The following is a 72,089-nucleotide window of genomic DNA, read 5'->3' on the forward strand; positions in this document are numbered from 1 at the left end:
GCATGAGCAATGAAAATAAATAGAACAATACTTTTTTATTATGTTTTTACCATGGTCTTAGCAGTTATGCCATCATGTGTTCTGTTCAACAAAATTTATTTAGTGCAAACAATACTACGAAAAAATATTGAAAAATACCTTGTTTTACAATATTTATTTCCCTTAGTTAACTTAAATATCGTTTTTCATTTTCTAAGGCTTCCCTTTACGAAAAGAATTTAATGTTTATAATTATTTTCAGCATTCGTACGAATTCTATGCATAAAATAAACATTTTCTTTAACAAAATACTTAATCGGAAAGTATATACCCGGTATTTCCGGTGTATCTACCACATATAAAATGATCATTTTGCTTTAGTTTACATTTTTTCCATTACCAAAATCATGTAGCAGACGCGTCGGCCGATGCGTCCTGTCTCCCGGGTGACGTCACTACCAGCAACCAATGGCACGCTTTTTAAAGCACCGAATTTCTAGTATAAGAACTGTACTTCAAATGTCCTTTTCTTTCCCCCCCCCTTTTTTTTTTTTTTTTTTTTTTTCTGTAAGAGTTTTGCTTTATAATATTTACAGATGTGACATCTAAAAATGCTTGGCCTTTTTATCCAAATATCTAAATATGGAAGTCTGAAATAATGCAATATATTTGTATGTATATAGAGTAAAATATTAGTAAATTCTACATAACTACATTATTATTCTAAGATAATGTAATAAAAATATTCAGTTTAATGCAAATATGTGAATCAATTTATACATATAAATTTTAAGTGTATGACTTCTGTTGGATGTTTTAAGTAAACAATCAAAAAAATTAACCTTTTTATCAACTTATCTTGCACATATATACATTATTACTTTTTTTTTCCTATAAGAATAAACTTAATCTAATATAATAATCTAAAAATAAATGATACACAACATCTATTAAGGCAGACCATTTTTAGTACAGTAATAAATAATACAAGCAATATAATTTAATACTTTCAGTTGTCAGAGAATGAAGTGAGTTTTGTGAAGCTATTTAATGAAAAAATCTGAAAACAATTTTTGGTGGTTCTAAAATACAAGTTCTAAAAGAATTAAAATATGTACATGAGATAAATGCCGCTCTTTTTGTTTTAACCCCTTTGAATAAATTTTAACCAATTTGATACTTTTTTTACTTCTTTTCAAAACCTTGAAATAAATGAGAAACTGATTTCAGGACCAACACATTTCAAGAAATATTGCTAACTGCAATGAATCAGCACACATGTATGACTTCATCAGAACCATCAGAATGTCTTGTATTACCTTTATTTATTTATTTAAAGTTACTAATGGATTTATATGTAGAAGAGCTGAGATTTCTAATACAGTTACCACACTGGCATTTTTAATGATCTTTTCACTAATGATTTAAAATCTCTCTATATTTTTTTTATTATTTTTCAAATGAAAAGTTTTTGTTCATTTGTTTCCAAAATAACAGCTACTTCCTTAGTTCAATTATTATTTTTCTTAACTGGTTTGTCTGGTGAACTCCTGTGATTTTTTTTTTTTTTTGTGAATACATTTATTCTGTAATTTGTTGTTTTCAGTAGTTTTTTTAATTTCTCTTTTTTGAAAAGTTTTCTGCATTTTAACTTAATAGCCTTGAAACTTATGATCAACATTCAAAATCTAACTTCCATTTTAAATTTCAATATTTACCTGGATTCATAACAAGTGTATTATTTTTAAATTATTCAGACAACTTAAGAGCTCTGTGTCTTACATCTTCATAATGGTAGAAAATTTCATTGTACAGCCTATGTACATTTTAGTTTTGTCATGTCATGCCATTTGTGAAATATTCCTTCTCTCTGCTTAATTTTATTCCATATATAGAGATATTCAGTAAGTTTAAGCATAATAAATTTGTAGAAGATAAATGTCTAAAATTCCATTTTCAGTTTCCTATGTAGACTTTTACATTTGCATTTAGTACAGCAATCAATTACGCATTGAATTCCAATATAAAAATATTTTTTATCACAGCCTTCAGATCATTCCTGAACATCATTCAAATCATCATCAGACTGCAGTATGAAATATACAAATACTTCTTCTGTTTTTGAAACAAAAAAGAATGATGACAAGGTCTAGTGAACATTGTGCATAGGGTATAAGCTGAAATTATTATTCCTGGAACAGCAATCTGGCAAATTTTAGTCTTGTGTGCTGCAGCGTTTTTATGCATAGCGGAATTTTACTGCTGAGTTTGCTACACAGTTTTATAGTTAATAGGAATTGTATTGGATTATTACGTCAAAAAAATGTGAGAACTATCTGTCTAAGAGAAGATATGCCTTTTCAAAGGAACAATATAAGGAAAACTGGCTCTGATTCATTTTATACATGAGGAAAACAGCAAAATCTCCTCTGGAGCCAGCCTATTCGTCAAGATAAAACTCTGAGCGAATTACTAGCATTCAGCGGATTTACCTCTCGGCCGCTGGTGGGCCTAGTACAAGTTGAGTCAACAGGTTAGCGTAATAAACACCTTTTATCATGATATTATGTGACCTATAATCTATAAGCAATGCTCTTCATAAAAAATGTTAATTCCGTTTGCTTTCTGTATTCTGAACTTAGCTCTTGTTTATCTATTCTCTTGTTTTGAGATCTGCTCATCAAAACAGAGCAGCAGGTCAATTAAAGAAGGATATGCATGCAGTGCAATCATCTTCAGTACGATCTCAAGTCATAGTCACGTCTTTAATCCACCTAAAATCCAGTCCCAGTACTTCTCACTATTTGAGCAAAAGTATAATTCCTGTTGGAGTCTAAATTAAGATGAGCTCCGGTATTTCAATTTTCTACTGAACTATTTTCATTAATTAAATTGAATTATCTAATTTTATTTATTAATTTACATTTTATTTTTATTTTTTCTTTATTTTTATCTTTGTTGACGACCTTTCATAGTCCTTCTTCTTTTAGAAATTAAGTACTGACCACAATGCATTGAGGCATAAAATTGAACAGGCACTCGTATAATCCTATGACAAACATTCCACACTTGCTAGATAATGTGTTTCATATTGAGGACATCGAAGCACTGAGCCTACGCAGGCCAGATAGAGCTTAAGACACATTATTTTGATCACTGCAAAGCACGCAAGGGCTTTCTGCCTAAGAACAGGGATGCTTTTGCGGAGCACTTTTTAAAGGTTCGATTTGGTTTGTTTGATTTTAGAAAAGCACTTGAGGGCTATTTGTCTAAAGAAGAGCAGAGATTCTTGATGGCTTCATGATGGACTTTTCAAAGAAAACTAGCTGGCATTCACATTGCGCAAGAGAAAACATCAAAAACTCCCATGCGACCAGTCCGTTCGCTGGAATTTCAAACCAGTCGAACTAACAGTATTCACCAAATTTACTGGTAGGTTTATACTCAACAAGGGACATATTTTTGGAGCAGGTAGGTAGTGTAAGTGTCAGTAAATGACGTAGCCAGTCTTGGGCAATAAGCTATGAGTGGCGTTCTTTATCCTACTGAAATATCGTGCTTGGATTCTTTGTCATGTATTGGTGTATATTGGTTGAGACAGATAGATTTTCGCATGTTATGTCTCATGTGCAAGCAGTAATTAGAATGGTGCAAAGCATAGTATAACATCGTCAACGTATTAGACAGTGAGAAACGTGACAACACAGACTAAGAAAGGAATGCAAAAGATACAAAAGCAGATTCGAAATGCATCTGTATTCTACTCAAATCAGAAGGTGAATGCCCATATGATAAGGGTAACACAAACGCAATTATCACTAGTGGATATAATCCTACTTAATTGTGATGCAGTCTCTCTACTGTATATTCATGCTCTGTACGAGATCGTCCACGAATTTCTGAGAAATTATGTTCAATTCTTCTTGCAGGGCTGATTACAGCTATGAAAGCATTGAAAGGCACTAGCGCCGGGCTGTCAAAAGTCCCCAGACCATACATCATATATTAAGTTGGAGCATACGACAGCCTTCAGAATGCCTACGCTAAGACAGGTGCTATATCTTCACTCCTTAACAAGCTAGCGACAGTTGGTATACCCTGAAGTGTAGCATTATTGTTCGCGAAGAATCTTGGAAAAGATGCACGTGAGGAGAAGAACATTAGCACAACTGCAGTCAGTAGTGAATTAATCTTCTTCAGATGTATGGAGCTTCATATAGCGACCAAGCATTTCACTTCCACAAACGAAAATTTGAGCACTTGAAAACTGTTTCCTTTCGATGATCTCAGAGGGACGACTGCGTAATCTCTCCTTTATCTAGATATTTAGACTTCCAGAATGGCTAGATAATCTAAATATCGGAAGATTAAAGCTGTTATTTTATTCTTGAACCGGGATGATAACGCCTCATATAATATTGCAGCGGCTGATCTATTGTCCTAGAAAACTGGATGACACCCCCTTTCCCTGTTTAGTCTTGCCAGCGACTGCTGCTATCCTTAAAGCTCAACTCCATTGCTGAGCTACTCAGTGGCGTAAAGGGGGTGTATGATGCGCCGTCGCAGAGGGGCGCCAAATGGTCTCCAAACAAGATTTTCATCATATCACTGTGTTTTTTTCGGGAAGGGGGGCGCCAAAAAGGTATTTTGCCCCGGGCGCCAGTTATGCTCGCCACTCCACTGGAGCTACTCAGATCTTTTGTTTGCAACACTACAGAAGACACTGCCTCCGACGAGAAGGCATGAAAGTCCGCAAAGCGATCAAAACACCATGAGATTATTTCGTAGTGATATCAGTGTTATAGCTAGAGACGGGCGAGGGTGGACAACTGTCCCTGGGCGTAGTGTCACGGAAATGCCAAACTGACGAAGTTTTAGAATGAAATGGTTTCCATACTTAGAAAACAGAAGGGTGTATGAAATCTGCAGCTGTCTTTAGGCGCTGAAAACTATAGCCAAGTCTTTAGCCATATTGGATGTCCAGTAATAGATTGCATGCATCTTAGGATGTCACCCACTGTCACCACCACCAGATGATGGGAGTCATTAGCATAGATATCGCATCATCTAAAGACGGCTCTCCAGTGGCCGAGCGGTAAAGCCGATAAACTCGGGCCGGGCCTCGAATCCCGGCGAGCAGATTGGCTGCTAACTAAGCGTTTTCATGGTTTCCATATGTGTAACCTATATACAGTCCAAATTCCCTTAGAAAGTCTTTCACGAAGCCATCCCTTCCCTTAGACAGGTAGCCCTCGAATGTTTCACCATAACTAAATAAACTGAACCCAACTCATCATCTGTAAGAGAAGATATCAGTTCTTCATATCCTGGCGTGGTTGTTTGTGGAAAACCACTACCAGAGTTGGATTAGCCATTAAGGAAAGTAAGCACGTGCTTAGGGCATCAGGTAAAGGCGGCGTTACTAAAAGGTGCTTAAAGATTCAAACAAAGAGTGCAAAGGGTCCACAAAAATAAAATTCTCACTGCAGATTTTAGAAGATACCTAGTGCACTTAATCCAAGCCCGAGAAAGAGGGAATGATGAGAAAGAGGCGTTATACTATAGATGTATGTGGAGGCAGCAAAATCTTTGAAGTGCTACGGGCATATAAAAGTCTAATTTGGCAATGAGCATTACTAAACATTCTGATAGCTGCTCCCTTTGTTCGAAATGTAATCCAAACTACTGACATGATGTGTATAGTCGCACTTTGGCCTTCTTTCAAACTTCCAGACAAAGTCGTCTAGATATTGTCTATAGAACTGTCACGCTGAGACTACAAATCGATGTTGTTAAAACCGAGTGTACCGTACAGTAGCTTCCGTTCATGTTTTGAGCATACACCATGCTTTATACCCTCTCCTACACCCCATAGATGTCATGCTACGTATATGTGCATGCTGTACAATACCGGACCCTAAGTGATCTCCTAATTGATCTTTTTGTTGCATCTTCTTGTTTGTACTAACGTTACATTAATTTCTCCATTTCATTCTTAATTTTTATTATTTATATAATTGCAGAACTGATCAGCTATCGTGGATGACTTCTTAAATCGCAATATTTTACAGGAGCGGAAGCACGCTGTCCACTAGGAAGGTTGGGATTTATGCTACTGACCGGGAAATTCGCTTAGCTACATATAGGAACTGTGTGCAGCCAAAATAAAATAAGATACTAAGTCACTAATTTTCTCTTTCCTTACCGCTTGGCTTCGTGTTCTAATTAGAAGCACGTTCGGCTGGCAATAGGGAAGTCCAGAATGCAAATCCTGGGGCGGTCATTCGCTGATATTTTCTATTTCAAATAAATACCTAAAGGCTCAACCAACTAACCAAGTGGTTCCCAAACTAAAATGTGGTAGACGATAATTCTTCACCACCAGCAGGTGGCGATTAGGTTACCACCTCCCCAACTGCCTTTTAAATGGGGAAGAATGTACGGAATTTTCTTTTTTCTCAACGCATGCTTTCATGATGTAATTAGAAGCACTTCTGGATGGCAGTCTTTAAGCCCAGATTTCGAATCCAGGATAGGTCATTTCTGATTTTTTTTTTTTTTGGCTCCTAAATAAACCTAATATTATACATCACCGTTCTATGGTGCTCTACACTCATCTACAATAGCACAATCTCAAATAGAGCTACCAGTGCTTTAATATCGAGATTAGTGTACATAGTGACTCTGAAATTGCAGTTTCGATGGTAATGGTTCAGAGGCACATGTTCTACTGTAGTGTGGATTAGGTTAACATGTCTTTCTGGAGCTGTTTCCAAAGCAGAAGGATGCTGATCATTCTACAGATTTAAGGCGAATGATAAGGCCTTTACCGAAGCTTATAAGTTGGGTAAATCAATGTCTACATGATCTTTTTTCTGATTACATACTTTTTGTTTTGTGTCATATGGGGACAAACTGTATACTAGTTTTTATGCCTGCTTTGAATCAGACACTAATTTTTGTTTGCAGCACCACTATAGGGTTTGCAGTCATACCCTGCTACACGACACTTGAACCATTAGCATCTATGTTCACATATTGCTCAATTGATTTATTAGTTATAGCTTATGTGCATACATTTCTTTGTCATATGTGTATGTATTTTAATATGAATCTTTTGTAAAAAATAAATTAGACTTGCATATATGCATAGGCAAGCTAGTTTGCTATACGAAAATAAAATAAAATTAAAAACCCTGTTCCTTAGACCATATCAACTGGCTGTTTACCCAAGTCTCGTATATTGCTATAGCACCAGATGTTAAATTTAAATCGACCACTTCATTTGAAAGTTATAAAATGGACATTTGTATACTATGTTATCTTTTAGTACATGCTCAGCTGTTGAATTTTTATGGCAAAGGTCCTGAGGGGTATCTGCTTAAAAGAAGAGATGCCCTTCTTTGAGCACTTTTTGAATGAAACTGACTTGTATTCATATTAAACATAGGGAAAACTGTAAAAACAGAGATGTAGCTAACCCATTTGATAGAATTCAAACCTAAATTGTATCACCAGTATTCTGTGTCTTATCTATTCGAGAACCGACACCGGTGGGTATTCTTCTAAAGCAAGATTTTGGTTTATGTTTGCATATAGATATTACTTATGCAGTAGATCATTATCAGACATATAAAAAAAGTGATATCATTGAATGAAATTTAAAAAAATAATAATTCCATTTTGCTACAAACTTCATACACAGGAAACAAGAGAAATAATGCTTTGAATTTTGCTCATCAGAAGAAGCATTAAATAATACAGCACTTTTGATGAGCACAGTTAATTGGTGTGTATATGTATTTTAATCAGTGAGCTGTTCTAATAGATGTTTCATGGAATGGTCAGACTTTCTTAATTTCTCAACCAGACTAGCAGCATTGTTCATCTGACATGAGACAAACTTAAATTAAGATATACATAATTTTTAAAACAGGGCACATAAATTTCTATATAATGGCTAACATAAATTATATTTTATGTTAGCCATTATATAGAAAACTGGCTAAATAAACAGAAAATCTAAAAAATACAGCCGCCTATTCCACAAACAAAAAAAGGACAAATAATCTTAAAATGAACTCAATGATTGCAGACTATAGTAATAACAATTTATTCAAAATGAATGTAGATACAATATTTTACTTTTAAACATGTCAAGAAACTTGTAGTGATCATGCAGCTAATTCAGTTTGCTTTTAAAAAAGTGTGCATTGAAATTAAAAAAAAAAAAAAAAAAAAAAAAAAAAAAGAAAAAGAAAAAGAAAAAAAACAAGAATTTAAAGAAAAAAGAACAAGAGCTTTCCATTATTAAAAACTGTTATGACCTAGAAGAAATCTAATCATATCCTTTCACATTACCATCCATGCACACCAATCACATAATCATCCAGCTAGTTGGAGAAAAATGGTTTTAGGTAATGAATTATTTTGCTTTTTTAATTCCCCTGATATGAAACTCAGCCAGATCAGGTTCATGAATTTAATTGTAAAATACGGGTATTGAGAAGCAACTGTCATTGGCAAAGGGCTTGGGCATATTGTAGATGACAGTAGGAATCTGCCCAGAAGCTGGCCCATAGTTATCCCTATGGGATGGACGGATAGAGGACTAATGTCAATTTCAAAAATATGTCTCTGCAATAATATTATATTAAATTAATTATGTGAGGTTTGTTTGGTGCATTATGAAAAATGAGCACTATTTATGAACAACTTAAGATACTTAACAGTAAATTATCATCACATACATCACAAAAAAGAAATGTATCTCTTTGAGTGTGCATATAGTGAGCTTGGATATATATATATATAAAAGTATATTTTATTTAGTATTATAATATATTATTCTTTTTCATATTTTTATGTTAAATGATAATTCTTAAATAGATAAGAATGAATGAATTTATAAAAACAATCATCTCAACCTTTATAATAAATGACACCTAAAGGTTTTCTCAAAATTTAATACAGTTATTCCCATACATGTTGATTTGGCATCCATAGTTGTTATGGCCAAACTATTATAATGCAAATAACAGAAGAAAAAAAAAATACAAAATGCATTTTAAATGAGAACAGGCCACATCATGCCAAAATAATTTGTACTAAAATTCCAATCATAAGCAAAAATATACAAGTATAAAATAAAAAAATTAAAAAAATATTGTTCTGACATCAAATACAAAACTGCTTACTTTGCTTATAGTACTTAACATTTTATTCAGGGTTAAATTAAAACATCAAAATTCTCAACATTAGAGATACAGAAAATATATTAAAAAAATGTATATGATATAGTATACAATCTCAGCATGCACAATTTATCAATTAAATTTGACTTCCTTTATACGTATTTTTCAAATCATGAGAAACAGTTTTTGGCTGATTTTTGTGATGAAACATTAGAAGATATTTTCCAAGAAGGGATGCTTTAAGGCAAACTGGCTTGCATTCATATTACACGTGGAAAAATCATGACGACGCTTATGCAGGCAGTCCATTCACCAGGATTCAAGCTATTAGTGTTCAGCTTCTCACCAGCTTGTCCACTGGCACACAACAGCCTCTTGTAATACATTATCTGCAGACATGAAATTCTGTATTTATATGAAAAGAAAAAGTTGTACATTCAATATTAATTACAAAACCCATTTTCATACATGCCTACTGACAAATTATAAGTAATCCTCAACTCATGATGAGTATTGTTCCAATAGTTCCATCATAAGTTCATACTGATGTAACTCAGGGTCTTAATAAAATTATACCTTGGTATGTTTGATTATATTGTTATGAATAAGGCTTCTGTTTTACATGAAAATGGTTTAAGGAGGTATAAACTTATGTGACATTTATAAACAATTTATTTGCATACATTCACATGAATTTTATAAAATTAATACATATACATCCCTTTCATTAGTTGATAAGAACAAAAATATATACAAAATTCTTTTAATTAAAATAATGGATAAGTAACTGTTACTTATTTGAAAGAATTATTGTAAAATACAACTTAGTGAAAAATTATTATTCAGGTATGATCAGAATCCTATAAAAACAATGCATGTATGCATAAGCTGTTTATATTTTTCTGTAAAATAAACATTTGATCTGGACAACTGCATACTTTTATTTCAAGATGCTTTTTTAGTTAGGACTACCTAATATACACTAATGTTTGTGAAAATCACAACCATGAAGGAATTATGCACTTTGAACCAAACTTACATGAAATGTAAAGTAAGTTAAGACATACAAATGATTAGAATTACAAAGGGATTATGCATGCATGAAACGAGAACTGGCAGTTGTAAAGGACTGTAAAGTTGTGCTGAAATCTGTTTATCATCCTCCGTCTGCAGTGAACATTTAATTTGTGCTCAGTAGGCCTCGTCAACAGCAGAGGATGCCATACCAACAAGTTTGAACGAGGCCACATCGTCTGTATGCAAGAGGGTGGACTTTCATATCAAACAATCACAGCCCGCACACAGCACAATGCCACAACAGTGATGCATGTTTGGAAGAAATGGACAGCGAGAACCAAACAAGGTGAAATCCTGGCAATGGGGCACACAACAGCACAGGACGACAAACACCTCATCTGCATGGCTGTGATGGATTGTAGAGCATCCTCTCGTATGTTAGTACAATATTGGAGCACGGTTACAAGTGTTCGTCGCTGTCTTCTGCAACATGAACTGCATGTAAGGGTTCCTCTACGCAGGATTGCCCTGTCGCTGAGTAACATATGCCTCCGACTTCAGTGAGCACTGCAACTCAGAGCTTGGCGTGCTCTGTGGCAACAAGTTGCTTTCTCCAACAAATCTTGCTACAATCTGGAGTATAATGATGACAGAGTATGCATTATTTGATGCATTCCAGGCACTATATTTTAGGGGAAAAAAATGCCTGTGCACAAGCCTTCTTTAAGGTACAACAGGTTTTGCATCTTCCCCAGATATGTTGCTCAATCAGCATGCCTAGGATTTCATCGGTCAGCGACTCGCACGTACAGCTAGTGGGCCACACACTGAAACTGAACTTTCACATCAATTCAAAGCCATTCCCCAGGATTACATTCAGAACCTGTACGATTCAATGCCACGATGTGTACAGGCTCTCGCTCAGCATGACAGAAACCCAAAGTACTGATTTTCCAACTTTCGTTTTTTTTTTTTTTTGTTTGTAAATGTGATCGTTTACTTGTATCACTATTGGTAATATGCGGAATAAATTTCATTCATTTCCGACAATTCCTTCATGGTGTTGCATTTTTCACAAACATTAGTGTGTCTACAGCATCCAGTGCCTGCTCAGCATCCTCTCGTATGTTACTGAAGATAAATGACTAACTGAAGACAATTTTTAATCTCTATTGAAATGCCCGTAATGATTCATTGCTAAGCACATAATCTTAAATAACACTTGTCACTCCTAGCAATGCCTCATTCTGCCTCTAGTCCATCATCAGAAAACTCCATCAACCTGCTGTGGAGGAAGCTCCACGTTTATAAAATCATTGCCATCATCTTCAAAGGCAGAATTACAGAGGTTCTGGGAATCCCATATTATCTTTAAATTCTTTCAAAGCTTTTCTCAAGCCTTTTTTTGTACAATGCAATCATAAAATGCTTGTTAAAATTCTACTCAGTATCAACTGTAATCTCCAAATGCGGCTTTATGAATTTGTGTCCATCATCTATACAAATTACACTGACCAAAAAAAAAAAAAAAAAAAAGCATTATCTAATTTTTAAAATTACATTATCTTTCGGCTATGCCGAACTGTATGACGAAAGGGGCAATTCTCAGAACCCGCACATTTCCAGGAAACCCGTTATCGCTCAGATTGGGACCACGTGATCCTTCAGAAGCAGAACTTTCATCTGATTGGTTCATTTCTACCCCGGACAGAGTTTCAGCTGAAACATTTTTGGCAAGGTTTGAAGAAATATCACATAGCCGCTACATTGTTTCTGTAGCTAGGTGGGATTCTTTTTTTTTTCTAAGAATCCTCCCATTTAAACCAGTGATACCAAAAACTTGTTTCTCAGGAAAGTCCCGTCTAGCAGGGACTGTTGATAGAAGTAAATAACCGCTTTAATCAACACTCACTAATAATATAGTAAAATCACAATGACCAAAATTAGCCTCAATCCACTATGTCTAATCCGTTTTCAAAACACATGTTTCACTTTTGTGATAAGAGGAGAGTGGAATGTGGAAATGAACATGAGCTCAGCATAAGAGCGTATAGGTAGTGATCACTTTAGGTTTTCTACAAATGACATTCAGTGGATGAGTTGAATGTTGCCTTTTTTTCCCTCAGAGATAGCTAGATGGTGTTACTAGGTGGCTTAAAGTACAGTCAAAAGTCTTTAATCTGGAATGATCTATAATCCGGACCTCAAAGCTACAAACTTTCTGCACATGCTTAAACGCATGCGCATATGCGTTTAATGTATAATGGACAGTATAAGCTAAGCTAAAATTATCTATTTCAGTTAATGTTGCAGATCGCGTTGTTCCTTATTCTTCTAATTGGATCCGGCTTATTTTTTGCAGACTGTTAGAGCAATTTTATAAAAAGTAAGCTTGAACTTTTGATTATGTCAAAAAGAGTTTCCGATTCTGGAGATATCAAAGGTTTTACAAGCGAAAGCACGTTTTGATGTCCATGAAACAAAAAGTGGAATTGCTGCAAAAAATGGTTAAAGGCATGAAGAAAGTGACAGGTGATTTGTTTCTCTAACCATTCCGAAATCTGTTTATAATTTTCGCGCTGCTCTGCGGGAGAGGAGGGGGTACGTTGCAGCGCACAATGAACTGGAAGTTGATCTGTCAGCACTATCCTCATCTTCAGGGCAGATGTTTTCATTTTATTTGGCTTATAATTCCTCACTAAATGCAGTATTTCATCTCGATGTACTCCGTCTTTGATATGATTTAAATCAAATTCATCATTATAAATATCACGAATACACATGAAATAGTTTTCTGGTTGCAATTTTCTAATTTCAACTATGCGTAATGTATGCTTTACACATGCGCACGTTGAAAGAAAAGTTTATTAAAGTAAACAAATAAATATTAAACTTTTTTTTGTAAATTTTGATACCCTTTAGATCATAATTGCTCTTTATTTCATATTTTTAATTTTATAATTTCTGCATGCCATCTTAAAAGATTTAAACTGATGAGCTATAATACAAAAAAACCGATAATCCGAAATCGCCGAAGAGTCCAAATTAAAGACTTTTGACCGTTTATGATAACCAAATGAGCACCACAGCATTTAATGGGTTAATATATGACATAATTACACAGATTGGAATTTGCTAGCAAGTTTGCCCTTGAAACAGAAAAGAAAATTAAAAATCCTGCTCCAAAGGACATTCCAGCTGGCAACTTTATGAAATTTATATACTACTGTTACGAAATAATTTGATACAGTTTTGTGAAATTAACAAAATATATGGCATTAATGAACTATACAATCATCTGATGCATATTTTAACTATGAATGTCAAATCAGAATAGGGATTTTTTTTTTGCACTGTGGCTGATTCTTACCTTTAGTCATAAAGATGATTATTATGATGCATGTTGCTTTATCGAAGACCTGCCAATGATGGATTACTATATTTCCACCCCACTTTACAGTGCTGAAATTTATTAAAAATATTTCCCTCATTTTCCACTTTTTTCAATAAATTAATTAGAACGAGCTTTCCTATAGTTTAAAATGTATTTGTTGATGTGGTAATCATTGTCTTACTTACAAAGACAAAATCCTATAAATACATACAAAGGTTACATTGAACCTTTCTTCTTGTAATTTTTTACCTTAATGCCAAATTAACACAAGAACTGTTGAAACACAGTGAAGCAAACACAAACTGACATTCATTCTATGATTTCAGCTGCATACTCAACTTCTTGCCTACGACTCTGCAGTTGTGCAATTCTAAGATGTTTCTTCAAGTAAAAAATTTGTTGGTCGATGTGTACATGGATACCGAGGATGTGTAATTCTTAAAAACGCACCAAGCAGTCGGTGATTTTTCATTGTTTTTCTTGAAGTCCTGTTCTAGATATTTTTGCATGTTTACAGAATTAATTCAAATTTGTAACTGGCGATATGATGAGTTAGCGATTTTCTAAAACACATGAAAACAATCGATTTGGCAACTTGGCAATTTTTTTAAAACTCGCCAATCTGGACCGTAATATCTAGTTTTACCATATTGCTGTTGTGAAAAGACATGTTTGATGATGAGTACAAGTTTAACAATTTAAAAATACTGTAATCCTAAAAACAAATCATATGGACCATGGCAGACAAAAAAATAAGAAAGGCACTGCAAAAGCATATGGTTAGACATGGCCAGAATCTCATAAAAAATAGCACACATTAGCTTCTTGGCAAAACATACTTTGGCTCAACTTCGATGTTAATGTTTCTGGTTAAGCAGAAGCAACATTAAAACTGGTTTGCAGTAAATGCTGCCAAATGAACACATAACTGAAATATTTGCTGATATTAAGAAAAATATTAATTTGTTCAGCTAGACATTTAGTACCAATGCTCATCCAATAACAACAACAAAATTGTAAATTTGTTCACAGAATGTAATAAGAAATTTGTGTAAATAAGTACATAAGCAACAACAACAACAAAAGGCACATCAATATCACTGCCACACCATACAATTACGTTTGAATAAGAAAACAGAGTTATGCACACAGCATTGAAAGAATACCTTTGAAGTACACCATATTCATTTCTTATCCTGAATCGAGCAGAACCATGTACTTATTTAATCTGCAACTACATTTTGAAATTTAATAATACACACAAATTATATACATTTAATACACATTTTGTACCGAAATTAAATAATTACAAATATAGTTTTTACTAACCTATACATGCAGAAATTCAGGGAAAAAAGATCGCATTTACCAGTTTGCTTTAAAAAAATGAATTGACATAAATAATTACGGCACAGCTTTAGTATTAGTGCTTTTTGGCGAGAAATTTGTTTGGCGACATTTTGGAGCGATAAATGAAAAATTAATGTAACCTTGGTAACCCTAAATACTGAGCTTCAAACATGCCACCATTTCTGTCCACATAACTTTAACGAATTTGATAGGTATCAGAGCTTTGATGGCAGGAAAGATAAATTGTGTGTTTTTCTTAAAGTTACTTTTGTGTTAGGAAAGCACAACATTTAAATTTTTGGTTGATCTTTACATTACGGTAACTTGGCGATTTTTTGGCGAAAATTTGGCGACCAACTCCCCTACAGCAACCCTCTATTTTTTTTTCCCCGCCGCCATTTTGTCTTCACGAAGTAAAGACATGTTTCTTTTCTTCTTATCTACTGAACAACTTCTTCCAACAATCTACTAGCCGAATTACACTTATGCTAGAAATTTTATCAAACAAAACTGCTTAATCATGACAAATATTCACTGCAAAATTCGGAAAAAGTGCACAATACCATACACCTTACGCGTTTTTCAAAATAACACATACACATAAACCATGTACACGCCGACTTATTTTTACTTAAAAAAACATCCCAGAATTGCACAAAAATGGCATTGCGCACACTCTTCACTATATCCATGTACACTGCTTTTTTCTCATAAATTCGAAAAATTTCACGAAAATACATGACAATTTTCTCAATCTTTAAACCCGGTAAAAAGAACATATATGAAATTACCTGATCGCGAAAAAGTATTTACCCTTTACAAATATGAACATTTCCACATATAAAATAAATAAAATATCCAAAAACTTTTACCTCTAAATCATCTACTACATTATACACGTCACCAACGAATTCATACATGAAGCATTACAAATATTTAGTATCAAATATTTAAATTATTTCCATGCACGTTTATTTCAACTTAAACGTAAACCAAATTCCTACAAGCATAAAATTCACAAAATAACTATCATTTCATTAAAATATCACTGAACCATGTACACGTTGACTTATTTTTACTTAAAAAAAACATCCCAGAATTGCACAAAAATGGCATTCCGCACACTCTTCACCATATCCATGTACACTGCTTTTATCTCATAAATTAAAAAAATTTCACGAAAATACATGACAATTTTCTCAATCTTTAAACCCGGTAAAAAGAACATATATGAAATTACATGATCACGAAAAAATATTTACCCTTTACAAATATGAACATTTCCACATATAAAATAAATAAAATATCCAAAAACTTTTACCTCTAAATCATCCATTACATTATATATGTCACCAACGAATTCATACATGAAGCATTACAAATATTTATTATCAAATATTTAAATGATTTCCATGCACATTTATTTCAACTTAAACATACACCAAATTCCTACAAGTGTAAAATTCACAAAATAACTATCATTTCATTAAAATATAATTAAATTCAAAAACACCACTTAAAATATACATGAGCACATACATTCAATTAATAAAAATTACCTTACAATCCTAATTACTTTAAACTAAATCATTGCTAATAACAATTTTCCCAATAATACCAAATTCCTTTCCACCTTACATTTCCAACAATGCATAAAAATAATTAAAAATACTAACTTACCTAATCTCCTTCAGAATCTTCATTACGTGGCGGATACACTTTTCTTCATTCTCTTTCAGAATCTTTAAAATCATACTTATCTTTCAAAGCAAGATACCAGGTAAAATAAATAACATAATAAAACATGTTTATTTCTCTCTCACACAACCTTAAAAAACATTTCTTACTATCCTTTTCAATACCACTAAATACCCATTTCGAATTCACTTTACTTACGGCCATGGGATCCAAAAATTCACAAACACTATTTCACACAACACAGAATAAAGCCAAATACAAAATTTCCAGATTTTTTCCCGATTTCCCCCCTTTTCCGATTAAAGAACCGTAATTCGTCCATTAATATCACATGACATATCCCATGATCCCTCATTTCCCCCACACAAAATAATGTGTAATCGGAACTCAGTACTGCTCACATTATTACCGAAGTCCCAGGTAGTAACCTTTATCGCCTCCAAAATGTCGCCAAACTACCAGTTACCGTAATGTAAAGATCAACCAAATTTTTTTTTTAAAAGCCAAATTTTTGATAGTTAAAACTGGTGCTTTTAATATTACATCACATGAGTCTTGACATTTTTTCATATGTCAACTCTGCATATTCTAATAAATCCACCCCCCCCCAAGGAAAAAAAAACACATTTTCAGTAGCATGAAGTAAACTCTTGGTGTTTCCTTTGCTAAGGAGATCAAAATTACCATGGTCTAAAAATACTTATTTACCTCGTATTAGAACTAAAGGGATGTGTAATTGCATGAATTCATAGGTTCAAATCAAGACCAAAATCAGGTTTCATTATTGCTTTTATAACATTTTCATAATTTGTCTGACTATAAAAAATATGTTGCTTAGATTATGGAATATATTGCTTATAATTTAGAGTTCTCAAATTTTGTAAATCTTACAACCTAACAGCTGTATGTGATAACCTTCACTGAGTATTATTACTTTTATTAATAGTATGTTGACATAACAGTTGACTTTTTATTTTAAATTTTATGCAGATTTTCTACATTACTTAAACATTTTATCGAACAGAAATCTGAATTTTTTGTAATAAAAACTCTATAATAAAAGTAAGAGTACAATTTATATATAAAAATTTGACTACATGGGAAGCACTTAGATACTGATTTCAATGTCTTTAAATGTTATTATCATAAAGTTTAGATGTACAGAACAGAAGGCACACTTTGTGCTTACGACTCAGTCAACCATTTGTGGCATGATAACAATTAAGTTCAAATGTAAAATTTAAATTCAAATAAATTTGTAGCCCAAAGGCTGCACAAATCAATTTAATGCAAAGTTGGTTAAAAACTTAACTGGCATGGAATTCAACTATCAGCAATTATAATGCAAGGCTGAAGACTACAAATCTTTTCTTATCTAGCAACCTATTAATGTGGCCTCAAAAGGCAAAACACGGTTTGTTTTACAAAATAAAAACTTCATTTGGATTCTGGTGAGAAAACGGATAAAAGAAATTGACAGTAAAGATCCCAAGCATAAAATAACTCTGGTTACAAAATAAAGAAACGTTACATACTTTGTTCCCTGATTAATTATTCAGTACATGAAATAGTGTAATGCATTTTTGTATTTATTTAAATGCTTTCCAAAACTGACAGGATTTTGCAAACATATTGACCATATTTTTCGACCTATAGATGCAACACTTTTTCTCTTCAGAAGTAAGATTTAGAATTAAGAAATAAGAAAATAAGAGAGAATTATGAATAGAAAATAAATACATATGCTGGCTAGCAGAAGAAGGATGCCTTCATAAAGTACTTTTTAAGACAAACTGGCTCAGATTCACATTACATCTACGGAAAACTACTAAAACTCCCATATAGCCAGCCTGAACTACCACTGTTCAGTGGCTATCACTCCACCACTAGTGGATTCCAATGACTGTTCGAATTTTCACAGAAATTATCATTTACGATGATTGTTGTATTATTACCATTGGTACAAAATTTACTCATTATGATAATTAAATTTTAGCTTTTAAATTATAATCATAAATTACTTGTAATAAATTGAGGGATTAAAAAATACACACTTCTTAATATTTTTACCATTTACAAAATTTAATCATAAAAAATATTTCTAACACTAGTACAAAACTTGCCCATTATAATTGAATTTGATTTCCTTCAGTTTGAAATATTTTTTTATTTTCTTTTAATAACAGCATCTAAGAAACTAAAGTAACATATACTAGTTTGAAATGAATTTTTTAACCTTTTGTAAATTTCATTATTCATAAACATAAAAATTAACCTTTTGTAAATTAAAAATATTAGCTAAGTACTAATATAATAAAATATAAATATGAACTAACTACTTAAAATATTAATGTTTAATACATTATATTTTGTAATTAAAAATATTAACATTTTGTAAATTTCATTACTCATAACATAATAATTGTCATAAATTCATTTACAGTAGTGTTTCAAGAATTTATCATAGCAGTACTTGAAATATTGAAAATTAGAGAAAGACTGTTTATTCTGATTAAGAGCTTATTTTTTAGGATTGTTATTTATTCTAGATCGGGTTTTGTTTACAATCCGCCATTTTTTTCCGATCTTCAAAACCGGGTCTACCGTGGCGACCAAAGTTTGTCGCCAAATAAAATCGCCAAAAGGACCAATACTAAAGCTGTTCCATAATTACAATTGAAAACCTATTCATTTAAGCAAATAATGGATTATAAATTTTAATTTTACCTTACAATCAAGAATGACAATAGCCACATCACACCCACACCACGCTGCATACAGGCAAGAGAACATTAACTGGGCTGAATAACAAAACAACCATCACAGCAAAAGCTACTGCTTCTTGCTGCAATTTTTAATTTCGCTACAAATAACAGAATAATACTAGAATTGCTTACAATAAGTGTACATAGAATGTTAGGCTTTTGGTATTAATATTACACTCTCTAGCTCGGCTGAAGTTAATATGTTAATGTTTCTGGCTAAGCATGTTCAACTAGATGCATTATTAAAGCTGATTTCCAATAACGTCTGGAAAGTTGAGCGCAGATAACCAAAATATTTGCTCAGCCAGATATTTAACATTACTATTAATACGATATCAAAGAGAACATGAAAAAATGAGTATATTTGTTCAAAAGAACACAGAAATACAAGAATATATTACATTTCGCAGTATTTAAAGAAAAATGGGTGAATAAGTACATAAACGACACGAATTTTTTTTCTTCCTTTTAACTGCACACACAAACCAATAAACTATATACAATTCATAAATAATTTTGTATTCAAAGTTAATTAAATATTTACAAAATCAAAAATAATTCTTACCTATACATTCAGCAGAAAACGAATTATGCCTATAATTGCGGTCTGTGCAAGAAAAAAAATAATGATTAAAATTAATCAAAAAGACAATTAAATTTTAAAAATACTATTCATTTAAGTGGAAAAAGCATTAGAATTTTAATTTATTTGAATTTCAACTTAAAATTTGGAACAATAAATAACACTTGTATACTCACCACTACAACATCCCACCACGTTCGAGAACAAAATGGCGCTCGATTCGCATGGCACATTGGAGGCAAGGTTCTTTAATATACTTGGAGGCATGTTCATGCGCAGATGGTCTCTGCGCAACCAGTCGTACGTTTAGCATTTTTACCATGTTTGAGCTAGCCGTCCGACGTCGTACGGGTAGACACTTCCAGCAATATGCCGGCAATATCGATAATGATGATGATGATGATTCAAGATAGCGTAAAAAATTGCGCCAAGGGAAGCACTTCCGCAGAGAACCCGGTAAATGTAAACATCGCCAACTTTGGCGATAATAGTTCAAACCTGGTAACCTATCGGATTCATCCCATTCGCTTGTTCGAAGGTTTCAACCATTCTTCTTGCGTTCATTTTGTTGAATTATCACTGTTGTTGATCGCATTTGGAGATTTATATTCTTCTTCTCTAATTTATTATTATTTTTTCTGATTTTCCACGTTATTTTTTCTGAATTTTTTAACAACGAATAGATAGAAATATTTTCGTATAATTAAAGAAGTTTTCGTCGATAAATGCCGGTTCTCGACTCCAATTTTTTTGGCGTAAAATTTTAACAAGATACTATATTGTTAATGCTTTTCTAACAATAACTTTTCAAAGGATGGCAGGTGTGACATAATTAGCTGATTAAATTGAAAAAAAAAAAAAAAATATATTAATGATTATCTAAGATGACAGAGTAGTTGATGCATCCCCATGATCATCAAAATTAGCAAACCACAGCTGGTGTAAGGAATACAGTTCAAATGACTCTTGAAAAATAATAAAATGTAGTTCTAGTTTTATTAACAATGCTACTAAAGAAAATTTGATTACTGTTGAAAGTTATTTATATTGTGAAATATATTATGAAAAAGACAGGTTTATTTTTGTATATCACGTTTAATCGGTTAGTTTTACATCTACATACCTATTATATGTGAATTTTTACTACCATATGCTTAATATATTGTTTTGTCTGCTAACTTGAATTTACATGCACAAAAAATCACGTTTACGGCTCGGCTCATCGATGGCGAGTAAAAATTGCAATGGCGCCAACGGGTTCTCTGCGAATGAAAACCCACGCCAAGTGCCGCTTATCCGAGTTTTACCTTTATCTGAGTCTGAAATATTGTTATGACTACCCTGAAGAAAAAACAAAATATTGTGCTGTCGCTGCGTGATCGAGAATTACTTTGGATGCCAAAAACTCATTTTCTAAATCTGAATGTTATATCTCAGCGTATTTTAAATCCTAATTTAAGTATTACCTACTCATGTAAAACGTCCACAAGACAAATAGTATATGATGGTGGCCTGTTATTTTTTGATAATTATTCTACCTGCTACTCTGTATATAGTGATAAACGCAAATTCCCACTATTATTCAAATTCCAAGTTTCTAAAGCAAAGAAAAGAATATCAGATGTTGTATCTTACATTACTCCAGTGTCCAAAATTATTGATCAATGCACATGTGGGCTGCAAAAGTGCACTTGTCTCTCTAAATTTCTTCTTTCTATATCTGAAGACAGCTGGTTATGTCAGCATAATTTAAATTCAGGCTGTATTATGCGTGAAATTTACGTTGGCCCAAACTTTCGATTTAAATATTGTGACTGGGATATGTATGGTGAGCGAATTACTTTGACTTCAAGTTTAAACCCCTATAAAAATACATTACCTGGATCCAAGGGAGAAGATGTAGTAGCCAACCTTGCAATTTTTACAGTTTTACCTTTGGAGTTTTATGCTATTCTTCAAATAAAACGAAGTGTGTTTGGAAAGACTTGTAACCATGTGAATGTGTCTGAAGAGCTTCTTATTCTGGGCATTGGTACTACTGATGTGCATATTTACAGTTTTCCAGATGTCATAAAAGAAGGTTTGGATACTAATTTCATAACTGTTATGTTATTTTGTCTCATCAACTTTGTTCATTTGTGTTACTTTATTTAATCTTTAGAAATAGTATGATAGGCAGATGTATTGTCAAATAGAGCATGAATATAAAATTGTACAATTTTTTTTATATATATATATATATATATATATATATCATGACTGGTTTTTAAAATATTTTTTTCAGGAATTTTGGACAAAAGCAGCAAATCAAATTTGTTTTCTTGTTAAGTTACAGATTGAAGTTATCCTTAATATAAGCACATGACTGGAAAATTTAATAGGAAAAATACATTTTCTTAAACAGTGGCATTTTAAAAAGATGCCAAAAAGTTAGTCTTGTTACTGTTATTTAATACTGAATGTCTTCAAATCAAAATAGGGCAATTTTTTCTAGTTAGGCTGTGAAACCTTTCTCATGTGATGTCGCTATTAGAACCACTGACCGTGATTATTCTTAGGCATTTAACCCATAGCTGGTGGGGGCTCTAAGGCAATTGATGTTAATTTTGTAATAAGCACTAATTAGTGCCACCAGAGGGGCCTGTTGATGTTTGTTCGAGCTGGTGAGAAATGATGCAATAACAGGCAGAAATGGGAAAGTTGTTCTCTGGTGAGAAAAGAACACTTGAAATGCTGAATAGTAATGAAAACGAAATTTGAAACACAGTGTAGGTCCAGTAGGAAATCAAATACAAAATAAAAGAATAATATAGTGAGCACGCATGAAGCATAGAATAAAATACGTGAATAATAATAAGAAGAAAATAATAAAGCATAGTCCATATCTTGCTTTAGGGGGAAATATGATGTCCAAAATTGGCTTTGTCAGTTAAACTGAATTAATATCAGAATACATAAAACTGTTTATATTCTGTACGTGAGTAAGTAAGCTGCATTGTGAAAAATTGTCCTTGGCTGCTTTTAAGAATGCAGAATCATCAGATCGTAATTTATTAAATTAATAATATGTGGATAGTCAGAATTGGCAAGTGATTTGTAGAATCATTAACATGTGGGATGTCAAGATCTTGATCTAAACAGATGTTTTGCACAAACCAGGGAGGATGGTAAGCTATCAGAAAAGTGCTGAAGAAACACTGCAATGAGTATAGAAAACTATTAATTGTATATTGTTTGTCTCCTTGTATATCTTTATATCTTTGATATTGTATATCTTTATCTCCTTTTTGAAAATACCAGTAACAAATCAACACTGCTTTTAACTGACCATTAAGCTTATTCACAAATACTCTTCTGTTACTTGATCACAATTACTCTTTTGTGTCTTGAAACTGATTTGATGGTACAAATGTCATAAACAGTCCTGGATACATGTGGTCACTATATGTGGCAATATTTTGTGTTGGATAGTTTAGTTGAGATTTTGTTTGTATGGCAACCCTTTTTACTTGGAAACTTTTGTGAAGAATGCGATTGTATTTCATCGGGGTGCTTGTGTGATTATTTGTTGAATAATGGTGTACGAAGGAAGTTTTGGAGAGATATCAGCCACTTGGGGTATAGTTGACTTTAAGGTATCCCTTGTATTATGGCAAAGTTGTTGTTTGATTTATCGCCAAGTAGTTGTTTCATTTATGGTAGCCTGAGTAGTTGAATGTTATGGAAAACCTATTGTGACGTAATCGGGTGCATGATTCTGGGAAATTTTGAATCATGAGATGTTTTGTAAGCGTTTTTGTGGTGTGTGCTAAAACCGTTTAGATGGATTTGAATGGGTTTGTAGGAAGAAGGGTTCAGGTGGTCACTATGTGAAGAGTTCAATCAGAAAGAGTACCTGGTTTGAAAAAAGTCATTTGAGTATGATTGATATTTTGATTTTTATGTGGCTCTGGGTGTGCGAAGCGAACTCGAAAATCATGGTAAGTGAATATTTGCTTTTGGTAGTGCTTAAATGTATAACATGTTTTTCCTTTTTTATGTTATTTTATTGTTTGGTTTAAAATGTATTTTATTGAGATTATGTATTTTTTGTTTGCCTATTTGTAGACTTTGGTGCAATATCAATGTGTTCATGGACAGAGTAAAGGGAGTGCGCAATGCAAGTTTGTGCAATTCTGGGATTTTTTTTAAAGTGAAAATAGGTCGACGTGTACATGGATAAAGTCAAAGGAGTGCGCAATGCCATTTTTGTGCAATTCGTTTTTTTTTTTTTTTTAAAGTTAAAATAAGTAGATGTGTACGTGGATACCGAGTTTGTGCAATTCTTTGTCTTGTTATTTTGGCTTTGTGTAGCGGCGATTTATGGTGCAAAAATCGCTCCTTCGCAAGCCAAAATAATGAGTCAAAGAATTGCACAAAATTGATATCCATATACCGCCAAAAATCGCCAAGTTTCGCCAAAGTGTACCCTAAACTATACTTATACCGCCACCTGTTTTAGAATGTATTCAAGCTAGATTTAATTTGAGAAGATATCTTGTTTGAGTTATTAATGAAACATTTGTTCATGGTGATGTCCTGGCAGAAGTGTATTTTTGCAGTTTTTATGGCATACAGGATTTTTGAAGCCAAACTTGACCTGTGAGAAGTGCAGATCTCATATAAAGACTGGGAATAAAAATTGGATTTGCAGAAAAATTGTTGAGGGTAAAGAATGTGTTTCTCAACGAAGTTTGAGGTTTGGATCCTGGTTTTCCTGCAGTGAGATACCATGTGTTTCTAGTTTGCAAATTCATATATAATTTTTTTTTTTCCCAAAAAAGTATTGAGAATGTAAAGTTGGAACTTACAAATAAGTTGGACACTTGTAATCTTTCTCACTGTAGTATTCATGAGCATATAAATTGCCATTTACCATTCTGCACTTTTTATTTAACCATTATTCTTCATTTTTCATTTAAAATATTTCAAAACCTTGAAATTAATGGTTTAATTTTAAAATCAGCTCCTCAAGGTTTCAGCAATTCAAATGATTTAACAAAATAAAATTAAGGTACTTTTCCATTTCGCCTGTGCAAATTTCACCAAGCAGACTTTATTGGCAGCAACACATAGTATACACATAACAAATGCTAGTTATAAGCAGTTTTTATTTTAAAGGCATAAACATTTTAATATTGTTTCAAATTTTGTAAAATGAAAATAAATAAAGAGAATAAATTTGTAAAAAGACATTAATTTAAGAATCTCTACATATAATAAAAGAAGTGTGTCAGTGTGTCTTTCGTTCGCGCTGAGCATAAGCTAATAGACCCACGGCTACGAAATTTGGTACATAGGTGCATCTAGACAAGAGCCAGTGCACGTCAAAGCGATTTTTTCGAAATTCGAATTAGAATTTTTTTTATTTTATGTTTTGTGAAGAAATCGCGTCATTTTACATAATGCGCTATAGGAAAGCGAGATTTTACTCTACACACTCCATTTTCACATCATCATGAAACGTAGGCGCTTAGCTATTTTACGAACTTAAAATAAATTTTGTGTTTCAATAAATCAATTAAATACGAATTTATTTAATAAAATGAGCTTAACACCTTTTCAACGGGATTTTTTCTAAAAAAGTTTATTTTTAAAAATGTACAGTTTATTTTTCTTGATTTTTGGGCTCGTTAAACTTTCATCCTCGCGACTTTTGCAAAAAGAATTTTGGAAAAATGATAATATTTTGTATTTAAAAAAAAAATTTTAAATGAAGCTTCCGAGTACACTTCGCGCATTTCACATCTTTAAAAATGTGATTTGGGCAACAATTTTTCATCCTATTTCTTTTGTCACTGTTTTTAAGAGATTGGCATATTTCATTGTCATTTTTTATATATATAATACATTTTTATTGATTTTTTTCATTTTTTGATAAAGTTGTTCTGCAGAGTAAAATTCTGCACAAAATTTTTTGTTTTGAGTTTTTTTCAGGTTATTTTTTGCTTATTTTACTATTTGTAAGATATTGAAAAGTTTTACATGATTTTTTTTCTTCAACGGAAAGTTGGTTAATTTTTTTATTAGGATAATTAACATTTGTATTAAGGGATATAGCTTATTTCATTGTAATTTTTTTCTCTTGAAAATATAAGATAAAATATCATTAATTATACTGTGCTTTTCAGAATTTTTTTGTATTCTTTTATGTTTTTTATTGCTCATTTCACTGTCTTTAAGATATTGAAAAGTTTTGAGTGATTTTTTTAGGAAACAAAGTCCTTAATCTCCTTTATACCATTTGAGTTCTTAAGATTTTGCAAAGGGAAGTTGGTTAATTTATTTATTAGGATAATTAATATTTGTAATAAGGGATATTGCTTATTTCATTGTAATTTTGTTATACGTAATAATTTTTTTTTTTATGAAGTTGTTCTGCAGAGTAAAATTTTAAGCAGTTTTTAAATTTAACATTTGGTGTTCCCTTCAGCCATTTTTCCGGTACATTTAAAAGCCAGACAAAGGCTGGCGAAGCTGCTAGTTTACTGTGCTTTCATGGTACAACAGCCTGATTTGCTGTTTCATATCACGTGACCCCAAGTGATCTCATCTCATGTAAATTACGCTACAAAAATCTTATTCTCTCAGTAATTATCTATATTAATTTCAAGTTAAATCTTAATTGGGAATACAAATTTAAATGCAAGAATAACTTCAATTTGTATGAATTGCTTACTCAGAAATTATATAAAACGGCAGTGCTTTACTTCGCTAGTGCACTCTCATTAGAATTAATGAATTTAATCCTTGACTTCGCCTTTTCTATATTTTTGCCTTCGAGTGAGTGGTATGATTGCATCTTAATTACCGCGAATGGCCTTAGGACATGAAATTGAACTATCTGGTAAAAATTCTATGTAATTGTATGCCAGTATTGGAAGAAACAATCAATCTGATAAAAAACGGCTGCGACTTGTTTTGAAAATAAGAAGTAAACGGTTACCAATGAGGATATTCCGTTTGACATCGGTTGTACCATTTTTGGCGACTTTATTGCTTGCATCGGCAAAATGGAAAAGTACCAAAATTAATATACAAACTGCTATTTATTCATCACTGCAATACATCATCATTATTGCTGCAATAGTTCTTATGTTAGAAAATGTCAACTTTAAATTAAAGTGCAAATATAATATCCCCATGATGTCGCACTGTATCTTCAGGTATTAATTTCTATGAGGAATGTGTAACAAGTTTGTTATTTGAGGGACGGGAATTGCTTTCTTCTGTTATGTCCTTGACGAGTTTAAAAACAAATCTGTAAAACTCAAAAAATTATGCTTATAGAGTGAAATAATGCAAGTTATTTCATCTTTTTTGTTTTTCTTTTTGCTGCATTTCTCACTTTTATTTTATTTTTATAGGTTGTATGACTTCCTTCAAACTTGGTGATGTATATGAGAGAGGAAAAGTTGGGTATTATCCTACTGGACTGCCATTAAATTGTCATGTTAATTCAGCTCCACCTCTATTATTTAACGTGCATTGTTTTGGACAAGAAGTACGTTTTGGAGGGTTTCCATTTTGTTACATAACATGTTCTGTAAAAGATGAGTTTAATTTTTTGGTGCAAACTATAGATGGTCGTAAAACATTAAAAAGTGCCTTTCGCAGAAGCAGCATAATGAATGATGATCCAAATCCAGTATGTTTTCATCCAGATAATTCCAACAGAATAATATATCAAAATTCTCAAGCAGTTCGTTGCTACAAAATTTTAAATTCTGACACAAGTCTTGAACTGGAAGAGGATTTTACGTTGCACTCTACAGTGTTCCCTACTTTTGTTAAAAAACGCCTATATAGTTCGTATGGTAGGTCAGTTGTTCAGAAGTTTCATCCCCATTATGTACGCCATGGTAGGTCAGTTGTTCAGAAGTTTCATTTTTCTAATGAGAAAACTGTCATGTCTGTTTATTATGAAGATGAGTTAGATATATTTGCCATTTTATTTATATATCCAAATGACTTTACTTGTAATGGTTATATTAAGTTGTATGACAATTTCATTGGACAAGAGTTAAGAACTTTTAATCTTTATATGAAATTAGATGAGACAAATTCCTATGAATTGCACATGGACCTCAGTGTCATTGTTGTATTGGAAAAAGTTGGTACTACTTTTAAAGTTCATATACATCAACTGGGTTTACATGATGATGAAGAAACAAAACATTCATAATAGCTGTGAAAATGTTTGGTTTATATTATTAACCTGTTCCAAATCCTTGTGTGTATATGAAACGTAATTTTACAATAAGAAATAAAGGGAAAATAATTAATTATATTCTTATAAAAAATCCTATTGTTTTCATTATAACACTGTGTAATGTTAAAATACAAATGCAGTGGAAGAAATATATACTGTGCATAAAGGAGGCAGGCACTGCATATAACTGCATGGTACATAATTTTTTTTTTCTGCTATCCAGATTAACAGTAATTTTTTAACATACTCTAAGGTCTCTGATCTTTGGTATTCGATTCCCCCCTTTGGTAATTTAAGAAAATCTTTGCTTTTCACAATCATAGAATGCGAAAAACAATAATACCAAAAAAAATCTGAAAGCTTTTAGATTTGATATTATGCCCGAACGCATTTTTTCATTTACACATTTCATGAGCCATTGTGCTAAAAATATTTAAAAACAATGTATCTTTAGGATTTCTTATAGACAGTCTCATGTTCTAGAGATTAAAATGTTTTATTTCTTAAGCGTTGCCACTGCTTGATTTCAAATTGTTGAGTGTTTAATCAGAAATCTGTTAAAGTTTTAAAGAACATGAAATACACAATGAAACAAATTCAAAATTCCAAGTTCGGGCTTCCAGATGCCCATATTCGGGTGGAGGATTAAATTATTTAAAATTTGATGGCTGTAAGTTCCTTTATTTTTTTTTTAAATTCAAGAAAAATGCATGTATTCATGCAGATTCTTCATTATTTAATTTCGTTAAATATATTTGCTGGTATTTAATATTTGGTGGCAACAATTTGAAAAGTAGTAACTGATGCAAAATGCTGTTTTGAGACTAATAGCCCTTCTGGCTAAAAAGAATCACTCGACAGTTTAAGAGTTATGATGCAAGCTGTTAACTGAATAATAGAAACAGATATTCTGACACTCATAGTATTGTTGTGGAAAAGGTAAAGAAATGTAGTAAGAAGTCATGACTCATCAACATCGAATCATATTAGAAACTGATACCAAGTACCAAAAAAAAAAAAATTTCACGTCGAAACAGAATGTGTACAAAGTTAGATGTATTTTAAAGTGGACATATACCAAAATACCATTGTATTGCACTTCACCTGTCCTTCATTTCATGAAATTGTTTTTTTTTTTGTGTGTGTGGTTTAATCTTTTTTTCAAATATAAACATGAAACTGCAATTAACAAAGTATTTAAAAAACATAGAGAAGAAAATGAAAAAAGAATTGATGAATGAATTCATGAAGTAAGAGGTGGAGTTTATTAAGTGAGTGTAGAAAACTGTTCTTCTATTTTTCTTTTCCTAACACTGCGATATCCATTGTATTATTTTATGTAACATTAAAAGAATTTTATATTTTCGTCAATTTTTCAGATACCTGTGATAAATATCAGATTTTTTTCCATGATTGTAGTCCAAAATATTTGTTATACAGATAAATACCATATAACACCTTTATACAGTTCTGGAAATTCCTATATAAAACCCAATTCCTACTACAGTACAAAGTCTTTAATCCGGACTCGTTGGGACTTTGGCGATTCCGATTAGGGGTTTTTCTGGATTATAGATCATCAATTTAAATCTGGTAAGATGGCATGCAGAAATTATGGAACCGTAATTTATGAAATAAAGAGCAATTATAATCTAAAGGGTATCAAAATTTACCAAAAAAAAAAAGAGCTTAATATTTATTTGTTTACTTTATTAAACATTTCTTTTAATGCAAGTTGTTTAAGTTGCTTCGTTTTTTGTGTTTTCAGTTACAAAGTTCCACTGTTCAAGTCCTGTAATTGCTGTGCCGAGAATACCGACTAACTTGTCAATCGAAATTTTTTCATTTTCACTAACCTCTCTGTCACTTTCTTCATGCCTTTATTTTTTACAGCAATTCCACTTTTTGTTTGATTGACATCGAAACATGCTTTCGCTTTGTGGATCCTTTGTCAGCTCCAGAATTGGAAACTTTTTTTGACATAATCGAAAGTTCAAACTTAATTTGTATAAAATTGCTCTAACAGTCTGCAAAAAATAATAAGCCAGATCCAATTAGAAGATTAAGGAACAGCGCAATCTGCAACATTAACTGAAATAGATAATTAGATCATTTTAGCTTAGCTTATACCATCCATTATACATTAAATGCGCATGCGTAAAGGTATTATGCATTTATGCATGCGCAGAAAGTTTGTAGCTTTGAGGTCCGGATTATAGATTATACCGGATTAAAGACTTTGTACTGTACTATTTGACAAGAGTGTGCTCTATGTGCTTGCTTACTTCAAGAAGAGGAATTTCTAAATATTCTGGATACTTGAACTTTCTATTTAAATGAATGCCAAATAGTCAAACTTTTACCATAACAAAAATTATTTTAAGATTTTTCAATTTTAAATAATTTTATATTCTCGATTCAAACTTTTTATTAATCAGGTGTTAAAAAAATGCACAATACTTAACATGATTAAAAAGTTTTAAAAAAGGAGGCACAGAGAGTTTACTGATTTCTTAAATACTATTGAGTACTATATATACTTATGTAATGTCTACAACAAATTTTCAGTAAGGAGTTTTCCGAGTTCTTGCATTTAGCCATTCCAAAAATGCATTTAAAGTATGGTTGTGCAAACACTTTTATAATGATATAAAACAATAACTGTTTCAGATTATATTTTTACCTGCTGTAGAAATATAATCTGTAGAAATAAATTATTAAAAACCTGCTGTAGAAAAGAAGGCAATTCATGCATTTCTTGAAGGAAAAAAGTCAAAGCTGCATAGATACATACATGTTAATTTTGAATTTACTATATAAAACACTCATATGTCTCACCTTTACACATTTTGACCCATGGGTAGTGCAATAAATGCAGGTTAGCAAATTTAGAAATTGAATGACCCAAGTAATGATTGCATCTGAAAGTTTACTTTGAAATATTTTGATAGAAAATGTGGACATATGCATGTGTAATGTACACATTTTCTAATACTTGTTATGAAACATTAAGGCATTTTTAATAATAATGTTGGGAGGACTGTGTTTGATTTCCTATTAGTTTTACACCTACTAGTTTTTAATTTCTTGAAATCATTTATATTACCCATCAATTCACTTAAAATAAAGGCAAGATCTTTTCTGTTGAAAAGAATATAACTAATTCAACTCAGAGCAAAAATCTCATGCTGCTAGCATGTTCACGTACTCAGAACTAAGAATGATCATGTTAAAAAAAGTGTTGAACAGACAGCACACAACATTTATCGTTTAAAATGTTGCAAAGATAAAAATTTAAACGAAAATCTCAAAAACTTATTTATTTGACCAAGATTTTTATAAATAAGGACAGACTAATTATTTGCATAATGACAATGTTATATGATATATAGCTAACATCCTCCATCCCTATTCAAAAAGATTTAATGGAAAGGATTCATGCTGCTATATTAAGTCTAACATTGTACAGGGTGAGCTATGATAAAGTAGTCTGCTTCCAATAAAAACATAACAAAACAGACACAATTTCTGATACAATACACAAAGGAGTGAACAGGAAGACAAAATATGGCTAGAAAAGTGCTTTATTTGGGAACATCAAATTGGCAAACAGAAAACAAGGGATTTCAGCCTCCTCCTAAAATAATTGGTACTGAATGCAGTGCTACTTAATCCACTCTGTATCAGAGATGACTTAATAAAATGAACATTTTGCTTGTATTTACTTAACACAATTAAAGCAAGATCTTTACTATTAATAGTGTTACAATTAATTTAACTCAAAACAGAATTTTCATCCTAAGCATGTTTATATACTCAGTTTTAAAACTGATCGTGTGATACCAAAATCATATGGCACATAACAGACAATTCAGTGTTTTAAAATGTTAAAAGGATAAAATAAAATATAACCAAAATTGTGAAAATCAATATTTATTTGCCAACAATTTATAAATAAGCACATGGCAATTATTTACATAATGACAATGATACACAATATACAGCTAACATCCTCCATTCCAGATCAAAAAGATTTAACTGGAATGGGTTCATAGTGCTATACTATCTTTAACATTATCATTTTTGTCAACTTTTCAAAAAATAATTTGTGATATTATAAGATTTTATGGAATGATCATAGGTCAGAATGATGGCCACAGTTCGCCATTTTTCTCTTTAGATGGAACTTCAATCACTCGTGGTTTATCTATGATTCTTGCAGTGCGATTGCCTTTTTCAACAATTCCAATTATCCACGACTGAAATCCTTCTTGCTTCTCAATATCTTTACAGTAAGCAGCAGCTTGCTCATGAGGCAAACATATCAACAATCCTCCTAGAAGAGAATTTTATGAAATTTTAATAGGTGAACCTTTCAGAAATCACATAACTAATAAAAAAATTTGAAGTTCTCTGATACAGATAATACCACTAGCAATATAAATTTAAGTTTAAATTTTGACATTTTCAGCCTTTAACCATTTGATACTCGACCTTATTCCCTCAGGCACAGAAAGACATAGAAATTAAAACCTGTGCCAAAAGACCATCATTATCGTGAACTTCGGAAACAACTTTTTTGAACACTTTAATTTTTGCACATAAAAACTATATTAATAAAATGCAATAAATAAATAGAAATTAACAAAATGCACAGTAGAATTGAACATTCTTGCAAAGCTTTACATATGGGTGGATTGGAATTTTTTCTATGTAAACAAAAATTTTTTTTAAAACTCTCAAATTCAACAGTATGGCAATATATATATATATTGAAATTTATAAATGGGAACTCACAATCCCACCTTTTTTAAGTTGAAGATAAGAGACTAATCCTCACCTCCTGGAAATCTTGGATTCTGACACATCTTTCTGTGAATTTTTTTTACTGACTATGCCTCTTTCTTAAGATATTATCTAGACTAACGATTCTTTCTGGTAGGTGGTATGCAAAGAAACAGTATTTTTAACTGTAAAATTCAAAAATTAAATACCCCAACATCCTGTTTAAGTTTTTCTTCTCTAACATTCGTAAATTTATGCAATCTGAGCTTTATTCAAGGTCATTAGCGGCTCATTTCACCCATAGACATAATTGGTTTAGTTTTCATAAAGAATAAGCTAATTGCTATTCATTTGTTTTTCCTTCACATTTAAAAAAAAAAATGATTAAAATTCACACCCTTCCTTCTTTGCAAAATTAAGGGATCCTGCTATGAAAAAAAGTATTCATTAATGGGGACAGTTTGAAAATGAATAAACAGTAACAATATAACCTGAAAAATTATGATAACATTTTTAATATCCAGTATGAGCAATTTGTAGCTGTTGTCTATCTCTATTATTAAATAATGAAGAATATGTATGCATGCATATACATTCCTCACACTGTGAAAAAATGCCACAACCACCAAATTTGAACAATCTCCCTTCCCAAACACGAGCATCTCACAACCCGAATTTTGAATGTGTTTTATTTATTTAATATTGTAAATTAATTTAATGAATTTTTGACCAAACACTCAGTGATTGAAGAGCTTCTGTGTTACCACTTTGGAAAGCGTAGTATATTTATATTTCAAATTTAACCAGCACACTTATCAATTTAACAAGAAATCTGCTTCCACTGCCTGAATTAAAATATTTTTCTTCCATGTAGCAAAGTACTGTCGTTCAGCAAACTGTACGTTATTTAATTTTTCTTTTACATTTATTCTGTTATTAATTAAAAAACGAAGCAGATTTATTTCAGTTACTATTGATTACTAGCTGGATCTGTAAATTGCATTAGCTGGATACATTACATACATTTTTTTCTTTTTCATAACAACAATATTAAGTGACTGGCTCTGCATGTGGCTAGTATTATCAAATAATAAAAATTTTGTATGTGTGTATATGTTGTATGTTCCTCACATTGTGGAAAAACAGCAGAACCTAGAAGTCACCTAATTCTGAGCATACATCGTCCTCTACATACACACCTTGAAGCTAGAATTTTGAATTTTTTATTTAATATTTTATCCAAATTTAATGAATTTTTAATTAACAATATCAGCAATTTAAAAACAGCAGTGAAAATAAAACCATTTTGGTGGACCACAGTGTTGCCATTTGGCATTACATAATATACTCATCTCTCAAATTTAATGAACAAACTCTGTTATTTAAAAGCTGAAAGCAGGGTTTGTACACACTTCTGCACATGGAAATTAAGTACTTTTAAGGACCATGAAGGAAACAAATTATGGACTTAACAAAGCAAATAGGAAATGAATACACTAAAGCAATTATCTACACCCGAATTTCGCTTTTGTTAACTTGAAAGAACAAAATAAATGTACAAGTACGATGCATTGTTAAAAATAATCTAACTTAATTATAAAATAAATCCAAGAATAAAATTAACTTCATAAATTTTTTCAAGTAATTAGCATTAAGTTATAGAATTTTTTTAAACATTTATATTTTATACTTATAATAGTCCCACATATTTTAAAGAAAATTAGTGGGTTTTTATTTAATTTTAATAACAGTTAGCTTTATATTGATTACTTCTTTTTTGCCTCATTTCATCATGAACTCACTCAATCTAGAAGTTATGCAAATTTTATGTGAAGTGATTAAGTTAAATTGTGAAGTAAAATAATAATTAGCATGACTCATGTCAAAAGCTTGGCTGTTGCCACCATCACTGCTTCAATCAGAACAGATATGAATGGCTGACATTGGCATGATTGATAAATGTTAATTAGCTTCATTTCTAACTCAGTTAATATACAATATTTAATATAAAATTCCATTAAACCACTGAAGCACCAGATATGATTATAGGCTGTCTTGTATTATTTTAAGTCTCATCAGCTGCAAGCAATAAAGTTTCATATTAATTTTTTACATTTTTGCATTGTATCTCGTGTCCACAATAAGGATTAAGGAAATGAACCATGCACCATAACATGTAGAAATAAGTTCTAAGGGTGAGCAATTAGTTACAAATAATTAAAAATAACATATTAGATACTCTTAGTCATATTAGATTTACATAGTTACAATAATAGTTTTTTTTTTCTAAAAAATATCCATTAAAAAAGCACTAAGAACATTTTACAGCGCCGCAGTCAGCATTCCATATGCGTGCGCTGTTTACCTACAACCATTGCCAAGCCACACGTATCATTATGGAAACTTTCGACCTTGTTAAATTTTGTTATTTAATATTTAAGGGGTATCAGAAACCCCTATACCGACAATGTTAAATTGACCATTTTCGATGTACCTTTTCTCAAAATCTGCTGTAGATACAAGCTTGAAATTTTTTCTGTAATTATAAAGTATACCTATCTGATTATACTGAAATGAACTTTTGAAATATTTTGAATTTTAGAGTAAATTACAGAATATTTTGTTAGGCATAGTAAAATTTAGCACTTTTCTCACACAAAAAAATTTTTTTTCTAAGTTTATTACAAAAAGCTCATTTCAGTAAATATAAGGGAACCTAATAAATAAGCCATAAAATGTTTAGATACCTGTGAGCAGTAGTACCTGAGAAAAGGTACATCGAGTATAAAAAATCACGTTTGGAGAAAAATGCGTTTTTATGTAAAAATCCTCATTGATCAAAGCAGTAGATGACAAATTAAAACTAGATTTTTTTACAGTTCTAACTTTCATTTAAAGAATGGGAAAGCGTCTGATGAATTTCAGCCACTTTCCCATTAGTTTAGTGAAGTGTATGGAGAAAACATTATGAGCAACAGAATGGTATGAAATCCGTTACAGCTTTTAAAGATGGATGCACGAATGTTTGGGATGATGAATGAAGTGAGTGACATTCTGTCATTACTGAAGATCTGGTGCCGAAAGTTGATGAACAAGTGAAACAAAACAGATGCTTTACAACTTTATCAGTATCTGATGACTCCTTGAGTTTCAAGCAGTGTTCTGAATGAAACTGTGAGAAAACACTCAAATTATCAAAATTGTGCACACATTAAGTACCAAAAATGTTGCCAGATATGCACAAAACCAAAACATTTAGACACTGCTTTAACATTCATTGAGCAGTACAGCGAGGAAGATGATTTTTTAAGCCAAACTGTCACAGGTGATAAAACATGGGCAGCTTATGCTACATCAGAATTGAAGCAGCATTCCATGGAATGGTGGCATTAATCAACACCCAAGAGCATGAAGTTCAAGTAAACAGTTTCAGTCCAGAAAATCAAGTTTTCTGTAACTGTTCTGTTCAAGCAAGTCCTGTGTTTTACGACGGGAAGTGGATGTTACTTGTGTTTTTTTTTCTTTCCCCCATTTATTCATTTTTTTTTAGCCTCATGGTGACACAAATTCTATCTCATGAGACCTTGAACAACCAGCACTATACAATCCAAAACAAAAGGCATGGCATGCTGAGTAGAGGGATCATTTTGCTTCACAACAATGCCAGTCGATATGCGGGTAAACAATCTTAAGACCTCATTGTGCCATTTCGCTAGGAAAACCTCAATCACTCTTTGGATAGTCCTACCACCTGTTCCTGTAATTGAAGGAGTATATCAGTGGTCTTTGCCACTACAGTGATGATAAGGTCAAAATAATTGTTGCAGTGGGTGTCAAATCAAGCACCAGACTTTTATGAAAAGGGGATTCAAAAACTGTTGTACATTATGATAAGTGCCTTAATACTTGTGGAAATTATGTAGAAAAATAGACTAAAGTACAGGCTTTCATATAAAATTATAATTGGCAAGAAGATTCTATTTGTTTCTTTTTTATTTCCAAGTAGTACATTAAGTCAAAATAGTTAGCTAAGAAACTAAATGCTGTATGAACAAAAAAGACAGCTACAGTAGCTACTACAAGTTATAACTTACTTCAAATTTTTTTATGCAACATCTTGCTTCCCAGTGACAATAAACATTTTTTGAGATAATTTATCAGCCAAACAATTACTTTTTTGAGTACTTTAAATAAAGATACCTGAAGTTTCTACAGCATGTCCTTGAAGAAGCTTAAACATATTTCCACAAGCTTTTGCTACGGCTGCCATTTTTGCAATTACAGGGAGGTTATGAATTACAAAAGACACTTCATTTTTCTGTATTTTGGCTAAGTTCTGTGCAGGGCCTAACAATCCAAAACCAGTTACATCAGTAGTACCATGAGCATTATATTTATGCATAAGGCGGGAAGCTATAAATAAAATCAGCAGAATTAGGAAACTTTAAGGCATAAAAATACATAAGTGAAGATTAATAATAAATTATCAACAGTTATTAAGGTAATTTAAGATTAGTGGACGTCTTGTACTTTTAAGCAGCATCTGTAATACTTTGAAATTTTAGAAGTTTTTAGAAATTCTCAACCAGGGGAATGTAGTCAGCCTTTTACTTAGTTATTAAGTAATTAGTTTTGAATCATGAATAAAAAAAATTACTTTTATTCAATGTTTGGTATTTACCAACATTTTCTGGACTTTTTTTATTGTTTAATTCATAAAACACTTGCAAAATAAACTAAATCTGAGTAAATGTATATCATAATTACAAAATTTTTAAAAATCTAACATAATCATGGTCAGATTTCTTACTTTATATCTTTACTAAATAAATGTGTATTTATGTATACATTTTTAAGATCTGGAAAGGAGGATATGATCTTAGCAATAGTGAAAGAGGTGCATGAGGCAAAAAAGGTTGAAAACCTCTCTTTTAGAACAACAGAGTAGAACAAAAAATACTCACTCAAAAATAAGCATGCATTTTTTTTTTTTTTTTTCCTTCCAATTGCAGGGGGTGAGAGAAAGTTTTTAAAAATTAAACACGTTTCTGTAAACATAAATGCAGCTATTCCTCACTTTTACAAATTCCCATTTTACAAAAGCACTGAAATTACTAATTTATCTTCTAAATGAAAATTTATTGTTTAGTAATATACTGCAGTCATAGCAAAGCCATCACTAAGGCAAAACTCATGAATTATGCATTACTGTTTGATCACTGTTAACCCAAACCTGGCTGGCACTTGGCCAAAACAATAATCATCCAACAAGGGTGTAAGCTATATAACTGCAAGGATGAGGGTTAACTTTAGAATATGAAGAATGTTTTTTAGTAAATAAATGTGTCTGCATGTGTGTCTATGCTGTTGATCATGTTTGTTGTGGTCCACAGTAACCTAGACAAAGGAAGAAGAAAAGAAAGGCACTTATAGGTTTTAACCACGCACTGATTTGAAGCAATGAGAACACCCTCTCCCTACTGCTACTTAAAACATCCAGTCGTTAAAACTGAGCAATACAGCTGCATTTGGAGGTTTAAAAAATGCTTAAATGTAAGTATGAGCATTTGAACATTTTATATGCTCCAAATAATTTAAAACAAATGAGGTGTTTTTACAAGTTTTTGTTAATTACACAAGAAAGAAATTTTAAGATTATGCAGTTTCACATGGTTAATAATTAACAAAGATTAAAATTCATTTTTATACTATTAAAAGGATTTATTTATTTTCTATTCACAGCAGCTCATTTTGAAATTATGTCCTTAAAATAATTAATGTTTTTTTTAAATTTATTTCAAATTAGAGAAGCTTTATTTTAGCAATTTAATATTACTAAATTAACAACTCCAATTTCCATACAATTCACATTTTTTTAACATTTGCAATTTAATTAATATTAAGGAATATTAATTTTAGTAATATAATTTAGTTACTTTTATAGCTGCTTTTCGACCATGTATTTCAGTTAATATTGTGAAGAACATGAGGATGATTTGCCTAACAAGAATCCTTTGGGATCAGATCAGATCCTTTGAGGAATACCTTTTGAGGGAAAGCAGATCATATTCATATTATGTGTAAGGAAAATCACTGAAGTTCCATGGAGATAGCCTGTTCACCAGGTTCCAATACTGAATCGAACTCTCATGTTCCATACTCAAGCAATCATTTCTGCTGGATAAGTCCATAAAAGCACTGTTAACAAGCATGTTACATGAGGCAATGACAAAGGTTACAATTTGAAATACTTGAAGGAATTTTAGCAAAATATGCATAAGAAAATTGGATTTCTTTCTGAGAAAGAGTATTTCAGCTATCAAATAGATAAAAATAACGAAAAATATAAAGCATTTAAAAAGTCTATTATCAAGATAATATGCAATGAATGTAAACAAAAGTGCCACCTTAGATTGTATAGTGCTTCAACTGGGGAGGAAGAAGGGTTTCCCTTTCTATCCCTTCCCCAACAGACAACACCTTATTCCATTTAAATTAAGCTTTTGCAGCAATTATGCCATGGCAAGGGTACATTATTATATTAATTATTTTATGTTATCATTTCATTATTTTAGTTTAAATTAAAATATTTGAAGTTTCCAATCTAGTATTAGTTTCCGGTACTTCTTTGTTTAAATGGCCACCATGGTTAGCTGCACAAATAAACAAACTTGACCACTATCATGTATTATTTGCAAATTTATAATGTTGCCAAAGGCTCTGCTATGGTTTCATTAATAATTACTTGCTTTTTTTCTGAAAATATTCATTTTAATCATTACCTGCACAGCAAAACAAAATAAAGTGGTACTACTAAAAATGATTTGGTTCATTTCTAAATTAGGATGCACTCATAATACATATGAGAAATGCTGCCAGTTTGATGACAACATAGGTACTTAACACGACAGTTTTCAGTTCTCTTGTAACCTAACTGTCTAGATTGGGGTCAAGCAAAAGCCAGACTTTCTAACTGCTTAATATGGCTCATTACGAAATCCTGTGCCATGACATTTTCATTATTTTTCTACCTGATTTTGTATGCCAACTATCAAAATCGGCAGCACGAAGTGTGCACCTAGAATTACAGTATATATTCATGACTATACTGGTGATCAACCTAAGCTGAGAACATTAGACATCCTAGAATGTGCCTCTGTCTAAAAATATAGTTATGTCTATTATTTTAGCTAAAATGTAGCATGTGTCTATTATTTTTAGCAGCTTTCATTCAGAAATTAAACAATAACATATGCATATTGTTCAGATAAATATACTGATCAGAAAAGGGACAAAGAACATTTCACCTCTAAATTTTCATTTGAAAATGAAAAAAAAAAAAAAAAAAAAACATATTTATTGATGAGCCACAGAAAGATTCCATTTTTTGGCATATTGGTAAATTTTCTAAAATAATTCTGGTGGAAAGGGGTCTCTCCAATCCTGTCCTGAAACAATAGGACATCACAAAAGATCTTCAAGGTCTTGCCTGCATGATGCAATAGAGAGACCTTTATTTACAAAATAATTATTGTTTAAGGGAAGACATTGCAAATAGTTTGTCATAATTACTTAAAAAAGCAGCCTTATGCTGCACAGCCTTTAATTTTATTGCTGCTCCAAAATAATTTTAAATGTTTGACAATGCACAAAATACTTAATAATATGAAAAATTCAATACAGCTGCATCTATGAAATAGTAATTTATTCTCTTTTTATTACCAAAAAATTTATGACGACTTACCATAAACACTTAATGACTTACCATGATATAATTTTACTTAATTGATGCTGCTGCATACATAATATTCAAAAAATCTTTTAAAAAAATAAATTTACTTTTTAAGTCCATAAAACATATTATTGTTTAATATTTAGAAGAGAAAATTAATTACAAACTAATTTATTATCCTCCTTTCAATAATTTTATTTGCCTTATTTTATTTTTCAAAACATCTGGAAACAGAGCATGGTTGGTCATAGTTATACTACCAATTAGTGTTTTAAATGATGAAATATTAATGTTTTGACAATGCCAAATTTAAAAATTAATTTTCAACAAATAGTAAAATCTAACTTTTAATACAGTCCCCCGATTCCACCACTTTTATTTGGGAAGTTTTATGCTTGTTATGAAAAATAAAATTATAAAAAGCTTGGCTCTTGTACGGCAAAAACTGACTGGAATATTTAATTTCAAAATTTGCAATTTATTATGTCACTTTAGACCTGTTTTGAGGAACCATTTAAGTTAAATAATTCAAGGAAATAAGTTTAAACGAAATGCAGCAAAAAATTTGAATTAGGCCATACAAGGAAGCCACCTTGAAATTATGAACTCCCCTACAGCTGAAATGCCCCCTGGTTGATAACCCCTGTTTTATGTATTCTTTCTACAGTAAACCTTTTTCATGTTTAACTACACAATAAACTCACTGAATTTCTCTTTAAGAACACCGAGAATGCCATTAAAACAGCTTCATGGCAGCAACATAATATATGGGCTAAATTAAGATCTCTACACATATACTATATAATTATAGGCTGATATACTTCAATTTACACTGATGAGCCAAAACATTACAACCATTCCCACATTTTCAATGAAATCCTCTGGATGATGTGGAGGGCACACGATTAAGTGGGAATGATATTTAACTGCTGCTGCAGTAGGTAAGGAATCATTCTTGCACTTACTTTTGCGAGTGATGAGAAAGACAGCTGATCTAAATGAATTCGATAAAGGGCAAATGGTAATGGTCCGAGGAGTCGGAATGAGTATCTACGAAACTGCACGACTGGTAGGTTGTTCACGATCTGCCACTTACACTGATGGCAGATCGAATACATTTACACTGTATTCATGCAAAGTGGATAAATGACAGTGAAACCAGCAATAAACATTTACCATGCATCATCAAAGAAAAAGGACATCAGAGACTGTCCCACTTGGTATGGCAAAATTGGCATAGGACAGTGGCTCTGCTGACAGTTCAACACAATGCAAGCCCAAGTGCCAGTGTTTCGGAACACACAGTTCAGCAGACACTGTTGGATATGGGACTGTGCAGCAGACGTCCCACTCGTGCGCATCTGCTGACCAAGCGTCATTATCATTTACACCTACAGTGGGCCCAAGAACATCGACACTGGCCCATGGATAAGTACAGACAGTTGCCTGTCGGATGAATTACAGTTTCTCATTCATCACGTCAATGGCCGTGAAAGGGTACAGACACACCGGGTGAAGGACCTCCATCCCAGGTCCTCATTATACAGGACCCATTCAGAGTTTGAAATATCCAACACCCGTGGGACCTCGTTCTCGCAGGCGCAACCCCCGCAGTCCCCGTCCGGCTTTTACTAAGCATTGGCCAGAACGCTTCGTTGCTAATTTTAAAACGCTGTCACCTTGCCGCCGGGCACCACTCCATCAGCAAAACCACATTGTATTAAGGTGCTCTGTCCGCTTTGTCAGTCCCCGCCACGAAAACTGAATGGGGTTAAACCCCCGGGAAATCGGTCGACAAATGCACCATGTAGCTCCACCACAGCCGAAGGAACAGACACGACAGTACCAGTACGGTCCCTGCCAAGCCTGAACCAACCTGAGTACAATACTCGGGTTCTAGTCCTGTGAAGATAATTTGTATACCCCCGTGGTTGAGACTGCCTAGGTACAGATCCTAGCCAGTACTTCCCAACTGCAGATTAGTTTCACCCTTATATGACAACTGTAAATAGAATCTTCAAGCAGGACCATGCCCTATGTTGCAAGGTTCGAATTGCGTTGGAGTGGTTCGAGGAGCACAAGAATGAATTCCAATTAATGTTCTGACCACCTAACTTGGCGGATCTTAACCTGACAGAGCACAATTGCGATGTCTTGGAACAGCAGTTCAGAGCTCAAACACCACCATGTTGGAATATCTCCACTTTGTGTGATCGCTGCTAAGACATTTGGTATAACCCGTCTCCATTCATCTATCAAGAAATTTTGGCATCCATTCCAAGGCAAGTTGCACTGTTTTGCAGGCCAAAGATTATGGTTATTGAGTATATGGTCATAATCTTTTGGTTCTTCAATGTAAATTATAGGCTGATAAAGAATGATATATTTCCATGCTAATTATTTACCCTTCCATGGCTTTTTGAAGCCAATTAATTTACCCCCACTTTACTTTCAAAAGATGGATTTAAAATTTTTACCTACACAAAATTTTTATTTCCAAGACATTTTATCTCAAAACTCTTCGCTCATATGCAGGTATCTTTCTCTCCCACACAAAAAATGCCAGTATTACATTTTGAAAGAAGTATAGTTAATTTATCACATATTATGTAGAATAACTTATTTCAAGTAACATTAAAGCTTCATGTTTTTACTTTAAACTAATATATATATTTCAGTTCAAATTTTTAAAATATGGAATTCATCAGTCAAATACGACAGAAATCCATTTGGGGGGGGGAATCCATCATGCCAAAACGAAATTTCATTAAGTATACATTTTAGATAAAAACATGATGGACTTCATAAAAGTTGAATTTAACAATTCTTCTATCGCCCTAGAAAAGAGTACATTAAAAAATAATCCTTCATCAATGAAAAAAAAAAAAAAAATTTTTTTAAATAGATAAGATATACATAAATCCAAAATATGATTGCATATTAAAAATTAAATAAAGCTTACCAATTATAACTTACCAGTTCTATTTAAACGTGCCATGCTATCGATAGCTCTCCGGTAAGCTTTTTGTACCTCTTCTTCATTCACAACCAATTTGATTCTGTTCCATCTCTCAGGCTGCTCAAGCCAATTATAAGCAGTTACTGCAACCTGAGTGCCCAAAGGTTTAGTTAAGACTAAAACATCTCCAACTACAGCATTATCAGGCCTATATCAAAAATAATTATTACAAATTAATATAATAAAAACTTGTTAATAATCGATATCTTGATGCTTGTCTGCTTTACAAATAAGTCCAGCTTGGAAGCCCCTCCAAAAAAATTGGGGGATTGGGGGATGATATTTGTTTGGAATACTGCTGAGGTTTGATGAGTCATGAATATGCAAATTTCCCTTGTTTATGTCTTTTGAGAAAACAACTAATTTTGCATAACAGCGCGGTAACAAATATTTGCTGTACTCAGTCAAATTCAAAAGGAGGTGCACAAGAGCTCTTAAAACTCAGATGAGAAAGCCCCTAATTCATTAACCAAAGAATTCTTTGCCAGAAGAACAAATGTCAAAAACTCTGCAAAGAAGTATCAGCTCAACAACACTCAGAAAAATCATAAAACAGCATTGTTTGGAATGATTGAACAGTGTCACATTTCTGAAACATCCCGAGAAAAAGGCAGAAACAAAATATTTTGGACGTATTTTTAGTACAGATCATCTAAACCAGGTTCAAGTTTAACCATAGCTGTTTAACCTCACAGAAGAAACATGAAATAAAAATCGAGCAAACAAACAAAAAATTTTTTTGTGTAACAGTATATATTTCACCTACTGAATTTGTATCTTAGTAGTAAACAGTGTTACATTTATTTTGTAAATTAAAGAAAAAAACAATATTAGTTTAAAATTAGCTGATGAACTGCAAATAACAAAAACAAAAACAAAAAATAGTATAGATCAAGTTCCCCCCTCCCCAATACAAACTTTTAACAAAACAGCGTCCTGAAAATTACCAAACAGCATAACACTGCCTAATGCTGTTGCATTTATATACTTAAAATATCAAGTTATATCAGTTTTACAGCTAATTTTCTTTACCACCGAGTGCTTTTAAATGAGCAAAATCAGTTTTTTTGTGGATTGATTACATATCTATATTATTTTAATAGGTTTCATGTAAATAATTTAATTGCTTTATAAAAAAAACCCTTGGTCAACGTTTCACCAAAGCTTCAAAACTACACTTTTAAGTAATATCATCAAACCATTTCAATACTATTTAAGTTAGTCTTACTTTGGAATAAACAATTTAAGATTAATTTCTACTCTTCTAGCTTGTCTCATAATCATGGTAACATATGCTGCAGAAGAATGTCAAGTCCCATAATTTTTTTGGTCCACTTTATTTAAAATTAGTACAGGATGCGGCAGAAATAACTCTTCAATTTCAAACATAAATAATAAAGCAATGATAGGTATTATTCAAAACTTTATTTCAAAATCTGAAAGAACATTTACCTTCATCTAATTTTGAAAATATTGTTTAAACATCGACATTCACTGTCAGTTCATCATTTCTGAAATTCAGAAGTTCATCATTACCCTTCAAGTCATTTCTTGCAGTATTGCCAAAATTTCTTGGCAGATAGCTGCTTTCAATTCCTCGGTTATTTGAGCCTTATTCTTGCAGACTTGTGACTTCAGATGCTTCCAGAGGAAGTAGTTGCAGGGCAACAGATCTGGGGAATGAGCTGGACATAAAATGCCAACTTGTAGCAAGATCAGACACTTTGGAAACATTTCTTTCAACAAATGCATCGATATTCTGCCTGTGGCACCATCTTGTTGTAACCAAATTTCCGTGCTCATACAGTTTTGGCAACAGGAAGTCATACATAACATATCCATATAATGGCAAGAAGTTACTGCAACTGCTCTGCCATTCAACTCAAAAAAGTATGGGACTATGACACCAAATTCTGCAACAACATACCAAGCAGTAACTCATTCATTATGGAGAAGTTGTTCATATACTTGTCTTGGATTGTTCACAGCTCAGTAGTGAAGTTTGGCTTTTCACAGACCCTGAGAAACGAAAGCCATGATGTGCCAGGTTCATCAGTTGAGAGAATAATACAGTCATGTGGAACATTTTGCAGAAAAACCTCGAAGGATGCACTGCAGTTAGACCAATCATAGTCTGCATGACCATCATTTTGAAAGAATGGAACTTCAGATCTAAGTTTAAAATTTTTCTTACACTTTCATCAGAAAACCCCATACGAAGAGCAGGCTCTTGTTGAGAATTTTAGTTATGTTCTTCTCCAGGCATCTCAAATTTCCATACCTGTTAGGAATCATGGTAAGCACAATGTTCCTTAATGGTCTGCCGAAATTTTTTGTATGAGAAAGAGGCTTAATGCCTCTAGGCGTAGATTTCAGCGTTGTAAAAATCCGCCTCTTAGAGAACTTTATAAAAGTAAATATCTTGAATATAGAAAAGTTTACAATCTAAAGCTTGCCGATGCTAAATCTCAGTCTTGGAAAACATTTCTTTCGACCATTGATGTTCACAATGTATGGAAAAAGATTTACACGTATGGAGTTAAAAGAGATTTCATGAAAAAAATTGAAATAACTGGTATTTGTCTTTCCACTGGAGAGACAACCAACTCTTTAGAAGAGACAATTATTGCTGTGCTTCAGAAATCTTTCCCCTCGGATCTAGAGGAAACTGATGATGATTTGCATGAGGAATACCGTCAAGCTGCGCGTACTGTTTATTCTTCTTTTGTAGATTCTAGGTTTACTTGTGATGAAGTTAATATAGTTATTTCTATGCTGGAACCAAATAAATCACCTGGTCCTGACTCTATTTCGAATGAGATTATTAAACAGTTTCATTTAATGTTTCCTCGATTTCTCCATAAACTTTTTAACGTTTGCCTAAATGTTGGCATTTTCCCACGTGTTTGGAAACATGCTCAAGTAATTCTTATTCCTAAAGGAAATGAGTCTAGGATTCCTCACCTAGATAACCTTAGATGTATAAGCTTACTTCCTGTTTTGGGTAAGTGCTTGGAAAAACTTTTTATTAACAGAATTTGCTAGTATCTCCGTCATGGAGACCTTCTTTCTGGTAATCAGTATGGTTTTACACCTCAAAAAAGTTCTGAAGACGCTCTTTTACGTTTGAATGAAATTGTTCAGAGAGGGAAAAAGAAAAACTTGCACACTATTTTGGTCTTTTTGGATATTAAAGGCGCCTTCGACTATGCGTGGTGGCCTTGTATTCTCATTCTGCTAAAAAAAGTAGAACTTCCAATGAATATTTTTTCACTTGCTGCTGATTTTTTAAATGATCGGGTGGCCAAATTGCAATTGGGCTCGGCTTCTGCAATCCGTCACCTTGAAAGGGGTTGCCCTCAAGGTTCTGTTTCAGGACCTACGTTTTGGAATATTATTATTAATAATCTCCTATTAAAACTGGAAAATCTTGCTTGTTGTGATACTATAGCCTTTGCAGATGATGTTTTGTTTTGCTTCCAGAGTAGGGACCTTTCTGCTACTTTTTTACAGGCACAAGAGACTGTAAATTTCGCCTCCAACTGGTCAAAAGGTTTTAAATTAGATTTTAATCCTGATAAAACCAGGGTTATGATTATTGAAAAGCGAAACATCTGTTATGATGCATTTCAGTTATCTCTCGATGGCACCCCTTTGACTGTGGTAAAGCAAATGAAATATCTTGGGGTTTTTCTTGACTGTAAATTTTCTTGGAAACAACACTTAACTTATGTATCAGAGAAATGTGATAGATTACAGCGTGGATTAAGTTGTATTGCACGTAACACATACGGTATTAATTACAACGTTCATTCGCTCATCTATAAACAAGGAATCGCACCCTTTATTATGTATGGCTCTAGAGCCTGGGGTATATCGCTCAACAAGAAGATAAATTATAGATTTTTACGACGCGTTCAAAGACGGATACTTCTGCGGGTCATATGTGGATATCGTACCGTAAGCTATGAGTCTGTTTATGCAATTTCTGGCTTTCCTCCAATTGACATTGCCATTCTTCATTCTATTGCTTATAAGGAAAATATTTCTGCTTCTACTGTCTCTCAGCATGACTGTATTTTACCTCTATCTGATCTCCCTCATCCTTCAGAAAGAAATGCTATTAATTTTATTCAGTTTAGCAATAAAATTGTGGGTAATTCGCCTGTAACTTGCTATACTGATGGCAGCAAAATTGATGGCAAGGTTGGTCTCGCATTTGTTGTCTTCAAAAATGGTCTTGAATTTGAGCACTTTCAATTTAGAATCAGAGATGAATGTACCGTTTTCATAGCTGAACTTTTGTGCATAAACTTCGCCGTCAAATGGGTCTCTAAACAAAATAGTGCTGTTTCAGACTATCTCATTTGTACTGATTCCCTTTCATCCTTGGAGATCTTAAAATGTATTTCTTCTTCTAATAATATCATTATCGAGATTCAAAAAGAATAGAAGAATCTAAAGGATAAAAATATTTCGGTTTCATTTTCATTTGTTCGTGGTCATACAGGTGTTGTTGGGAACGAACGAGCCGATTTTCTTGCTAAGACTGCGACTAAGCGGGAAATTGACACTTTTGTCAATATCCCTAATTCCTTCTATAAGAAGGTCATGTATGAAAGCATTGTGGAGTCGTGGAATCACGAATTCATTAATTCAAATAAAGGGAGTTTAACTAGGAGATATTTCCCTTCTATTAAAATGAGATTGTCATGTCATCATTTCTTTACAAATTACAAATTAACCCAGTTTCTTACTGGACATGGGAATTTTAAAAGTTATTTGAACAGATTTAAGTTGAGTCCTGAGTCTGTCTGTGACTGTGGCCTCGGCGACGAGGAGAATGTAGAACATGTGCTTCTTCTATGTCCTAAATATGAGAGCGAAAGAAAAGTCTTGAAACTGGGACTGAAAAATTTTAATATTAACTGGCCTCCAGAGTTTTACCAATTTATTTCCGAGAGAAGTGCTTTTAACATTTTTTGTCAATTCATTGTAAAACTTTGTAATCATCCTTGATTTTATTTCAATTTTCTCTTGTTTATTTTGTATTGTGTTTCATACTTACTTCTGTAAGCCCCATGTGATACTATGTGGTACATGGGGAACTTGTTGAGTTTCTTTTAATAAAAAAAAAAAAAAAAAAGAAGAGCAGGCTAATGACATGAACCATGCAGACATCGGAGAATGGATAGTCTCACTGCTTTGACTTGCTGCGGTGTCCATATGCTACAAGGTCTGACAGGAAGTTTTATGCTTTAAAGCTGAACTTGTTCTTTGGAAATTTTGGACCCATAATAAACTGGTTATCAGGAATTTTAGCATTCCGATCCATCCCAAAGCAGCTAAGAAATAATTGAAGTGATGACAGAGTTGTCATTTTTAGAATACGCCTCGAACATGAAAGCCCAATGCGCCATACCACGATTGGCTACTTAAATGGTAAAGCATCTGCTATTCAACGGTATAACTCAGTTTGTGATGCACAACTGAGCCGGAACAGTGGTAGTGGTAAATCGGGGAGTTATATTTACTGCTTCCTGCATGTTTGGATTGTGTGTTAAATCATAATTGTGCAGAATGTTTCTGGCAATCGAAAACAATTTCAAGACATTGTCATCAACTGCCTTTTTAAAAAACAATAATCCAAAATTTTATTAATTGTATAAGAATATTTAAGATGTATGAAATGAAAATTCAGAAAACGAAGTGAAAGAAAATGATTTAGAGAATTGCTATTTTATAACTTAACAAATACTGCTAAAAATTTTATACTGAAGTTCAAGAAAGTTTTAAGTGTTAAAAATCTGTGCATTTTAAATTATAGAATAGTTTACCATTAAAAAATTTTTCTTAAAATAAATAATAGCATAATTTCTCAATTCTTAAATAAACAAAATATTTACTGATGTCAACTCATAAAACAATCTTTAATGTTAAAAAATTAAAATTCAACTCAAAAAGAATTTCATGTTTAAAAAGTGCACTATTAGTTTCTGCATTTCTTTTTTTGTATTTAATATGACAAAGAGAAAACTAACAAAATATCACAAGACTGTCTTATAATTCAAACAATTAAAAAGAGAGAATAGACACAGAAGCTTGTAATCTATATAACCAGCAAAATTTTTACAACCATTCAGTTTTTATTTTGGATAAAAATGATAGCACACACAAGAAGCAAAGTGAGAACTATTGCCATTAACCTATTATTATGCTATTAGAAACTTATTCTATTTATAACACTCCTAATGAAGAAAAACATTGCAAAATTTTTCTAGGAAGTCAGGATAAAATCAGTTTTTAAATGATTCATTTGTGCTGATGAGAGAAATGCTTTTATACCATCAAAAACAAATGAAGATTTTACACATTGTCAATGCATAATATTGTTTACTATTATCATTTGCAAACTACAGACAATTAAAGATACTAATCAAGGTTAAAAATATGCTTAAGCAGAATGTGAATATCTTTAGAATGTGTCTCTTCTAAAAGGAATACATAAAAGTTAGAGGAAATGGTCTTTTCAAATAATTATTAATTTACCTACCCATTCATGATTGTCATATTTAATATAAAACATATCAATGATTAAAAAATTGTATTTAGTTTGCAGAAATCAAGTAGTTACAAGAACCCTCCCTTTTTTCCCCTTAGAAAGATACAGAAATCCTTATGGACATCTTTGGTGACCAATTTCTACACATAGCAAGTCGAATTCAATACGATGTTGGAGCCGTGAACTTCACTTTGCATTGCCAGAATTTTAAATAATTAAGTTTGATTCACAAACGATCTGATTCAAAATCCGATTTAAACTTTTAAGTGCAGATCCAACAAATACTAGGACAAAAATTAAGATGCCAACATTGGCATATTACAGTCAAATGTATAAGCCTACAAACAAAACCAGACATTTGGTAGTATGCATGCATAAATACTGACCTCAACAAATCTCAAATGAAATGGAGAACAGTCACTGAATATACTTATACAGTCAAAAGTCTTTAATCCGAAACTCAAAGCTACAAACTTTCTGTGCATATGCGTTTAGCGCATGTGCATAATACGTTTACGCATGCGCATACGAATGCATACATTTATGCATGCGTGTTTAATGTGTATAACGAATGATATAAGCTAAGCTAAAATTATCTAATTATCTATTTCAGTTAATGTTGCAGATTGCATTGTTCCTTAATCTTCAAATTGGATCTGGCTTATTATTTTTTGCAGACTGTTAGGGCAATTTTATAAAAGTAAGCTTGAACTTTATGTCGATTATATCAAAAAGAATTTCCGATTCTGGATCTACAAAGCGAAAGCATGTTTTGATGTCCATCAAACAAAAAGTGGAATTGCTGCAAAAAATGGATAAAGGCATATCCTTTGTTTCTCTAACCATTTCGAAATCTGTTTATCAATTTCACACTGCTCTGCAGAGGGGGGGGGACGTTGCGGCGTGAAATGAACTGGAAGTTGATCTGTCAGCACTATCCTTAACTTCAGGGCAGATGTTTTTATTTTATTCGGCTTATAATTCCTTACTAAATGTAATATTTCATCTCGATGTACTCCTTTGATATGACTTAAATCAAATTCCTCATCATTATAAATATCACAAATACACATCAAATAGTTTTCTGGTTGAAATTTTCTAATTTCGACTGTGCATAATATATGCTTTACGCATGCGCGTGTTGAAAGAAATGCTTAACAAAATAAACAAATAAATATTAAGCTTTTTTTTTGTAAATTTTGATAGCCTTTAGATCAAAATTGCTCTTTATTTCATAAATTACGGTTTCATATTTTTAATTTTATAATTTCTGCATGCCATCTTACCAGATTTAAATTGATGATCTATAATCTGGAAAAACCGGAGTCCAGATTAAAGACTTTTGTATAAAAGGAAACTTTGCTGAAACTAGTATGCAAACTAGATATTTACAACTACACTGATACTTCAATATATGTATATTTTAAAATACCACATAATAGTCACTGAATATACTTATATAAAAGCAAACTATGCTCAAACTGGTATGCAAACTAGAGATATTTACAACTACACTGATACTTCGCTATATTGCTTCAAACCCTTGGATGTATACCAAATGAACTTTTCCAACAAGAATTAAAAGACAAATAATTAGTCTATTTTTATAAAAAAAATCCTATTATTATAACACTTGTTTAATACTAAAATATAAATGCAGTGGGTGAAATATATAAAACATTTTCATAGTCAAACAGGACATAGACCAAGCCGAACCTATTCTGAAGCAGAAGAACTAAGGTATCACTGTATTTTCATTTAATTTAGTAGATGCAGTGAAGGTAAACCATATTATTGTTTTAGTTGTTTCTTTACATTTCATTCGAACTGATCATTACATAAAGCAAATAACCACTTTGTCAAGAACAAACCTACAGCATGAAGCATTTTCCTACAGTAAGACTGTTTTCAGAATTTTCCTCAATAACCTTAAATTAATTTCATGCTCAATCCCACTAATTACTTGGCATTGTCAAAAAGAATATACCGTATATTCTGGCATATAACGCACGCTTTTAATACAAAAAATAAGATCGAAATTTATGGGTGCGCATTATACACCTGATATAAAAATTAGAAAAGGAAGAGTATACATAAATTAGATTTCTACATGTACCTAAATGCTGTTCATTCATTTGCGTTGAAATTTTAACCCCAAGTCATATTCTCCTTCTGAAAACCCTAGAACAATATTCTTGTGCACACCAGCACTGAATACAACCCACCCTTTTTGCAGAATTATTTATTCCCTTAAGCATTTTCCCCACACGTATTGTTTCCCTTATCGCTTGTCAATTCAGCATACCATTGTTCAAAATTCTACGAAAAATCTTCGAATGAATGACTTCAAAAAATAAGCCCATCACACATGCACTTTTTAGTTTTTTCTTAAAGAAAAGGATACACGTCATACGGCGAATATGCCTCAAAATTAAAACATGCAGTTTGAAATTATAGGTGCGTGTTATATATCCAAATATATGGTATGTATGTGTATATATATATATCTATATAATGTGTGTATGTACAATAAACCTTGCCGAATGCGGATTTTCACGCAATTTCGCATAAATCTTAATTGTTTCTAATTTAATTTGGTCAACACTAGAATTTCACTTATTCTTGATTCAATGTTCGTTCACTAACTATGATTGCTTACTGCCATCAGCTCTAGCCAGAAGTTAACAACAATTTTAAAGGATTAACATTGACTGAAAATGAAGCCAGAGAAATCATAAATTGAAAAAGCAATCGGCAGCAAATGTTTTCAAGAAGAAAGGGAAAAAACAAAGAATTATAATTGAGAAATGATGAATGATGAAATGTATAATCTTATAATAACAGAAAATGAAGAAATGCATGAAAGCTGTTATTATGAAGATAAGTGCTTTTAAATTACAAATTAAATTGTTCAAAAAGGCCCCGTTTGATTTTGCAACTGAGATTGACCCAAATGAAAAAAGCAGAGGACACTTTATGAGAGGAGGCATTAAAAAAACCTGCACTCTTTTTCACACTTCTAACAAATTGCATTGTTGTGAATTGTGTCAAGCAAAAATCACCAGCTTTTAAAAAATTTATTTTATAATGTACTTACTAAACAATAATACAAATACCTTAAAATAGTTGTTTTTTCCTTTTAAATAAAATGATACTTAGGTTTGTTTAAATTATACGTACTTCCCTCATCTGAATTATACCAAACACATTTTTTCTATAGAAAGCTGACTGCGGCGAACGCTCTTTTGCCATACATGCAAGTTATTAATGACTTAGATCCCCTCCAGTTTGTGAAGGGTTTACTGTATATATCTACTTGCATGAACTGCCACAAAATTATAAACCAATATACTAACTGAAAAAAGCTAGTCATAACTAATAAAAAAATAATGAAACTCGCTTATGAATGGATGAGTTCAAATCAACATTCCACACGTATTTATGCATTATTTTGCATTTTTGTTCGAAGAGTCAGTCATTGGGGTACTTGAAAAATAGCATTTTTATATACTGGAAAATCACAAAATAGTGTTGCTTCGACAAATATTGTCATACGTCCACGCTTTTATTTGCTTAGCTATAGCTTTTCAACAGCTACTTTTCTTTATCGCTGTGTATTGTTAAATGAGCAGTTTCATATCGTCTTCCCTCCCCAAACTGTATTCCTCGATGGATCAATGTTTTACAAGCAAGTCAAAGAAGACAAACAGTTGTCCTGTCTGGTACCTCCAACAACAGAGAATGAAATGATAGAAGAAATTAAGATCAGGATGTTCTCTGCTACCTAACAAATTTTGGAATTTCATTGGCAGCATGGATGATTGCATGAAACTTACATTTATATGAAGAATGTTAATATTCTGTATTCAAGTTAGGCGGAAAAAAACTGCATTCACAAAAAGATTTTGCAATCTATTTACCTGTGTAATTTTCACAAAACAAATTTTTACAAAGCAGGACAAAAACTAAAAAATGGAATGAACCACTTTATTATTTATACCTGTGCTAAATTTTTGTATTTTTTATCTCATTACATTTTACCTATTTCAGCAATTCATACTTATACGATTTAGAAGTAAACTTGCAAAGAAACATTTGATTTTAATCTATTAAATATATATAAAAAATATGAAATTATACATACATTATAAATTCATTGGACTGGCAAATTGCAGTGGCAACACCACCTATAGTCAGCCATGGATTCAGAATAGTCTGACCACCAGTTACATGAGTTCCTGCTTCATATGCACAATCCTAACATAGGAAAACTATTTTGAGTTTGATAAGACATACAGTTAATAAGTCTTTCAATGATTTATAAAGAGTATTTTCAAGTACAGTCAAAAGTTGTTAATCCGGACTCGTCGGGACTTGTCGGCGAATCCGGATTATAGATCATCAGTTTAAATCTGGTAAGATGGCATGCAGAAATTATAAAGTTAAAAATATGAAACCGTAATTTATGAAATAAAGAACAATTATGATCTAAAGGGTATCAAAATTTACCAAAAAAATTAATATTTATTTGTTTACTTTATTAAACATTTCTTTCAATGTAAGTTGTTTAAGTTGCTTTGTTTTATGTTCTAATACTTACTTTCTCTTTAATTCTGTATTAATAGATATCATTTCTTGTTCAGTTACAAAGTTCCGCTGTTCAAGTCCTGTAATTGCTGTGCCGAAAATACCGACTAACTTGGCAATCGAAATTTTTTCGTTTTTACTAACCCCTCTGTCACTTTCTTCATGCCTTTATCCATTTTTTGCAGCAATTCCACTTTTTGTTTGATGGACATTGAAACATACTTTCGCTTTGTAGATCCTTTGGGAGCTCCAGCATCGGAAATTCTATTTGACATAATCGAAAGTTCAAGCTTACCTTTATAAAATTGCTCTAACAGTCTGCAAAAAATAATAAGCCAGATCCAATTCGAAGATTAAAGAACAACGCAATCTGCAACATTAACTGAAATACATAATTAGATAATTTTAGCTTATACCGTCCGTTATACATTAAACGCGCATGCGTAAACGTATTACGCGCATATGCGCAGCCGTAAGGTCTTACGCACATGCGTAAACGCCCATGCGCAGAAAATTTGTAGTTTTGAGGTCCGGATTATAGATCATTCCGGATTATGGGTGTCCGAATTAACGACTTTTGACTGTATAATGTTATATTCCATTTTTGATTTACGAAGCTTATCGGAATTCACAAGAAACTAGATTAATCATGTAGTATGCAAACTACTACAGTCTGTTATTAGTTATTTTTTATATGGCTGCTCTAAAATGAATTGTTTTAATAATTTCCCTTTCCCACATTTTACATTGCATTCAGATTTAAAAATAGTATTTTAGAGGCATTATCTAAGAAATAAATAACTAAAAGTGATAGATTGCATATATGATTATCAAAATTACTGAGTTAAAAATATGTTTTGCTGACAAATTTCAAATTGAGTGTTTATAACTACATTTATTCTGATTCAGCATAAGGATTTCTTAAACAACAAAAAACTCAAGAGTTTTTATGTACTTTGTTTGGTTTAATGTACTTATATTTTGCATAATTATAAGTATTTTGACTGTGCATATTTTATATAACTCTAACTTTTAATTATTTATACAGCCACAATATTTGTTATGAAACAGGCCTGATATATTTGATCATGGAAAATAATAAACATAGGGTATCTATACAAAAGGATAAAGGAATTAATAATAAATGTTTGATGAGAAAGATATATCTAATGCAAAATTTTAAATTAGATGAAAATCATGTTTCCTGTTAAAGCATGCAAACTACGTCTAAACATCCTCAAAATCAAGACAGTTTTAATTGAAATCTATACCATTTCAAGCCGCGTTTTTGTCTAATTTAAAAAATCAATTTATAAGGAATCAAAAGGCAGATTGTTCTCTAATTTTGTAAAGGGTTTTAGCGTATTTTCAAATACAGTACAAGTGGCACTTCTGCTACAGGAATTGATAATTCCCCATATATTTGACATATAAGCTGTAATTCATTTGATTAATGTTTATACTATAAACATACATTTACATCAGAAACTAAATATTAAATTTTTTATTTTGCAAGATTTGAAAAATTAAAAATTCTTTGTCTTTTGTAATTTGACTTAAAATAATCTTCTTTAAACTGTACTCCACTTCATGAACTTACAGCAGTAGCAAATGAGTTTATTCTAAATTTCTGAAAATATACCAATGTTTTAAAGGTACTGAGACATGAGTAACAAATGAAGTTATAAGTGAGTGAGTGAGTGGGGTTTCTGGTACAAAACCAAAGATGATTATGACGTGCCAAACACAAGGTGAGATGATCAAAATTTATGAAATTAAAATACAATAAATAAAAAACAGGTGGACAAATGCACCAAATCCAGAGGATGAAGTTATATAAAAACAAGGTAAAATCACATGTTAAAAATCCAAGACACAATCCTCAAAACAAATTAAATTAGGTAGTAAAAGCCAGTCTCTTTTAAATAATAAAATAAATTACAATTAGCCTCTCTTCCGATTAAACGGTCGAGATGTAAGTCACAGCTATTAAAATATTTCTGACAAAGACTATTAAAACATGACGGACAGATAGACAAACATTACAATTTGAACAAACAGGCTCATTCTCAGCTTTTAAAAGGTAGTTATGTGTCACTCTAGTGTGACCAATTGAGGCAAGTCAAAAGAACTTCCTCCTTACGATTTTTGGTTAATTCCCAATGCTCAATTCTAGGCTTTACATGTCTTAACTTGTTTTGAAGCTGAACATCCCAAAGTTCCTGCCATTTTTTTTCGGATCTTCTCTTTCACAACACAACTCCAAAAGGGATGAGGCGACTGGACAGTTCAACAGCACATTTGGCTGTGATATCTGCCAGCTCATTCCCTTTTATTCCCACATGCCCGGGAACCCAGCAGTACAGGATTTCATATCCACGACTCGTTAAGTTTATATGTAACTTCAGAATATCCACTATTACTGGATTTTGAGTATAAGAAAAGCTTCTAATGACTTAAGCGCACTATACGAGTCTGTATTAACTATAAACTTTTTGTGGCAGAGCCTTGAGATGTACAAAAGACTATAATATATTGCAGTTAGTTCGGATGTCAAGACAGAGAAAGCATGGTGCAAGCGTCTACCCTCCATGTGATCTCCGATTACAAGTGCCCTCCCGACATGATCTTTTGACTTGGATCCATCTGTGTATACAGGAAGATAACAGCTATATCTGTGCTTGTGCTCAGCAAAGAGTCGTCTGTAAATGATCTCGTTAGTGTTTGCCTTCACGTGATGCTTGAAAACATCAAGAAGGTGAATCCGTGCACCCTCCTAAGGTAGGATTTCAAAATTCTTTACTGCTTGGAGGTGCATATCAGAGAGGGAAAGTTCCTCAATGACAGGGCGAACTCTTAAAAGAAAGGTAGGAACACAGGATAGACGTGTTTCAAATAACGTGTTACACGCATCATCAAGTAAGCACAGCTTATTGGGATGTTCAGGTTGGGATAGAATATTAAAATATTGCAAAAGGGACAATTGTTCACACCTCAGATAAAGTGATGGTTCATTAGAGTCTACATATAGGCTCTGGACAGAAGAAGTCCTGAAAGCTCCTGAACAAATCGGCAGAGCTTGATGGTGAACAGGATCTAGTTTTAACAAAACTAATTCATAAACAACTGAGCCATAGTCCAGTCTAGAGCGAACAAGCGCTCTGTAAATGCGAAGCATAGAGCAACGCTCTGCACCCCAGGAGGTGTTCGCCAAAACTTTTAAAATATTTAGTGTTTTTAAACACTTCTTTCTCAGGTTTAAAACATGAGAAATGAATGTCAATTTTCGGTCGAACGTCACTCCTAAAAATTTTACTTCAGGTGCAACTGGAATAATTGTACCATTCAGATATAACTCAGGCTCAGGATGGAGACATCGCTTCCTACAAAAGTGAACACACAGAGTTTTCTGTTGGGAAAAAGTAAATCCCTGTTTGTTTGACCATTCTTAGATCTTAGTCAGAGCCATCTGCAATTGCCCCTCTACATATCTCATGTCTGCCCCTCGACAGCTAACCTGTAAATCATCGACATATAGAGATCCCAAGATGGTGAGAGGAAGTTCTTTTAGTACAGAGTTTATTTTTAAAATGAACAGGGTTACACTAAGCACACAGCCTTGAGGCACACCCGCTTCCTGTTCAAAAATATCTGACAAAACAGAGCCAATCCTTACTTGAAAAGTTCTAGTATTCGAGAAATTCTGTATGAAAATTGGTAGGTTGCCGCGCAAGCCACTCTCGTGAAGATCCCGAAGTATACCGTATCTCCATGCCTTATCATAAGCTTTCTCAATGTCGAAGAATATTGAGACAAGGTGACTTCTTCTGACAAAAGCCTTTTGAATGGATGTCTCTAAAAGGAGCATGTTATCTACGGTCGTTCTCCCCTTTCGAAAACCGCTTTGATAAGGTGATATAATATTTTTTTCCAAGAAGTAGACTAGGCGGCTGTTTACCATCTTTTCAACCAGTTTGCATACACAACTGGTAAGGGCAATTGGCCGATAGTTGGAGGGATTCCTTGGATCTTTCCCTGGCTTAGCAATAGGAATTACAACAGCTCTTCTCCATGCACTGGGAAAAGTACGCTCCTTCCACACTCTATTGTAAAGAGTTAGAAGGGCATTCAGTGACTTAAAGGACAGATGTTTTAGCATTTCGTAATTCACGCCATCAAGACCCGGAGAAGACCTATGTGTCTGTAACAAAGCTTTCTTTAACTCTAGCACAGTAAAATCTCTATTATAAGGCTTAAAGTTGGAAGAGTTGAAAGCGATGGGATTTTTCTCAGAGCGTTGCTTGATAGAAAGAAATGCAGGTGAGTAATTTCGGCTGGAAGAAACGGCAAGAAATGTCTCACCAATAGTATTAGCAATTTCTTCTATAGAGCTAATCACTCGGCCATCTTTTTCCAAAAAGGAAAGTGAGTAGTCTTTATATATCCCGTATGCTTTTCTGACTCTTTCCCAAACCCGCTTACTAGGCGTAGAGGATGTTATTGATGACACATACGAAATCCAGGAATCCCTCTGGCTCTGCCTCCTTACTTTTCGTGCATTTGCTTTGGCTCTTTTAAATGCCATCAGGTTTCGCAGAGTTGGGTATCTACGAAAATTCTCCATGCTTTTTTCTGTTTTTTCAGTGCTTCAAGACAGTCGCGATTCCACCACGGTTTCGAACATTTTATTATTTTTGCTGATGTTCTAGGAATGCAGAGCATAGCTGCATGAGTAATAGCAGTTGTAATTGCTTCCACTGCATCATCGATAAGCACATCTTCTACCATGTTCTGTGTGAGCTCTGCAGAGGAAGAGAAGAGTTCCCAGTCTGCCCTATCCAGTATGAACTGAGGGAGTCTCGACATGGGGTTCGCTCCTCTTCGTGCAAGAGATAAAAGAATGGGATAATGATCGCTGTTGTACAGATCACCTTCCAACACTAAAATTGCAAAATGGAAATAGAGATGGTGAACAGATGGCTAGATCAAGAGCGTGGCATGTCCTTGTCGGTTCATGGAAGTAAGCGTCCTGCCCATTATTCAGAATACAAAGGCAATGGTCTTCAATTACCTGCTCAATTTGTCTTCCTCGTGAATTGGTGTCTTTGCTTCCCCACAACGGACTATGGCCATTAAAATCACCCATTATGATAAAAAGTTCAGGCAGCTGAGCCACAAGGTCATTTAAATCCCGTTGATCAATGTGTTCATTAGGAGGCACATAAAGAGAAACGATTGAAACTACAATATGAAAATTGACTTGTACAGCAACAACTTGGAGAGATGTCGTCAAAGGAAAGGAACTTGAGGGATAGTCCAGTGAGGTGAGGAGACATACCCCTCCACTGGCACACTCACCTGCAAGGTTATCCTTCCTGACAAGAGGAAACCTCCAAAGTTTGGCATGTTGATCTGGTTTCAGATTTGTCTCTTGTATTGCCAAGCACACAGGATGATAAGCATTTACTATAGCTTTGATGTCAAGCAAATTTCGGTGAAAACCGCGACAGTTCCATGAGACGAGGGTGGCCATTATGATTGATGTTTGTTCCCTCAGTGTTGCTTTTTAGTTTTTAGCGGAAGTAGATTCTCGGGAACTTCCATTCCTTCCTCCACTTCCATACTGTCTGAATCTAGAGATTCAGAATTCATATCATCTACAGAACTATTGCTTCGGCTTCTATTTTTGGATGCTATTTTTGGAGGCACAGTTTTTGGTTTGCTCAAGATTGTTATTTCTTTATTTTGTACGACATGGGTTGGATTTTCCTTTTTCTTACTTGCAGGCTGCTGGGTTTTATTTGGTGGAGTCTGTGTACTTATGGAAGTTTGAGTGGCTATAGTACGTGTTGATTTAACGGCGCCGGCATATGATTTGTTTGACTGAGGCTGTGTGCTTTGAACTTGCCTCCTGGCTTCGGCATATGAAATGTTCCTAGAAACTTTTATGGTCTGAACTTCCTTTTCTAATTTGCATTTTGGACAAAAACGGGAAAATGCTGGATGGTTGCCCTTGCAATTAATACACAGTGCTACAGCAGTGCAATTATTGCTATCGTGGCCAACCGACGAACACCGAGCGCACGTCAGCGTCCCACAACAGGACATCTTGGAATGGCCAAAATGCTGGCACTGGAAGTATCGCATGGGGTTTGGAATATAAGGTCTTACGAGGCAATTTAGATATCTAGCCTTAATATTCTTCGGCAGATCAGGCGATTTGAAGGTCAGGATCACGTGTTTTGTGTCAATCAACTGACCTTCCTTACGCATCTTGATCCACTTGGCAGCGCAAACCTTTTGATCAGCTAACTCGGAGACGAACTCTTCTTCTAAAACACACAGAAGGTCGCTTTCCGAGATTACGCCTCTACAGAAATTAAGTGTTTTGTGCCCTGACACAGTTATAGATACCTGTCCAAGTTTGGTTTGTCGTAAAAGTGAAGCAGACTGGGTGGCCGAAACGGTATTCAATAAGCAGGTCTCCAGAACGGAGACGCTTTATGTTCCTTGGCTCACCTATGCAGGATTGAATGTATTTGTTTATCAGGAAAAGAGACATCTTTTTGAATTCTACAGAGGCACTGGAAACAACAACAAAGCGAGGACATTCAGTAGTTTCTTTGGCATTTGCATCGGTATGAAATTTCTTGCTCACAGATTTGTCGATGATTTCAATATCTTGATTTGTGTCATTTGATTCAGGTTTTTTTTAAATAAAAAGAGAAGCCATGATTGAAAAATATAAGATTCGGGTCCGACGGCCCCGCCCACCATGGAGCCCAACAAGGGAACACAGATTCCTGTGTTAGGGCTAGCCAGACCTATACCCAAACTGAAGCCCCACAGTCGGCTTTCCCGAAAGCAGGTACTCCCGAGAGCTTGACCCCAAGCCACTGACACAAGGACTAGTGACCAGCCGATTGACACCCGTGAGGATGACTAAAGGTGCCTCCCGTTTAGCTGAAGCAGAGGCCAAAGAAGTGTGTTGGGGACAGTACCCCGCCCCTCAACTACCAGGATCCACCTTTACAGCGTCACGGGTCTCCACGCACGGCAAACACGTGGGCAGTTTTCTCGCCACTCAAAAACTAGAGACCAGGGCTGCTCCAGTCTCTCGTGATGAGCCCCAAACTCCGTAGAGAGAAACCACGAGGGGGAAGGGAAGGGAAAAGTTACAGCTAAGAGGAGAGAAGACGGAAAAGAGGATAGATCACTGGAGCTCCAGGATCGTGACAACCGTCTCACCAAGAAGATGATCCCCCGAAGGGATAGGGTACCTCGGGATTGCCACACCCGTACTCACAAAAGTGAGCCCCCTGAGGGGCAAATGAAGTTATAAAGTTAGGATATTATTTAAAAGCCCATACTGCATTTAAATATACATATAACTATACTCAGTGGCGTAACAGCCCTAGTGGGCCAATGTCTGCACTGCCCCGAAATTTGCTTTCTTGACCGTGAGCCCCGGGGTACGTAAGCATATGCACTGAACAAGTGGTCTTTTATGAGTGTTCTTTCGTGTTTTATCACATTCTTTTCCAATATTTACTACATCATATAGGAAACCAAACAACAAAAATATTATTTTGAATTAATAGCCTTAGATTACGAGGATTCACAACTCGCGACAGAAGAAATGACGTCCTATTACGAATTTCTTCGTAAACGTCTCATCATTATTTAACCTATCGGAAAATAAGGAACAGAAATCGTAGCATTACCCTTAGCTTTCATTTCGGTTATTGTTAAGTCTCAAGTATTACGGCAAAATTTAATATTGCTCTAGATACTAGATCTTAGGAAATGCTAATTCTTTACTAACATATCATATAGAATTTTGTAAAAAAAACAATTAAGTATATATAGATAATTCTTCAGAGCTATACGAATACGTTTTCGTGGTGAACATATCAAAAGGGTTGTTTTAACTGCCAGTTAGTGATGAAAAATTAAAGAGCAAAAAAGCATTCTTGGAAACGCGCAATTATATAATGCAGGTTTAAAAGTCATTAAATAAGCCTCGTAAAACCTCTGGGTATGAAAAAAGGAATAAGAAATAAAATTAAGTGCATCAATATCTATGCATTATACATTAAATACCCAGACGGTTATTTAAAACATCCGAGAGAGAATTTTGTGCCATTTATTGATGGTCAATATTTATCCTAGTCCAGCGAATGAAATTTTACGAAGAAAAAGTAAGTGTTACAGCTCCAATAGCATTAAATGAAAATTAGGTGTAAATGGAATAAATCATAGCAGCAAATAATTAAGCACGTGAATTTCTAATAATTAATCCTTTTGTTCTTTCCCTTTTCTATTACATTGGAAGTGGATATATCAGTCGATAATGAATGCAAAATTACAAACACAAACCATTTCCATCAGATTTGTGTGGATTGATGTTTGAATAACTGTAAAATGTGACCAAACTGTTTGAAATGTACTCTTTACAAATACAAGAAAAACGTTTCTATATTTACAACCTATTTTCTTTAAAGTGAATTAAAAACATTTTTAATGTCTTATATGGAAGTTCATTCTTGAAACGTATTTAATATAGCATTTGTTTGCTCATAATAACGAAAAAACTGGCTAATACCATTTATATTTAAAGACGTTTTATTGAAATTTACTAAAACAGACACTGACATTATTTAAAAAACAAAGAAATAGTTTCTTACATATCTTTAAGTAGCATTACTGTATGGTCTTCCACGTTTCGGAGGAATTGAGAAATCCGAGGAAGATCGATACCGTTTATGGCCAAATTGTCTGAATGAGAAACGTCCACGTACATGCGGGAACATCCAATTTACAGGTGCTTGTCTATTATTTGAAACTTCCACATCAGTTTGGTCATAGCCAAGAGGTGATTTATTTCTCATTTCTTCTGTAAAATTGGCATTAGAAGGAGGCAGAGGAAGGAGAGGTATCCGGGGTGACGTGTTTGCAGTAGAATTCTGCATTTTTCCATATGCCTTCACATTTTTTGACACTTCGATATCAGTTCCACCATAAAAAAATGGTGATTGTTTTCTTATTGCCCCTCTAATACAGCTATTAGAATTGGGCAGAGGAAGGTGAGGTCTATAGGATTACATGTTAGAGGAAGACTTCTGAGGTGTGAAACCATTCGAAGAAGAAAACGGTATGTGAGGTGTACGGGATGACATGTTACACGAAGAATTCTGAGGTCTGATCTGAGTGCCATGGGTCTCCCCGAATTGCTGGCTGAATGTGGGGACAGAGGTAAATCTGACGCATGAAGTGTTATTTCCGCATTCAAAATACGAAATATTTCTGTTTTCCAAAGTCAGAATACCTTTTCCCGAACTTACAGAAGGTTTTCTTAATCCATGAGAATATAGATGCTCTCTATCTAAGGATTCGAAGCTAGCCCCAGACTGAAAAATAAGAAACGCGTTTCTTAGTTTATATGGAGTAAGTTGGATACCACTTGCATTGATTTGTTGAATTTTCCTCACTAACACTTTCATCATGTCCTCTCGTGTGCTTAGTTGAAGTTGTATCAGATGTCCGTTTAGTTTTCCTCCGTTTCTTGCAATGGCAAGACGGGCATCCTGATCGGTGCTGAACACAATAAAAGCTTCTCCGCATTCTCCACCAAAAATCTGAACATGGACGATTGATAGCCCGGAAAAGTAGGCTCGTATGTCCGATGGACCGGCGGAAAGTGGCAAATTCTGCAAAAGCGTGAACACATACATTCCTGCAAAGTAAGGATATATCGTTAGAATTCATTATTTTAGAAAAATAAACATGTTCAAACACAAGACGTATCACTGAAGATATTAATATCATATACAATTGGATCAAATATAAACACCTGTGTTTCCAAAAGACACATTAAATGTGTTATATAAAACGTTTGACAAGTCATACTACATGAGAATAAAAATATTCAATGCTATTTTGACCGACGGAATATAGTTGAACTTATGCTCGAATAGGTGAAGACTGAAGCCAATTCGTTCACATGGCATCCTAGCATTCAACGGTTTTTAAGCACTCGGCTACTTGTGACGCGAGTCCAAATTTTAGAACAAAAATATTCTTCATGACTATTCTGGATTTGTATAAAATCATTTTTCCTTTTCCTAATCTCAGACTCGATGTAATACAATTCAACTTTACGAGCTCAGATGGTAATCAAATATCTCAACTTGATATGCTTATGGCAGGTAATCATAGTTTAAACGTTCAACCTGTTAATAAAACTAGCTGCTTCATGAATCCAATTTCCCTTACGCCTGTGTTTTGCTAACATTCATTGTTAACTTCGCTATATGTTCAACGTATAAACATCTTAATTCAATTAATAAAACTGTGTATCTAGTGTGTGGGCGGTTTGTGAAAATTTCAATCACAATTATTGCGAGAGGTATTCGCTTTGTAACTTGTAGGTTAAAATTTTAACTTTTACGCACTGTATTCAGTTTCTGTTTTGGTATTAGTATTTCATATATTTTGTTTCCTTTCCATTTACGTTCTGAAATACGTTTGGTGCACATCCTTTGTGAAGCTATCCTTCAGTTAAGAAACTTTGCAAACATGTGATTGCATTATTACTACTATTTCCGATCAAGATTATAATTCCTTTCTATTGTCATGCAGTGTTATTCGAAAAATCTTCTTTTTTTTTTCCTTTAGCCCCTTTCTAATTTGTTCGTTCGGTTTCTTTTCTTGGCAGTTGCGGTCCAGATTCATTCATGTGAGGTGGCCCTGAAACGTCACAATTTAACTGAGTCGAAGCGTTACGTATCTGGCTCAGTTACCGTCACATATTCGCAGATATCGGCTGAATATCCGTCAGAAACTCTAATGTGAAGATAACTGTTTTTCTTATTAAAAAATTAAGTTTCTTTAAAAACATACTATAGTTGTGAGTAATTTATCAGTGACAAATTTTCATTTGTTAATTTCTTACTATTGCTGTGTTTCTCTTAGACTTACTCGCAAAATTTTCTCAGGATAGAATATGAGCGCATATGGCGAGAGAGGGTAATAACGTTGTTTATTCTAAGATATCTATTTATTCTAAAATATATCGTTTCATCAAATATCGGCAAAGGAATTAAATTAATTCTGGGTAAAATAATTTAAATTTTGTAAATTAGTATTTTATTTTAAAGATGATTTATAAAGAATTTAAAAAATAAGAAATAATTTATGTCTCCTAAATTTGATATTAAGTAAAATAAAAATTCATTCAGTATGAAAATATGGGCTCTTGAACTTTCATTAAATTAGCAGAACTCATTTGCCAAATGGAACAGTGTACCCTGTGTTAGAGATCAGATGCAATTGAAAGTATCAGGCTGGGGAACAAACACAGAGAACTTATATGATTTCATCTTTGACGAAACTTTCCTTAATAATGCAAATTATGATTTTCTTTATTTAAAATACTTAATTTTATAATTAATTTACTTGCGAGTATTACTTATTTCAAGAACGTCAATATGATGAACAAAATGTACTAAATTAAAGAACGCTGCTGGTCAATGTGAGGAGAAAACAGATAACAGAGTAGCTTGTAAGAAATAAAATTTCATCACAAACATAATTCTGAAAGTACTTTTATAATAATTACACAATTATATAAACGTAATTTTGAAAGTATTTTTAAAATAATTACAAAATTATTATCATTCCCTAGAAAATTTCATTTTAATTGTTAATTTAGAATTAATTAATAAATAACTTTATATTTATAAAAAATGGTCAATAAATAATGCATAAACGTACATCAGTTTAACTCAAAGCGTACATCAATTCACCGTCCAAATTACCTTATGGTGCACAATTGGTGATTAAAGTCTAATAGGCGTAGTATATTACAATCCGGTTACTGTTTCTAAAATTATACAATTTACTATTAATCTTATATCCTATGACAGTTTCTAAAATTATACAATATACTATTGATCTTATGCTCTTTGCCCGTTTAGGATTTCATCCTGATTTACCTAGTATTCGCAAAATTTGAAATAAGTTTTGCTTTCCTAATTTCGAATCAAGTAATATCAAATTTCATTCAGTATGACAACACGTGCTCTTTAACTGCTTTAAGTTAGCTGCATAAATTTGCGAAATGGAACAGTCTACTCTGTGAAAAAGATAAATTCACAGCACGAAATCGGTTTTAAGAGCAGTATTTTACATTTATCCTAAATTCCGGATTTTAAGTGTGTAGTATCGTGTGGCCCCCAACTTGTCAGCAACTGTGGTAGTGACTGCTACTAAGTTTAAACTTACAGAGACACGTAAGAAGGGTTTAGAGCCCTTTTTATTCAACTTTAAAGATAACAGCTGCGTCCACGTGACGCTCACAAACTACGCCGACCTGGCGGTTTAACTGAAATAGACGTAAAACTGAACAATAATGACTGGATGAATAAAATAGCGAGATCACTATCCAAGAGTCCCTGAGATCTTAACTGCGTTCTAAAATACCGCTGAGATTCAGCGAGAATACCAATTAAGCAGTTGAAAGATTCAGCAAAAACTGCCGAGATAGGCACACCGGCCGAAACGCGCCGTTCTTAAATTTCTACGTAACAACCTTCCCGTTCGCGATTCAAGAAGCACACCTACAATTTCGTTTTCCTTCTATTTAAACTCAACTTACTTCTGCTAAAGTTGAATATACTACAATTTACATACTCTAGCATGGCAATTCTAGGGGAAAGTAAAGGCTTGACAGGAAAGTTTGGTTTGGTTTGGTTTATTAGATTATGGCAAAGCACTCGAGGGCTATCTGCCTTAAGGGAGGGATGCCTTCGTGGACGACATTTTAAGGGGAACTGGCTCGTATACACGTTACATATGGGGAAAAATACGAAAACGCCCATGCAGCCAGCTCTTTCGCGGGATTCGAACCTCGAGCCGAAATACCAGTGTTCAGCGAGGTTACTCCTCGGCCGCTGGTGGGCCCTTGGCAAGAAAGATAGCTTAAAATAAATGTTAGTTAAAATAACTATAAACCCTACAAGTGTTTAATATTTTTTTCAGTAATACAACACGTTAGGCTACCACTACGCATCGATGCCTTCTTACATATTAGAGTATTTTGGAAAATTACGTATTTACTCAAAATCCATTAAAAACCGATTCAGGAATACAAGACACAGAATCAGGCATTTAAACGTAAAAAAATATAGTAATTTGAAATGACAAAACTTTGAACAAGATTCTTTTTGTAATTATCAAAATAATATTAAGATTCCTAATTCATTTCAACAAAACCTAAGTCCTAACTCCTTTAAAAAAACAAGTAGATTTTTCTAACTAAGCAAGGACTAGATAAAATTCTAACTTTCTAATTACGGTAGTATGAGATATCCACATTCTAAAATCGCCATGAGCCGAGTAACCAAGAACGCCCTGAAGGAAAACCAACAGAGTGTTTTCAGCCCAAACCGCAAAATTATTCCACATTAAAAAAATTTATTAACTAAAATCTTTTAATATTTTAGTAAGAAATAAAACGGTAATGTACACAAAAATTATTTTTCCCAAAGCATGATAAAGATAATCCGAATTGAGGAAATGAAGACAGACTTTTACATACTAAATGAAAAAAGACTGTGGAATAGATTTTCGCAATAACCCTGAAGAATTTGTTTGAATTCTTGCTAAAGAGATAATGTAAAAATACCAAGGAAATGGATTTATCCCAATATAAAATTAGCAGAAATATTTATTCAATACTTTATGTAATATGGTAGTGATAGCAAATTCGAACTACAATTAATCATGTCAACAAATAATCTAACTGCGGGAATATATTCCTCATCCAAATTATGGTTCAAATAGATAATATATTCTTACAAAGTCCTATTATTATCGGGATATGTAAATAACTTTCATCCAGCATTTCAAAACAGCAAGTGTATAATTACTATAAATGCTAATTGAATATAATAATTAATATCCCTTCGCACCGAAATAATTCTCCAGTTACAAATTGTGATGAACGAAGCACGTGCAAGCGAGAATAGTGGTTTTGAACATATATTTACGCTTTAAACCTGTCAAATAAATTTTCTTACTGCATATCAATTTATTTTCATTCTATATACAGAACTATGCAAAAGGAACGCCATTTAAATTTCGAAAAAATAAATATACTGAGGGAGCTTTTAAAAATTTTTGAAATGAAAGATCTAAACATGGCATTATTACTGCTACCGGTGAAAAAATGATGAGTTTGCCAACCTTTGTTCCTGGCTACGATTACCAACTAAGCATTGCTAAAATAGAGCTGAAGACGAATGCAAATTCCATTTGTGTCTTCAGCTTTTCAGTACACCTGACATTTTAACCTGGTATTTAGGATTCTTAATATTATACAAGCATTACATCGTGAAACCGCACGTACCTACACAGATAAAGTTATTCACATACATGTTCCAAAGCATTACATGTTGAAAATTTAAACGAAGCATTTTTTACATAACGGCAGGTCACAGAATGCAGTGTGCAAAATTGTATCGGAAATAATTATAAACTGCCGCACGTAATATCGACAACGCTTCAATTTCAACCATGCTCTGAATGCATTAACTGGGACAGAGAACTCATGATTACTTCCCGAGAAGCAATTAAAAATTATATAACATACCATATGTAATAAATAAATTTAAAGATTTCGACAGATCAGGAAAAAACATTGTCATTTATAATCGATTAATGATTTCGATACAAATAAATTATGCAAGTACACAAGAATTATTTAATTCGCAGGGATATTATAATACTGAATGACTATTATACAGAATAAATGAATCCTAAATAGGAAACAAAAAAAAAAAAAAAAAAAAAAAAAAAAAAAAAAAACATACCTTTTAGATTTTAAGTAATTTCTAGATCCTGTGCAGAAGTAGTTCCTAGCTAAAAATTTATAATTCTGTGATCTAAATTCCTCCAACACCGAGACGATGGTCCGAAACAACAAGTCCTTAATAGTTCCGCCAAGAAATGACTTTGCAACGTTTGAGAAAAACACGTGCATGTAAAGAAGGACACCTCCCATAGACGAAATGTAAACAAGATCGATTACAGCGGCCCTATATCATGTAGAGATAAGTTCTCTTCGGGAAATCACAGCGTGCACGGAAAGCTGGGAACAAACCCAGAGAACGTATATTATTTCATCTTTGACAAAACGTTCCTCGATAATCTAAACTCTGATTTTCATAGATTTTTTTTATGTAAAATAAATAATTTTATAATTAATTTACTTTCGAGTATTAAAGATTTGGTGAACATGAGTGTGGGGAAAAAATGTACTAAATTAAAGAAGGCTGCTGATCAATGTAAGGAAAAAACAGATAACACAGGAGTTTATAAGAAATAAAATTTCATCCAAAACGTAATTTTGAAAGTATTTTTCTAATAATTACAAAATTATTACCATTCCCTAGAGAACGTAATTTTGACGTAAAATTTTAATTTTTATTTTAGGATTAATTATTGAAATACTTTAATATTTATAAGAAATGATCTAAACGTGGCGTTATTGGAGCTACCGATAAAAAACATGATGAGTTGGCCGAAAATGTTTCTAGGCTATGGATACCAGCTAAACGCTGCTGGGATCAGGACTTAATTTCTAAAATTAAGAGTGTAGGCGCCCTAGGCAAGACCATCAGGAAACAGGTGTTGGTGTTGGTGTATTTAATTATGGCAAAGCACACTAGAGCTATCTGCCTAAGGGGAGGGATGCCTTTCGTGGAGGACTTTCTAAGGGAAACTGGCTCGTATACACGTTACACATGGGGAAAACCACGAAAACGCCCATGCAGCCAGCCCATTCGCGGGATTCGATCCTCGGACCGATCTTCCAGTGTTCAGCTTCTTTACCGCTCTCAGGAAACAGGAACAAGTGTAAATAAATAAATAAAATGGGCATTGAATCACTAATAATATAAAAATTCAATAGTTAATTATTAGTAGATTAATTAATTACTATTAAATTAATTTTAGTAATCGGTATTTTTATTGTTATTTAATAATTAATTATTGTTAAATTAATTAATTATTCATTAAAATAATTAAGGATTAAAGTCTCGGCGAGGGCATTGAAGATTTTTCACATTTCCTGCTTCCAAATATCAAATGGCTCTTCAAACTAGAGAAAAATAATAATAAAAAAAAATTAAATTTCAAAATGGCTCCTAAATTATTTTAATACCTATCGGTTCGTAGTGACTTGAAACGTGCAATCTCTATATTGAAAGGTTCTATTAAATTGCGCAATATTTTGTGTATTTAAGAAAACTTGTACATATTTACTTACTTCTACTAAACTAAAATTTAAATTAAACAACAAGGAATCTGGTGAAGAATGATGGAAACATTTTTACGTACATACAGGTAAGTTTAACTCATTCACCAAAGATGTAAATCTCTAATTCAGCCCACTTTTGTTCTTACGTGTGCTGTATCTTCTATTTTCTTTAAAATATTGTTCAGCCTAATTTCAAAAGGTCTTGTGGAAAAGTCACTAAATATTGGTAGTTCGACCCGAGTTTCTAGTCCCAGTGATCCCCAAGATCTTTCGTTTTTTTTTTTTTTTTGTACTTATTTACTAGTACATTTATAGTACATTATTCACTTGTTTCTCAAGTGCAACTTTTATTTTATACGCAAATCTACGTAAAATAGCATTAAAACTTCACTTATGCGGAGCTCCTGATCTATTGCTTGTTTTAGATTGAATGAAATTAAGCTTAATGTTACTGTTAATTAGGTTGTTATTAATTTAATTGTATGTTTCTAACTAATTATATGTTCAGATATTTCCAAACTTTTACATCCTAATTTTTAATTTTTGGTTAAAAAAATAAGCTTTTATTTATTGAGAGGCCTGATTGATTATATTAATTTGCAGTACTGTTTATCTAATTCTTTTCTTCTAGATAAATTTTAGAAAAATTTCTTAGCATAATAATTTACATTTATTTACAATTTATACGTCAGTGATCCAAACGCATAGTAATGTTGTTATAACAGATTTCATACTAAGCTTTTTTTAAACTTTAACTATTAATTTCTGCAAACATTTATATGATTGCTTTAATTAACGAAAAATATTTCTAGCACATTTTAACACAGTTTGATATGGAATAATATTTTGCAC

General features: G+C 32.9%; 2 protein-coding genes and 1 long non-coding RNA gene across 3 annotated transcripts; 1 reads left to right on the plus strand and 2 right to left on the minus strand.

Moving 5' to 3' along the window:
- Positions 1 to 8,930: 8,930 nt before the first annotated feature.
- On the minus strand, positions 8,931 to 20,005 carry LOC146994243 (uncharacterized). Its single transcript, XR_015044095.1, has 2 exons — positions 19,963 to 20,005; positions 8,931 to 9,562 (listed from the first exon to the last, which is right to left on the minus strand). It is a non-coding gene; the product is annotated as an uncharacterized LOC146994243 (long non-coding RNA).
- Positions 20,006 to 20,347: 342 nt separating this feature from the next.
- On the plus strand, positions 20,348 to 29,609 carry LOC146994244 (DDB1- and CUL4-associated factor 17-like). The gene is made up of 2 exons (XM_085827098.1): positions 20,348 to 22,060; positions 27,387 to 29,609. Exons 1-2 carry the CDS (start codon positions 21,313 to 21,315, stop codon positions 28,202 to 28,204), a joined length of 1,566 nt encoding a protein of 521 aa, XP_085683224.1. The 5' UTR covers positions 20,348 to 21,312; the 3' UTR covers positions 28,205 to 29,609.
- A 2,539-nt stretch (positions 29,610 to 32,148) lies between these two features.
- Positions 32,149 to 54,602, minus strand: LOC146994245 (inactive selenide, water dikinase-like protein). The gene is made up of 4 exons (XM_085827099.1): positions 54,474 to 54,602; positions 43,725 to 43,915; positions 37,217 to 37,429; positions 32,149 to 32,567 (listed from the first exon to the last, which is right to left on the minus strand). Coding segments are annotated over exons 1-4 (600 nt in total). The 5' UTR covers positions 54,476 to 54,602; the 3' UTR covers positions 32,149 to 32,373.
- Between the last annotated feature and the right edge of the window lie 17,487 nt (positions 54,603 to 72,089).

This window comes from Stegodyphus dumicola, chromosome 11 (genome assembly GCF_044657685.1).
Source record: "Stegodyphus dumicola isolate Sdum_Otavi_A_Nest chromosome 11, ASM4465768v1".
Taxonomy (NCBI): domain Eukaryota; kingdom Metazoa; phylum Arthropoda; class Arachnida; order Araneae; family Eresidae; genus Stegodyphus; species Stegodyphus dumicola.

Excerpts from the sequence above, each read along its gene's own strand:
- LOC146994244 (XM_085827098.1), top strand. The coding sequence starts at position 21,313 with ATGACTACCCTGAAGAAAAAACAAAATATTGTGCTGTCGCTGCGTGAT. Across the intron at positions 22,061-27,386 it reads TCCAGATGTCATAAAAGAAG|GTTGTATGACTTCCTTCAAA; the intron begins GTTTGGATACTA and ends TTATTTTTATAG.
- LOC146994245 (XM_085827099.1), bottom strand. Across the intron at positions 37,430-43,724 it reads GGCACGTTTAAATAGAACTG|CTTCCCGCCTTATGCATAAA; the intron begins GTAAGTTATAAT and ends TTTTATTTATAG. Across the intron at positions 32,568-37,216 it reads ACATGCTGTAGAAACTTCAG|GAGGATTGTTGATATGTTTG; the intron begins GTATCTTTATTT and ends ATTCTCTTCTAG.